The sequence below is a fragment of the Gossypium hirsutum genome, chromosome D12 (assembly GCF_007990345.1).
Source record: "Gossypium hirsutum isolate 1008001.06 chromosome D12, Gossypium_hirsutum_v2.1, whole genome shotgun sequence".
Lineage (NCBI taxonomy): Eukaryota > Viridiplantae > Streptophyta > Magnoliopsida > Malvales > Malvaceae > Gossypium > Gossypium hirsutum.
The window spans coordinates 48,282,481-48,353,568 of NC_053448.1; the positions used below are offsets into that span (position 1 = coordinate 48,282,481).

General features: G+C 32.8%; 3 protein-coding genes across 3 annotated transcripts; 1 reads left to right on the plus strand and 2 right to left on the minus strand.

Moving 5' to 3' along the window:
* Positions 1-25,014: 25,014 nt before the first annotated feature.
* On the plus strand, positions 25,015-27,308 carry LOC107946268 (chlorophyll a-b binding protein 7, chloroplastic). Its single transcript, XM_016880525.2, has 4 exons — positions 25,015-25,610; positions 25,951-26,174; positions 26,304-26,818; positions 27,078-27,308. Exons 1-4 carry the CDS (start codon positions 25,555-25,557, stop codon positions 27,093-27,095), a joined length of 813 nt encoding a protein of 270 aa, XP_016736014.1. The 5' UTR covers positions 25,015-25,554; the 3' UTR covers positions 27,096-27,308.
* Positions 27,309-28,599: 1,291 nt separating this feature from the next.
* LOC107946267 (uncharacterized) lies at positions 28,600-29,223 on the minus strand. The gene has a single exon (XM_016880524.2). The coding sequence runs from the start codon at positions 29,109-29,111 to the stop codon at positions 28,815-28,817; it is 297 nt and encodes a 98-aa protein (XP_016736013.1). The 5' UTR covers positions 29,112-29,223; the 3' UTR covers positions 28,600-28,814.
* A 23,742-nt stretch (positions 29,224-52,965) lies between these two features.
* Positions 52,966-54,236, minus strand: LOC121224174 (probable methyltransferase At1g27930). Its single transcript, XM_041106933.1, has one exon. It carries the CDS (start codon positions 53,980-53,982, stop codon positions 53,110-53,112), a length of 873 nt encoding a protein of 290 aa, XP_040962867.1. The 5' UTR covers positions 53,983-54,236; the 3' UTR covers positions 52,966-53,109.
* Positions 54,237-71,088: the final 16,852 nt, after the last annotated feature.

A 71,088-nucleotide genomic window follows, 5' to 3' on the forward strand; every position in this document is an offset into this window, starting at 1 on the left:
AATAATTACAAAGATGTATTTTATTAAAATAACAACGTTCAGACATGAGCCTATTTCACAAAGGAAATTTCTATCACTTTTAGGCTAAAAACAACAAAAATGTTCTGAACATTACTTTAAAAAAGCTCTAGAGACTATAGGGTTTTCTTCCGCAGTTGAATTGCTTAGAACACTTTCACGTTTATAAGGGCGGGTATCTAACAAGGTCCATTCTTCAGTTGCTTGTGCATTGCATTCACTCCACTTATCAATTATGATTGGGTAATGGATTTTTCGCACTGGAGGAATCATCAAATTTAACGACGCCCATACTGATAAGCCTTTCAATCAGTTTTTTAACGGCAATGCAATTTTCTATGGAATGCCCTGCATTTTCGGCATGATAGTTTCATTGTGCATTCGCATCGTGCCATTTGGGGTACGGAGACTCTAGAGGTTTCGTGTAGAGAGGGGCAATAATGTGCGCGTTGAATAAGCTTTGATACAGCTCCTTATACGGCATCGTAATTGGCGTGAACTGGAGGTTCTCAGTGCCTTGTTTTACATAAGTTTCTTGTCTTGATGAACCTTGTTGACTAGCGACCCCTTTACCTAGATGACTTACTGACCTTGAGTAACCTGTGTTGTTCACCTCATTTTCTCTTCTCCTTGGGGTTGACCTCTTATCACTCTCTTCCGCCTCAATTTTTCCGGCTCTTATAACATTCTCAATCATTTCCCCATTCATAACTACGTTAGAAAATCTTTTTTTTGCGCTTCCTAACATATGCGTAATGAACAGGGCCTTCAGTGTATTGATGAAGAGCATTTTCGTCTCTTTCTCTAAGAGGGGTGGCTGAACTTAGACTGCAACCTCCCTCCACCTCTGTGCATACTACCTAAAACTTTCACTCGATTTCTTTTCCAAATTTTGCAAGGTGATTCTATCGGGAACCACATCCGTTAAATGATCGTATTGTTTCATGAATGCATGTGCTAGGTCCCTTCATGAACCAATCTCGTTACGGCTCAACTGATTGTACCATTTGGACGCTGCCCCTACCAAACTGTCTTGGAAGCAGTGTATTAGCAGCTGATCATTGTTAATGTAGTCAGTCATCCTTCTACAGAACATGGTGATATGGGCTTCGGGACAGCTAGTTCCATTTTATTTTTCAAATTCAGGCATCTTAAACTTGTAAGGGAGTACTAAATCTGAAACCAAGCTCAGATCTTTTACATCGATTCCATGGTGACTATCGGCGCTTTCCAGGGCTTTCAATTTTTCCTCCAACCATTTACACCTATCCTCCCAGTGTTTTGACAGTTCGACGTTTGCCTTCTCTTTTTCAGCCATTTCATCAAAATCAGGAATAACAAGATTCAATGGGTTATCTCTAGGATTAAAACCTGATTCAGTCTCGGTCTGAATCTGCGCATGCAGAAGCGTAAAGCCTAGAGGATAGATAGGTCTATCCTTGTCTTCTCCTTCATCATTAACCATATGATATTTCCCCTTATTAATTCCTTTTAGTAATTATGTCAACTAAGTCATCATGTCATTTTGAGACTCCCGCATCCTTTCTGTCATGTCCTATTGAATTTTTTCCAATTGCTCCTTTATTTGTTTCTGTAGCTGATCTTGCATTTCTTTTTGCATTGGCTCCAATTTCTCTAATCTTTGGTCCATTTCCTTACTCTTTCGACGAGTACCGTATTGATGCTTAATGGGTGAGCTTTTGTCAGTTTCCAGATTAGGTGAATTAAATTTACTCAATCAGACACTTTCAATGGACTTTGATGCATACGATGCAGAAGTATGAAATGCATGCCTAAAGAGACGTTGATTCTGATTCAATTACATTTAGGAAACTTTTCTAGAAAGTAAATTCCTTTACATAAAACGGATACATGTATGGCCCCACCCTCATATTCCAAGAAACAACGTCGATATTTTTCTTCATCCGCATGTTTGAGATAATCTCGCCAATTTACAATAGATGCCACTCCTAGCTCTTTGTCTCGATCTTGGTCGCGATCCATCACCTGCCCATCTTCATAAGGCTCGTCAGCTTCTTTAAGGGAGTTTGAACGTCGAAGGCTCTTAGACAATCGCCTTGAATCCTCAGGCCACGAAGCAATGTCACGAACTCTTCCATGTGTTTTTTAGAATATATTAAGGTAGCCGTATTGTTTTCCACTTTATCAAGGAATCCGTATTCCATGACAAGCTTTCTAATTTAGTAATTGGACTTGAATCAATATCTCTTTCCTAAGATGCAAATACAATGCAATCACAATCAAAACACAACAAAAGGGGTTAGTACAAAACAGAAGTAAACAACGAAAATAGAAAGTACCTAATCAGGTAACCACTAGGGATTTGGAGTGGCTTTACCTAGGTTAAGTTCCTAAGTCCACTATATGAGGTTTGGTTCTAAAGTCAAGGTACCCGAACCAGCAGATTCCTCGATCCTCACCCATTATAGGCTCATACGCACCTAGTTCGATTCAAGGGAATACATTTTCCTATGGCTGCACGGAGATGAAAATCTCACGAAGACATAAGTACGGATGTATCCTGAAAGTGATTCACTATCCTGCACGGAGGTGAAAACTCACGAAGGAGTAGCTTCTCACTTCCACTTAGAGGGGTAAGACCAAAATAGCCTTTATGCAATATGATGCCAAAGTATAAAACACAATTTACAATAAACCTACAAACACATGCAAAGAGAGGATCGTAATTTTTCAAATCGACTTTACAATTTTCGACAATAAGATGGAAAACAATCAGTTTACAGCTTGACTCTCTATACTCCCCAGTGGAGTTACCAAGCTGTCGAAACCACTTTTCAAGTTTGAAAAAAATGGGTATCGACTTTTGAAAATAAAATGGGAGTCGCCACCGATCTTTTTTAAGGTGTGATCGGTTCACCATTGAAAATAAATTTTAGGTCTGCGAGATTTGAGAAAATAGGTCCGGGAGTCGGTTATGCACGAGAAAGGGTTAGCACCCTCGTAACGCCCAAAATTGGTACCGAATCGATTGTTAATGTCTTAATGTCAAAATTTTGAAAAGATTTTAAAATACTATTCTTTTATTTTGAATAAAATGAATTGGAAGATAAAGCTCATTTATTTTAAAGAAATAGATTGTCATACTCAGTAAGTTAGAGTGCAACATTTCGAATCCTCAAAATTAAGTTTGACTTTTAAAACCTATGCACTTTGAGAAGGATATTTGATTATTTGGGTCAAATGAGAAAATCAAACCCAGTAAGTTAGGATTCGATTTCACAAAATTCCTAAATATCAAACATTGGCTTTATTTTCATTCGCTGGAAAAACCCTCGTCTCGAGAAAAAAATATGTCATATCCAATGCGTTAGGACACCACGTATCGAATTCTCGGGAATGAGCCTTTTATGTTTTGATTAAAGCATATTCTCGATTATTTAGATTCGACGAAGAGAATTGGAACCCAATATGTTAGGGCTCAATTTTCGAAGATTCCAAATGTCGAGTATTTGCTTTATTTTGAAAGTTTTTTTTTGAATAAAACGATTTTGATGCTTAAACGGTATTAGACATAATCTTTTGAATGAAAAAAACGATTGAATAATAATGTACAACACGAAAAGATAACTCATAATCCTAAAAAGCATGCTAATGAACTCGTGTAATCTATCAACATAAACGAAATGATATAATGTACATAACCTCCATAATCACATATCTCAAACCATGCAAACATAATTACCAACATTAAAAAACATAACATTGACAATTAATCCTTAAGTACCAAAAAACAAGAGGATAAATGATAATCAATAAATTACGAACATCGAAATTTAAAAGAAATATGTATATGAACTTGTATTAGATTCCAAATAGAGTTAATGAAACATACTCTATATAAGTAATAGTTTTAAGGTCTACAAAAATAATGTATGTGTATATAAAAATGAATTCGAAAGAAAATATATAAGAAAATCTAAAGGGGAAAATTAAAGGTAATAACTAGAATAGTATGAAATCAATGATATATATATAATAAAAATAATTTAATATAAATTGTATACATGAAAATATAAAAATATTAAATAAGGATATTATCATATAAATCTTTGAAGATGAAATGTATAAAAGTGGCCTTTTTTAAAATATATTATAAGATAGAAGTTATTAAAATATATTGTATTGGATTAAACAATGAAATAATTCATCACCAACTTAAATAATAATGTATGATAATAAAATAAAGAATTTAAAAAACAGTGCATAATAAAGTGATATATATATAAAAATTAAGTAACCGAAAATGTAACTAAGTATGATAATAATGTTAATAACAATAACAAATAATAATAATAATAAATTAGTATTAAACTAATTAATAAAAAATGGACTAATTTGGAATTAAAACAGAAATCTAGGAATAAATCTGAAATAAATAAAAAATAAAGGACTAAACTGAAGCGCGCGAATAACACGAGGGAACAAAAGGGGAAATAATCCCAACACCTCGAAACGCAGCACTATGAGAAGGACTAGAGTGAAACAACAATGAAATATGCGGGGCAAATTTAAAAAATAAATGAACATCAGATTAAAACACTGAAACAAAATCGGAGGACCGATGGCACAAATATTCCCTCCAAGACCAAAGCATGCGGGTCTGGCCACGTCCGGATCGGGTCATTAGGTACTGGCCAATACGGTGCCGTTTTGAGGCCACTAAAGCAGGCCTTAAACGGCGCCGTTTGTCACACAATAAATATCCTACTTTAACCCTAGAATCAGCAGTGAACAGCCTTAAACAGATTTTTAAAAAAACTAAACATTTCTCCCCCCATTCCGAAATCGCGCCGCTCAAAAAAAATTGGCCCAGAGGCCTTTGAACCGTCATCCGACTCCGATTGCGACGGAGCAAACAAAGATCTGGCCAAACAGGTAAAACCCCTCGCCCTCTCACCTTATTTTCACTCGATTAATAGAATAGAAAATGAAAAGTCTAGAGAAAAAAAGGAAGAAAGAAAGAAAGGGAATCAAGTCACCTTTCGAAAAACTCTCTGTTCTTCTCTTTTTTCTTTTTTTTTTTGTATATTGATATTCTGTAAAAAAAAGGGTCCTTTTACATTGTTTTTCTCCCTTTCTATAGCCGGAGATAAAATGAAAATACAAATACAATCATCATAAAAATTCTAATTTATTTTTGCTATTACTTTTTTTTCTATTGCCTATTTTCTTTGCTGTGTTTTCTGTTATTGTTGCGTTCGTTGTCGTCTGCTTGTTTTGCAGGTATCGTACGAGGACGTCGCACAGCTCGGCACGGCGTATGGACGGAGGTGTGCGGGCGTGCGCGTACGGAGGCTCGTTCGTGAGGAGCGGCTTGGCAACGATGACTTAGTTTGCTGCCTAGGGTTTCTGATTTCCCCATGTTAGGCTAATTTGGGCTTGTATTTTTTATTTGGGCCTGGGCTGGTAATTTGGGGCTGGGGTTAATGGGTTTAGTTTACTGGGCCTTGTAACTAGACTATTTTGGACTGTTATTAATTGGTTTGGTTTATATTTTTATTACGGGACGGGCAAATTGGGTTATTACAGTGTCGATCACGTGTTTGTTGGATAGAATTGAGTGAAAGAAGAATGATCGGGTCGGAATTAATTCAAGAAACAAAAGACAACTTTTGATAGACATAAATCATATGCAGATTTGAAACATTGAGATATTGAATATTCTGTTGGCGATAAAGTATTTCTTAAAGTTTCGCCTTGGAAGAAGATTTTGAGATTTGGTCGAAAAAGGAAACTGAGTCCTCGTTTATTGGACCGTATGAGATCACAGAAAGAGTGGAACCAGTTGTGTATCATTTAGCTTTGCCTGCGGAACTACAAAAAATTCATGATGTTTTTTACGTTTCAATACCTAGAAGATATCGAGCAGATCCATTTCATGTTATTTCGACAGAAGATATTAAAATTCAACCTAGTTTGTCATACTAAGAAGAACCGATTGGGATTTTGGCACGTGAGGTGAATTACGTAATAAGCGAGTTCTGTTAATGAAAGTGTTTTGGCGTAGTCATAGTGTTGAAGAAGCGACTTGGAAACCGGAAGAGACTATGAGATCTGAGTACCCCCACCTCTTTTCAGGTAAATTTCGGGGATAAAATTTAATTAGGGGGAGAATTGTAACAACCCGATAGTTAGGGTTGTCGAAAAATACAATTTTGGGACACTATTTTCGTAAATCGAACACGTAAAAATTTATTAAAAATATTTTCGAAGTTAGTTGTGTAGTTAATTAGGTTTTAGTTAAGTGAAATTTGCATGAATTAAGAGTAATTATGTATAAGGACTAAATTGCATATAGGGTGAAAGTTGAATTATAAATTAAAGAATAATTAAAGGGACTAAAAAAGTAATTATGCCATTGTTCTTTAAAATAACAAGGTTCAGACATGAGCCTGTTTCACAAAGGAAATTTCTATCATTTTTAGGCTAAAAATAACAAAAATATTCTGAACATTACTTTAAAAAAGCTCTAGAGACTATAGGGTTTTCTTCCGCAGTCGAATTACTTAGAACACTTCCACGTTTATAAGGGCGGGTATCTAACAAGGTCCATTCTTCAGTTTCTTGTGCATTGCATTCACTCCACTTATCAATTATGATTGGGTAACGGATTTTCCGCACTAGAGGAATCATCAAATTTAACGACGCCCATACTGATAAGCCTTTCAATCAATTTTTTAAAGGCAATGCAATTTTCTATGGAATGCCCCGCATTTCTGGCATGATAGTCGCATTGTGCATTCGCATCGTGCCATTTGGGGTACGGAGACTCTGGAGGTTTCGTGTAGAGAGGGGCAACAATGCGCGCGTTGAATAAGCTTTGATACAGCTCCTTATACGACATCGGAATTGTCGTGAACTGGAGGTTCTCAGTGCCTTGTTTCACATAAGGTTCTTGTCTTGATGAACCTTGTTGACTAGCGACCCCTTTACCTAGATGACTTACTGACCTTGAGTAACCTGTGTTGTTCACCTTATTTTCTCTTCTCCTTGGGGTTGACCTCTTATCACTCTCTTTCGCCTCAATTTTTCAAGCTCTTATAGCATTCTCAATCATTTCACCTTTCATATTATGTTAGAAAAGCTTTTTTTGCGCTTCCTAACATATGCGTAATGAACGGGGCCTTCAGCGTATTGATGAAGAGCATTGTCGTCTCTTTCTCCAAAGGGGGTGGCTGAACTTGGACTGCAACCTCCCTCCACCTCTGTGCATACTGCCTAAAACTTTCGCTCGATTTCTTTTCCAAATTTTGCAAGGTGATTCTATCGGGAACCACATGCGTTACATAACCGTATTGTTTCATGAATGCATGTGCTAGGTCCCTTCATGAACCAATCTTGTTACGGCTCAACTGATTGTACCATTTGGACGCTGCCCCTACCAAACTGTCTTGGAAGTAGTGTATTAGCAGCTGATCATTGTTAGTGTAGCCAGTCATTCTTCTACAGAACATGGTGATATGGGCTTTGGGACAGCTAGTTCCATTTTATTGTTCAAATTCAGGCATCTTAAACTTGTAAGGGAGTACTAAATCTGAAACTAAGCTCAGATCTTTTGCATCGATTCCATGGTGACTATCGGCGTTTTCCAAGGCTTTCAATTTTTCCTCCAACCATTTACACCTATCCTCCCATTGTTTTGATAGTTCGATGTTTGCCTTCTCTTTTTCAACCATTTCATCGAAACCAGGAATAACAAGATTCACTGGGTTATCTCTAGGATTAAAACCTGATCCAGCCTCAGTCTGAATCTGCGCATGCAGAGGCATAAAGCCTAGAGGATAGATAGGTCTATCATTGTCTTCTCCTTCATCATTAACCATAGGATATTTCCCCTTATTAATTCCTTTTAGTATTGCGTCAGCTCAGTCATCACGTCATTTTGAGACTCCCGCATCCTTTCTCTCATGTCCTGTTGAATTTTTTCCAATTGCTCCTTCATTTGTTTCTGTAGCTGATCTTGCATTTCTTTTGCATTTGCTCCAATTTCTCTAATCTTTGGTCCATTTCCTTACTCTTTCGACGAGTACCGTATTGATGCTTAATGGGTGAGCTTTTGTCGGTTTCCAGATTAGGTGAAATAAATTTACTCAATCAGACTCTTTCAATGGACTTTGATGCATACGATGCAGATGTATGAAATGCATGCCTAAAGAGACGTTAATTCTGATTCAATTACATTTAGGAAACTTTTCTAGAAAGTAAATTCCTTTACATAAAACAGATACATGTACGACCTCACCCTCATATTCCAAGAAACAACGTCGATATTTTTCTTCATCCGCATGTTGGAGATAATCTCGCCAATTTCCAATAGATGCCACTCCTAGCTCTTTGTCTCGATCTTGGTCGCGATCCATCACCTACCCATCTTCATAAGGCTCGTCAGCTTCTTTAAGGGAGTTTGAACGTCGAAGGCTCTTAGACAATCGCCTTGAATCCTCAGGCCACGAAGCAAGGTCACGAACTCTTCCATGTGTTTTTCAGAATATATTAAGGTAGCCGTATTGTTTTCCACTTTATCAAGGAATCCGTATTCCATGACAAGCTTTCTAATTTAGTAATTGGACTTGAATCAATATCTCTTTCCTAAGATGCAAATGCAATGCAATCACAATCAAAACACAACAAAAGGGGTTAGTACAAAACAGAAGTAAACAAGGAAAATAGAAAGTACCTAATCAGGTAACCACTAGGGATTTGGAGTGGCTTTACCTAGGTTAAGTTCCTAAGTCCACTATATGAGGTTTGGTTCTAAAGTCAAGGTACCCGAACCAGCAGATTCCTCAATCCTCACCCATTATAGGCTCATACACACTGAGTTCAATTCAGGGAAATACATTTCCCTATGGCTGCACGAAGATGAAAATCTCACGAAGACGAAAATCTCACGAAGACATAGGTACGGATGTATCCCGAAAGTGATTCACTATCCTGCACGGAGGTGAAAACCTCACGAAGGAGTAGCTTCTCACTTCCACTTAGAGGGGTAAGACCAAAATAGCCTTTATGCAATATGATGCCAAAGTATAAAACACAATTTACAATAAACCTACAAACACATGCAAAGAGAGGATCGTAATTTTTCAAATCGACTTTTCAATTTTCGATAATAAGATAGAAAACAATCACTTTACGGCTTGACTCTATATACTCCCCAGTGGAGTTACCAAGCTGTCGAAACCACTTTTCAAGTTTGAAAAAAATGGGGATCGGCTTTTGAAAATAAAATAGGAGTCGCCACCGATCTTTTTTAAAGTGTGATCGGTTCTCCATTAAAAATAAATTTTAGGTCTGCGAGATTTGAGAAAATAGGTCCGGGAGTCAGTTACGCACGAGGAAGGGTTAGCACCCTCGTAACGCCCAAAATTGGTACCGAATCGATTGTTAATGTCTTAATGTCGAAATTTTGAAAAGATTTTAAAATACGATCCTTTTATTTTGAATAAAATGAATTGGAGGATAAAGCTCATTTATTTTAAAGAAATAGATTGTCATACTCAGTAAGTTAAGTGCAACATTTCGAATCCTCAAAATTAAGTTTGACTTTTAAAACCTATGCACTTTGAGAAGGATATTTGATTATTTGGGTCAAATGAGAAAATCAAACCCAGTAAGTTAGGATTCGATTTCACAAAATTCCTAAATATCGAACATTGCCTTTATTTTCATTCGCTGGAAAAATCCTCGTCTCGAGAAAATAATGTGTCATATCCAATGCGTTAGGACACCACGTATCGAATTCTCAGGAATGAGCCTTTTATGTTTTGATTAAAGCATATTCTCGATTATTTAGATTCGACGAAGAGAATTGGAACCCAATATGTTAGGGCTCAATTTTCGCAGATTCCAAATGTCGAGTATTTGCTTTATTTTGAAAGTTTTTTTTGAATAAAACGATTTTGATGTTTAAACGATATTAGACGTAATCTTTTGAACGAAAAAAATGATTGAATAATAATGTACAACACGAAAAGATAACTCATAATCCTAAAAAGCATGCTAATGAACTCGTGTAATCTATCAACATAAACGAAATGATATAATGTACATAACCTCCATAATCACATATCTCAAACCATGCAAACATAATTACCAACATTAAAAAACATAACATTGACAATTAATCCTTAAGTACCAAAAAACAAGAGGATAAATGATAATCAATAAATTACGAACATCGAAATTTAAAAGAAATATGTATATGAACTTGTATTAGATTCCAAATAGAGTTAATAAAACATACTCTATATAAGTAATAGTTTTAAGGTCTACAAAAATAATGTATGTGTATATAAAAATGAATTCGAAAGAAAATATATAAGAAAATCTAAAGGGGAAAATTAAAGGTAATAACTAGAATAGTATGAAATCAATGATATATATATAATAAAAATAATTTAATATAAATTGTATACATGAAAATATAAAAATATTAAATAAGGATACTATCATATAAATCTTTGAAGATGAAATGTATAAAAGTGGCCTTTTTTAAAATACATTATAAGGTAGAAGTTATTAAAATATATTGTATTGGATTAAACAATGAAATAATTCATCACCAACTTTAAATAATAATGTATGATAATAAAATAAAGAATTTAAAAAAACATCGCATAATAAAGTGATATATATATAAAAATTAAGTAACCGAAAATGTAACTAAGTATGATAATAATGTTAATAACAATAACAAATAATAATAAAAAAATTAGTATTAAACTAATTAATAAAAAAATGGACTAATTTGGAATTAAAACAGAAATCTAGGAATAAATCTGAAATAAATAAAAAAGAAAGGACTAAACTGAAGCGCGCGAATAACACGCGGGATCAAAAGGGGAAATAATCCCAACACCTCGAAACGCAGCACTATGAGAAGGACTAGAGTGAAACAACAATGAAATATGCGGGGCAAATTTAAAAAATAAAGGAAAATCGGATTAAAACACTGAAACAAAACTGGAGGACCGATGGCACAAATATTCCCTCCAAGACCAAAGCATGTGGGTCTGGCCACGTCCGGATCGGGTCATCAGGTACGAGCCAATACGGCGCCGTTTTGAGGCCACTGAAGCAGGCCTTAAACGGCGTCGTTTTTCACACAATAAATATCCTACTTTAACCCTAAAATCAGCAGTGAACAGCCTTAAACAGATTAAAAAAAACTAAACGTTTCTCCCCCCATTTCGAAATCGCGCCGCTCAAAAAAATTTGGCCCAGAGGCCTTTGAACCGTCGTCCGACTCCAATTGCGATGGAGCAGACGAAGATCTGGCCAAACAGGTAAAACCCCTCGCCCTCTCACCTTATTTTCACTCGATTAATAGAACAGAAAATCAAAAGTCTAGAGAAAAAAAAACGGAAGAAAGAAAGAAAGGGAATCAAGTCACCTTTCAAAAAACTCTTTGTTCTTCTCTTTTTTCTTTTTTTTTTGTACATTGATATTCTGTAATAAAAAAAGGGTCCTTTTACATTGTTTTTCTCCCTTTTTATAGCCAGAGATAAAATGAAAATACAAATACAATCATCATAAAAATTCTAATTTATTTTTGCTATTACTTTTTTTTCTATTGCCTATTTTCTTTGCTGTGTTTTCTGTTATTGTTGCGTTCATTGTCGTCTGCTTGTTTTGCAGGTATCGTACGAGGACGTCGCACGGCTCGGCGCGGCGTATGGACGGAGGTGTGCGAGCGTGCGTGTACGGAGGCTCATGCGTGAGGAGCAGCTTGGCAACGGCAGCTTAGTTTGCTGCCCAGGGTTTCAGATTTCCCCGTGTTAGGCTAATTTGGGCTTGTATTTTTTATTTGGGCCTGGGCTGGTAATTTGGGGCTGGGGTTAATGGGTTTAGTTTACTGGGCCTTGTAACTAGACTATCTTGGACTGTTATTAATTTGTTTGGTTTATATTTTTATTATGGGTCGGGCAAATTGGGTTATTACAGTGTCGATCACCTGTTTATTGGATAGAATTGAGTGAAAGAAGAATGATCGGGTCGGAATTAATTCAAGAAACAGAAGACAACTTTTGATAGACATAAATCATATGCAGATTTGAAACATTGAGATATTGAATATTCTGTTGGCGATAAAGTATTTCTTCAAGTTTCGCCTTGGAAGAAAATTTTGAGATTTGGTCGAAAAAGGAAACTAAGTCCTCGTTTATTGGACCGTATGAGATCACAGAAAGAGTGGGACCAGTTGTGTATCATTTAGCTTTGCCTGCGGAACTACAAAAAATTCATGATGTTTTTTACGTTTCAATACCTAGAAGATATCGATCAGATCCATTTCATGTTATTTCGACAGAAGATATTAAAATTCAACCTGGTTTGTCATATTAAGAAGAACCGATTGAGATTTTGGCACGTGAGGTGAAAGAATTACGTAATAAGCGAGTTCTGTTAATGAAAGTGTTTTGGCGTAGTCATAGTGTTGAAAAAGCGACTTGGGAACCGGAAGAGACTATAAGATCTGAGTACCCCCACCTCTTTTCAGGTAAATTTCAGGGACAAAATTTAATTAGGGGGAGAATTGTAACAACCCGATAGTTTGGGTTGTCGAAAAGTACAATTTTGGGACACTATTTTCGTAAATCGAACTCGTAAAAATTTATTAAAAATATTTTCGAAGTTAGTTGTGTAGTTAATTAGGTTTTAGTTAAGTGAATTTGCATGAATTAAGAGTAATTATGTATAAGGACTAAATTGCATATAGGGTGAGAGTTGAATTATAGATTAAAGAATAATTAAAGGGACTAAAAAAGTAATTATGCCATTGTTCTTTAATGAGGCGGTATAACGTGTAAAATTATTATATATATTATGAATAAATTAAAGTTAAAATATATATTATAATATGTTTTACTTAATATTTAAGTAAATATATATTATAGTAATAAAAGAAATAAAGAAAGACAGAAGCAAAACGAAACAGAAAGAAAGAAAAAGAAAAAGAGAAAGAAAGAATAACCCACGGCATAAGGGTTTCAAAGGTCCAAGTTCATTTGGTTAGTCAATTTAGTCCTCTTTTCTTGTAATCTTTATGTTTTTAGAATCCCGGTGTTAAGTACTACCCGACTCATGTCAAAATTTTAGCAATTATTGAGTTTTTAAATGTTGTTAATGTTGAATAATTTTTGTATTAGGGATTAAATTGATAGATTTTTAAGTTAGAAATGAAAAAAGATTAAATTGTAGAATGAATTGTAAATTTTGAGTAATAGGGACTAAATTGTAAAAAATTAAAAATTTAGGGATTTAAGTGAAAATAGGGAGTTAAATTTAGTTTAAAGTGGAAATTGTATGAAAATATAAAATTAATTGTGAAGAATAAAAGTTAGTCTCGGTTTAGGGACTAAATTGGAATTTAGACAAATATTGAATAAAAATTGGAATATTCAATATGAAATTGAATTGTGTTGTATTGATGAATTTTAATTGTTTTAATTTCATAGATAACGTCGTACCGGAATCCTCAACTAAAAAGGGGAAAGATAAAGTTGACGTGGAATAGCTCGGAATTCTTGGTTTGTATTTCTATAATCCGAAACTAGTTATTAATTGTTGTATTTTTTATTTAATGCATATGGTAATTGTTGAGGTTAGTATTTGGCACTTTGACATTGAATTGAATTAAAATTTGATTGAATTGGTGTAATTGATATATATATTATGAATAAATTGATTATTTGAATTGAAATGAATATATATGTGCAAATATGATAATTGAATATTTGTTGTATTTGGAAAGTGAAATTAAACCCTATTAACTATATGGGCTGCGTTGGATATAGATGGCATGCTATAGGATTGGAAGAGTTTAGGGATTTCTTCAACTTCGAGTCAATGAGGCACTGGATGCCAATTTACTTCGGTTTAACCGATGAAACACTGGGTGTCAAATTTATATAGCGCTGGGTGCAGTTATTACTTCGGATATATCTGATGAGGCACTAGGTGCCAAACTGGTATGTTGGTTGGATCCGTGTATCCGTCCGAGTCCAAGTCGTGTTAATAGGGGTAATTAAATAAAATAGTACTATGATTGATATTGGATGATATTGTATGTGAATGAAAATGGGATAGTGAATTGAAACATGAAAATGAGACACATGAATTACGTATTCATGAATTGGATATGGATTGAATAATATTATTGTTTAAATGATATATATATATTAAATTGTGAAAAGCTACTATATAGCAAGTGATGAGATTTGAGAATGGTATGAAATGATGTATTTATGATTTGAATATTGAATGGCTAATGCAATTGTATGAATAAATGTGGTCTTAAATATTCAAATGTGCTTATAATTAAAATATGCATATTATATTATATTGTCTTTAAATATTTGGATTATAGAAATACCACTGAGTTTTACTCAGCGTACGGTTTTGTTTTCTTTGCACAGATTAGGTACTTCAATTTTGATTGCCGATTCAGCATCCAACAACGCTCCCGAACTCAAACGTGGTGATGATTACTCTTTTGCGTCGGCATGTACTTAGGGTGTCTAAATAATAGTTATTTTGTGGATTGAATGTAAACGAGATTATAAGTTTAATATTGGTTGGTTTTATACATATAAATATGCGTTTGTTTTTTAAGACATATTATGGCATGGTAAATTGAACTAAATCTAGATAGGTGCATGTGAAATTAATTCTATGTTTAAGTGCTCATGAACTAGGAAAATTGATTTGGATTTGGTATGTTTATAATTGGATTAAAATAATGCTTTGATGACTTGTTTTGATGACATGAAATGTTTGAGAATTCTGCCTGTTTGATCAATAAACTTTGGTAATGCTTCGAAACTCTATTCCGGTGACGGATATGGGTTAGGGGTGTTACACTAAAATTGCAATTTGACCATTCACCTTAATAATACAAAAAAAAGAGACGATGACCCATTATATATAAGTGAGGAAAAAAGGACCAAAATTGAAAATTTACCATTTTTGTATGATGAAAAAAGTAACACATGTCAACAAAGAAGGTCCTTTGAGCTTTTGTATATAGTTATACAGATTTATGTGTAGAGGCAATTGAATGTCAGCATCTAACTTCATCGCTTTGTGTATCTACTGACTTTGTTTTCTCTTTTCAATAACAATAATGGTATGTATTTGATAATGGAGTTTTAGTTTAGTTGATAATATTATGTAAGAATAAAAATATTGATACGAATATGTATTTTTTATTTAAAGATGGGTGATTAAATAGTAATAACAGAAATTTTATAAAAACCAATAATGTAGAAAGAGCAGTAAATAGTAATTATAAAAAGAGTTGAGGGAGGGCAGGAAAAATAATTGAAATACAAACAACACAAAAACGGATAAGAACATAAAACAAGCGCATTGTGGGACAAATTAAATACAAAATATTAGGAACTTTAAATTTTAAAGATAAAGTATTGAAAGCAAAATGCTAAAATTCGATAAGTAGTTATTTTCACACTTTTTCTTTCATTTATTTCTTTATTATGAACTACCAAGTGTGCTTAAAAATTATATCACTACAAATATTAAATTTCAACTTATTTAATATTTTAATAGGTTATCAAACAAAATTAAATTTTTATTTATGTACAATGTTTACCATATGATAATGAAACACAAATTACAAGTGTAGTAGGAATAAGAGTAGGGGTGGGTGAATCCATTGCCTTTTTACATATCACCAATTTCACCTATATATACGTGGATTGTCATTCGGACGGCATGTCAACATTTAATTAAAACTTTAATTTTTTAAGATATTTATATATATTTTTAATAATTTTAACTTTTAGAAAACTTTAAATATTCTTTTTGAATTTTTTAATTTTAAAAAATTATTTCAATGTTGATGTGTCATCCACATGATAGTCTAAAAGAAAACGTTAATTTTTTTTGATCTATTTTAGAGTGATTTGATAAAAAAAATTAAAATTAAATGAGGAACTAAAATAATTTTTTGTAAAATTAGAAAACAAATAAATGATTATGCTAACTTAAAATATATTTAAAATTGAGTCCCTAAAATTGAGAGGCGGTGTGAGGTTAGGTGATCTAGCCAGCAAGCGTTGCATCATCGTACGTGTTAAAAACAAAACATGTGATGCTTGGTCGGCATCTAATTAGTGCAACTCAGTATTTGATACCCTAAACAAGAATATAATGTTAATGGTCAGATTTTAGTTTTAAGTAAATGACCTGTAATTCCTTTAAATTATTTTCTTGGAGAACCAACTATGAACACATGCTTGTCTATAAAAAGAATAGACATATCTACAATTAACAGTTTCTTCCACAAAACTTGACACTGTTTACTATTATTTATTGTTGTTATATGTTAATTTTAAAAGATAATATTTTTAATATCGGTGTAGTGGTGTGATAAAATCTATTAAACATTACTTCTTCTTTTTTAATTTTTGAATAAGATTTATAATCTAATTCATTAACAAATAAAAAAATTGAGTATCTAAAATTCCAATTTCAGTAAAAGATTATTAATTATTAAATTTTATCAGATATCAGTAAAAAAATTAATATTTAGATTATATTTATACAAAAAAATCTAATAAAAAATTGAGTTATAGGTAAAATAATAAATTTTCTTCAAGCTTAGGTTCAAACCTTCATGCTTAAACATATTATATCAATATTCAATTCTTTATTAAAAAGGATTTTTAAGTAATTTTTAAATTGAGTTGGTGTCGAGTTGATTTGATTTACGACACAAGCTTAGTCAACCTCATTATATAAATATAGATATAGCCAATGTTTTAAGAATTGGATCAATGGTTGAATCAATTTGATTACCAGACTTGGTTCAATCGGTTTGACCATTAATTCAACAATAATTAAATAAAGAATTAAAAAATCATAGAAATTAAAAATTTTAAAATTTTAAAAACCGGTTTGATCGGTTCAATCTTCAATTTTTTTTCTTTCAATTTTGATTTTTTACCCATTTCAAATACTTTATTCAAAGACCAATTCGATCCTTTGATCTGAATTGATGTATTAATTGATTTTCAACTCAACCCATGGGTTCAATTTGAATTAACAACATTATAATGCTTACTTGATATGAATGTCTCAACTTCTAAAAGCAAAATCAAAGGCATCTAAGAAAGTAGTAATTGATAGAATCTCTGAAACCAAATTGAATTCTTTTTATTTTCACTTTTCTCGTTAAAACTTGTCCTATGGCCATTTGGTTCTGATTTTTGTTTAAAAGAATCTTAATTAAATTTAAATGTAAAAACATTTTTATTATTTTATGTTAATTTTAAGTTGTTTGTTAGTTGCATGTTAATATGTAATTCGTTACACAGTTTAGAACCATTTCCTATAATTACGAGGCCTTGTCTAAAGAATAATTTATTATGAATCAACAATTTAAGTTGTGATTTAGGTCTAAGTCGTTTACTTAATTACAACCTCAATCCTATATTTCAACTAAGATCACTCTCCTCTAAAATTTTCCTTATAAAAGCTTAGTTACAAACAAGTATTTTGCACTAAAAAAGAAATTCTTCCCATGAATAAAATAAGTGCTCTATCTAATTTCTACATCACAAAATAAAACAAATCTTTAATTAACAGGCATTTTTTACTTGTAATCCTCTAAATAGTGTACTCGAAATATTCCTTAGTAGTTGCACTTCAATTGGTCTTCTATAAGACATGAAAAAAGTAAAAAAAATATTTAACATTTGAACTTCTATACAAAAGAATCTCTTAGAACATGATAAGTGAATTGTACTAGAACTCTTGGAATTATGTCCCAACTTAATTGATATTCGTCATAATTCAATTTAGCTAATTGTTGCTCAAAGTCCTCGTAAAGTTGTAAGAAAATATAATCACAATATTTGAGTTAAAATATGCGGGCATATATGGCAAGTTGCTGAACTATCCAGTTGCAAAGTGCGTTGAATTGATGGTGCAACTGAACTGTGCAGGGGTTTACTTAGCAAGAGGGTATTGATTACCATGCCACATTTTCTCCAATTGCCAAACAAGTCACGGTTCACACTGTCATTGCCCTTGCTGCTCACCATGGATGGCCATTGTTTCGAATGGATGCTTACGATGCTTTTTTACAAGGTAACTTACATGAGGAAGTGTACATGTTGCTTCCTCCCGGTTTTCGTACTCAGGGGGAGACTCAGATTTGTCAACTACGAAAATCACTTTATGGATTGAATCAAGCATCAAGAGAGTGGAACATGAAGCTTACAGAGGCTCTTTTACTTTATGGCTATTCACAAAGTAAGCATGACTATTCTCTTTTTATTAAGAGAGTTGATGATCGAATTGTTATCATGCTTATATATGTTGATGATTTATTGATAACCGAAAATGATGGAATGTTTATTGATGAGTTGAAACAAGTGTTAAATCAGAGTTTCAAGATGAAAGATTTGGGAGAGCTTAAGTATTTTCTTGGCATTGAAATTTTCCGGTTAGGGAATTGGGTTGTATTGTATCAAAGAAAGTATGCTCTTGAATTGATTTCAGATATGGGGCTTATTGGAGGGAAAGTAGCTGTTACCCCTTTAGAACAAAATCAAAAGTTAACTTCCGTTGAATATAATGAAACAATACAAGTCAATCACGGTGATGAAATGTTATCAGATGTACAAATGTATCAACAACTTATTGGGAGATTGTTGTACTTGACTCACACAAGGCTAGATATTGCTTTTGCAATTCAACACTCAAGTTAGTTCATGCAACGACCAAAAAAGTCACACTATGAGGCAGCACTATGAATAGTAAGATATGTGAAGAAAGATCTCAGGAGAGGGTTGTTTTTTCTGGTAAATGGATCCACACAATTAATAGCATATTGTGACTTGGATTGGGCATCTTGTCCAATATTGAGAAAGTCAATTACATGATTTTGTGTTAAATTGGGAGATTCATTGATCTCGTGGAAAAAAAAAACCATCTCAAGGTCATCAGCTGAGGCCAAATACAAAAGCATGGCCTTGACAATATTTGAAATTGTATGGTTGAGAAGGTTATTAGACAAGCTTGGTGTTAAAGACAGGGAACCAACAACGTTATTCTGTAATAATAAAGCAGCAATTCAAATAGCAAATAATCTTGTCTTTCACGAGAGAACAAAACATATAGAAATTGATTGTCTCTTTGTGAGAGAAAAAATACAAAGAGGGTTGGGTCACACTGAGTATGTGTCAACAAAAGATCAACTTGCATATTTTCTAACAAAAGGACTTGGATTCATAGCATGAACACTTAGTTGGCAAGTTAGGCATGGAAGATTTATTTCACTCTCACCCACCAACTTGAAGGGGAGTGTGGAAGTTGTAAATATGATTAGGCAATTATTAAGTTTATTCATTAAACTATTAGTAGAATGGTGTATATTAATCAACTATTGTAAGCTTATTGAATTGAATCGAGTAAGAAATTCTTTTACTCTTGAATCAATTGTTTTCCTAATTCAATCGATTGTTCTCTTTGTTTAATAGATTATTCTCTCATTTCAATCGATTGTTTTCTTGTTTTAATCCTCAGCCACCTCGATAGGTCGGTAAAATAAATTATAATTTTATTTTAAATATAATATATATTCTAAAATTAAAATATTACTATTACATAGAAGTAACTTTTTGGACTTATATACAAGTGTGTTTGAAAAGTCATATGTAAATTGGATTTCAGTATAATGATTAGTAACTATTCACTTAATTACCCCCAATTCTCACATTCTCTTAAAAATTAAAAATTGTAATTAAAGTACCCTAATTAAACTTGATTAAATAAACTCCTTAATTATAATAATTACTAAAAACATATTATATATAATTACAAATAATTACACGTAAGTAACAAAATTAATGTTGCTATAATTAAACAATATTCATCGTATTTTTTAGGGCTTCAATTATGGTCATGATGTATCTTATCTGTTTCTCTGCATGATTATCGATTAAGTTGTGAAATTTTCATTATGTGTGATGATAATTTCTTTTCATATAATTATACTATCACACAAATTAAATCTACCAATTCATCTTATGTTTTGGGATAAAATGAAACCAATAAATCTAATATCCTAACTGCATTACATCTTCTCATGATTATGGATTCAATTTGAAGTTCAAGAATATATATAATTCTCCTAATAATAATTTTTCTGGCCTTTCAATTTTATACAAAATAAATCATTTTAACTTTCCGTTTAAGTTTTTGTCTTTTTTATTCTGTCAAATCATCCCAAAATAGATGGAAAAATTTAACTTTGTTAACTTTGCTGATGTGGCATACACGTTGATTGCCACGTGGATGACTACATGTCAACATTTAATTGAATTTTTAAAATTTAAAAGATATAAAAAATATTTTTAATGATTTTAATTTTAAAAAATATTTTGTTGAAGTTTTTAAAATTTAAAATTTAATTAAATGCTGATGTATCATCCACGCGTATGCCATGTTAGAAAGTTAAAAAAACATTAACTTTGATAGAAAAACAAATTTAAAAGCTAAAAGAAGAGAAAAAAAATTTAAATGAAATACTAAATAAATTTTTTTTATAAAGTTAAAAGGTCAAAGAAATCATTAAGCCTAATAATTAAGATGTTGAAGTGAATATACATATTAAATGAAAGGATTATGCCGAAGAAAAAAAGAAAAAAAAAACTAATATATGTACGAGGAAATAACAGTAGTATGATTGGACCCCGGAAGGAAATCTAAACATTCCATCAATATATTGAGAAAATTAGTAAAAAGATGTAACTTGATCCTAGCTAAAATAAGGAACCTAATTAAAGTTAGGGAGGATAAGGATAAGATAATAAAATATGAGGATGATTATAATGTATAATTAGAGGGCAAATTAAAAAAAGGATTTGGGCTTAAAACTTGACAAAATTGGCACACCCCAGTTGGGAAAACAACAAGAAGCATGCTTTATGAGTACATTACGTCTTAATATCCATTAATTGTTGGCTGCTTAACCCACAAGTAAAAGCTTTGGATATATGTAAATTCCATTTTTCTTTGCTAACGTTGTCGAGTTTCAGCGGTAATCATTTCTAAATTGATGCAAGTAACAAGCTTTCATTACTTTTATCTCACTAATTCTCTTGAATGAACAAAATAACAGATTTGAGTTTTAAAAATAGGATAAACATGTATATATAATTATAGCTGTCATGATTATTTATTAATTTATTGAATGCAATCTATCTAAAGTTGAAATATACGTAATTATCATACTAATGGTGGGTTTGGATGAGCGATTGGGTGCGGTGCGTTGCGTTTAGCTTACTTTTTGTCTCACGCTACAGTATCGCTACAGTATCTAATCTCACCACCACCATTGTTTTTACACTAACTGCAGGTAAACGCACCGTCCATCCAAACTCACTCTAAATCTCAAATTACACAATTTATTTAGTCAATGAACTCATGTTCCTAAATATTGCAAAATAGTTACACTAGAATAGTGTCAATCTTTAATTTTAAGGTCGAAACTTATTTTGGTATAATGTCATTAATTTTTAACGTTTGTATTTTTTTTTGTTATTTTGATTATTTTTTTAGTTAAATGTGACTTTCAATTTTTTAGAAAGAGTCACATTTGGTATTCACTCTTTCAAAAAGAGATTCTTTTTTTTTAATGGAACCATACAGGGGAAAAATAACAAACCCTCATTAGATGGTGAAGAGCAAGCTCTATCAACACAATAAAGGCTTTAGCCTCAGCATCAATAGAGCATCATGACACGCTGACAATCGGCTTTGCCACAACTCTAGACGACATATCTGGAGTGATTGCAAGCTCTTAATACGATATGAAAATTAACCTTGGATGGTCCAAAGCGGCGAGCAAAAATCGACAAAAGAATCGAGTATTCACCAAACTAGAGAGGACGACAAAAAAATCAACCCTAAAATCACTAGTAAAATTAAGGTTACCTGCGTAAGTAAGAATAAAAAATGTGCTACAAAAGCAGACAAAAACTTCTAAAACTAAAAACTTATTAAACAATGGAAAAAGAAACAAAAAATATATAAACCTCAAGACAACATGGGTCCAAATCGACTCGTGAAGTCATTTATTATTCTGAAATACTCTCAAAACAAAAACATATTAAGAACTTGAAGAAGAGCCATCCACTTTTCAAGAAAAATTACTGGTAGCCAGTGGAGTTTTAGCAAACGACAAGCATCGTCATCTGTCCATCACAACTTGTGAAGACAATAAAGTACCCACAAAATAGATCTACAAACTGAAAAGAGAGAAAAGATGTGGAGTGAATGAGAAGAAGAAAGAAATAAAGGGTTGGTGGGAGGGAGAAAAAAGTAGGCGATAGCCAGCCTGGAGGCTGGCACCACCGCTGGGCAAAACTAAAGATAAGAAACAAACGGCTTGGAGAAAAAAATAGAAAAGAATCTTTCAAAAGAGTTGAATTATTTTTTTAATAGAAAATACTGACTAAAACGTTATATTTTTAAACATGGTAGCTTGCATGGCATATCACATGTATCTCATGCTATTTTTCTGAACTTTTATATACTTTTTAATTTTAAATTAATTGTTGATATGGCAAATAAAACAAATAGTGTCATGTCAACATGAATTACACGTGGACTATCATGCAGGTTGCTATGACAACATCGTTTAAAAAATAATAATGTTTTAGTCAGAATTTTTATTTAAAAAAATTAACTCTTTTTGAAAGGTTAATAATTAAATTTATCTTTAAAAAATTCAAATTAACAAAAAATATAAATATTAATGTCTAAATGTAACATTATGCCTTGTATTTTCTTGTTATTGCATATTATTCTATCTTAATATAGTCATTCAAGTTTATTACGTGATAAAATTTTCTACCTTCACTTGATTGTAATTATATCACATAGGTTATATCATTGATTGTCTATGGTGATATATTTAAGTTGGATTTCTATAACAATTATCAACTAATTTTAAGTTGAATGTTAGAGAAATTTGAGGGTGATCTATAAAAGTTGGGGTTGAAATATAGTTAGTAGGTGACCGCGATGCCCACCACAACGTGCCGTTAGGGGAGGTTGCATGTTGTTGTCTAAGTGTGGCAAAAGATCCCATGGTGGTTCTTGCAAACACTCATCAAGCTGCATAATTGGTCACTAATGGCTTTCGATTGAAAAAAATAATAATCATTTCTACGTCTTTATCTGTAAAAATGGTCTGCTACTGCTAGCTAGCATGTGAAAATACGAATGCTACAAAACACAGGCTGATGAAGAAACATTATCAATTTTGGGGCCAAGGAATCCGACACAACAATAATCCCACTTTCTCGAGGGTTTGGCAAAGTTCATTCTAACAATCAAATGTGCTATTATGTACTATCTTTTAACAATGACTCTTGTTCCTTTCTCCCACACTTCTCAATGATGCTTAAGGATGTAAGGATTGTGACCAAATATTGTGCCATCAGTAATTTATGGATAACAATGATTCAATTTTTTTTTTATAAAAAAAGGTCATAATTAATGTGTATTCTTGTAGTTTTCTAAAAATCAAATTGAATATCACAACTTATCTGAATTAAAAAAATTAACTAAATATAATTAAATAATATAAATTCAAACTAAAATAAAATTGAAACGAAATCCAAATTGAATATTAGAGTTTATCATATTTTAATTTTTGTGAGTCGTAGGGAAATCTAAAGGACCCCAAATCTGATCATATATATAATTAGTAGTAGTAATAGACAGCACATGGCTGCCTTTAAGTAAAAAGAAGGGCATGAAAGCCGTGTTCCCTCAGTGAAGGGATTTCCTGTTCCAATCAAACATGCTTTGATATTGTTGGTAGATCTCAAACAATTACTAATTACATTTTGGAGTTATTTGAATGCTGAATAATCACGTTTGATTCCTTAAAAAGAGCTATAACACATCCACATACTCTTTGGGTCAGCCATCCTCATGTGAATAAAAGGAACACCCCTAACTGTTCGTCAAGCAGATGGGAAAAGTGTGGCCACTTATTTGCTGGTAAGTCTACCAAACTTCTAATTCCTGGTCGGTTAACCTTGTGGGGTTGCAAATTGCCTATGATTATGTTGATTACGTATAGATTTCGATATCATTTCATTATTTCAAGTGATTGCAGATGTTGAGATTCGAATTTTAAATTTAATAGATATTTTTTAAAGATGATTGTCTAAATTAATTTGGATGCACCGATTGAATTCTAATATGATGTGAAATTTGGAATTTGGTGAACCATAAAGTTGAGATGGTATAAAATTGATGGGATTTGTACTTTTGGGAGATTGCACAAGATTTTCAAAGAGATTTTCCAAGGAAGAAAAAGGAATAGTGTTTTAGGGGGTATAGAAGGCAACAAGCAAGTTGATTGATGGAGACACAGAGAATATGTGGCTGTGGGCCTTAACTTTATCTATATTTCAATCTACACCAATTGGGGGGTTATGATTTTGCCCAAAGACGTGCAGATAAGATCCAATCTGTGCCTGACTGGCATGCTGATTTTTTTTTTAACTTTCTTTTCTTACCAAACAATTAAGGATCATTACATCTTTTTCTTTACCATAGAAATAGGTGATATGGATAATAATGAAACGTAAAGGATTTAGCTAACCAGATTTTTGGTTGTCAACTGGGTTGATTTTTCGTTTTTGATCAATGGTTGAGGGTAATTTTAAATGGAGATTGTGAGGCCTGAAAAAAAGGCTGAAAAGTAAGTCCATTGACTGAGAAAAGCAAGGCGGCCTACCTAGCCCAACTGCACTCTAGCTTGTGCTTTTAGGATTAGAGTATGGACTGTTTGGGTTCTAAAAGTTGGGTCACAACCTATTATATAGAGATCATAAGCAGGACAGGTTAATTTTAAAGCCACAGCTTTTTGTCATTTAAAAATAAAAAATAAAGGTCACAAATGAAGAGTGTACATGCCCTTTGTTTGACTTGCTTCATATTACTGTTCATATCGATCTAGAAGGTAGAGTTTGATTAATTGAATTTCAATTAAATAAAACTAAACACTTGTAAAGTTCTCCATTCAAAGATTTAAACAATTGTAAAGTTTTCTGACATCCCACCTTAGTTTAAGGAAAAGCCATTTCCCTGGATGACATATTACTAGTACCCAACGATTCTAATATCAAACATGGGGGTAGTGTTATCGTTTAGGACAATGAAACCAGCCTAAGGTACATTGGCATGGATTTTTGTTAGATTTAAGAGCCACACAAACATGCAATGTGAGCCACCAAGTTTGAGATTTTTGCTCCCAATAAGCACAACAAGTGGAGGCAAAGGGGCTTTGATATCAGATTCTGGTTGCCACATGGCAAAGCACTGGCCAATTGGGCATCCACTCTCCTATCCATTATGATAAACCCCCTGGAATACATTAACAGATTTTAATATCCTTGTCTGCCACAAAAACCCCCTCAATTCCCCCACCTCATTGTAGGCAAAATGGCCTCTGTTTGTGCTTCTTCTGCCATTGCAGCCGTTGCCATCTCATCCCCCAGGCAAGCTCTCTTTCCCTTATTATTATCAACCTATTTTCGAACAATATAAACCTATGTTATTAAGAATGAAAGTGAGTGTGGGGATATCTAATTATGTGCCGACATGAATGTCAGAAGAAAAATAGTAACATAGTTAACCATGCTAAATGTCTGCACATGTAAGTGTATTAGAAATGATTAACTGGTAGTTAACCATTTATAAGTGATCATGCTACACTGATCGGGTAGGAATTTTCCAGCTATTTACATGTGATAGAATTCTTTGGTTAAAATGGTGTAAACAAAAACTAGAAATAATAGTTGAGGCGATCAGGTTATGATGTGTAAGAAATGTTTACAGTTCCCAGAGGAGTGGATCAGTAGTGAGGACAACAAAGGCTTCTTTCCTTACAGGGAAGAAACTTCGATCAGTCAAAAAGTACACAAAACCAGCAGCAGCCCGAACAGTTCCGGTGTGTGCAGTGGCTGACCCCGACCGACCTCTTTGGTTCCCAGGCAGTACTCCTCCTCCATGGCTCGATGGCAGCCTCCCTGGAGACTTCGGTTTTGATCCTCTAGGCCTTGGTATAATCATGTTTCATCCATTGAATTGAATCAAGTACCTCACAAAGTTAAAATCTTTTTTTTTTCTGTGCGTGTGTGTGTGTGTGTGTGTGTAATATAGGGTTGAATTTTATTTTTTATTTTTCACAGGATCAGACCCTGAGACCTTGAGATGGAACGTACAGGCAGAGCTCGTCCATTGCAGATGGGCAATGTTAGGAGCCGCTGGGATTTTCATCCCAGAGTTCCTAACCAAAATTGGCATTTTAAACACTCCATCATGGTACTCTGCTGGAACCGAGGAATACTTCACTGACACCACCACCCTCTTCATCGTTGAGCTTATTTTCATCGGGTGGGCAGAAGGGAGAAGATGGGCTGACATTCTCAAGCCTGGGTGCGTAAACACCGACCCCATCTTCCCTAACAACAAGCTCACGGGCACCGATGTTGGGTACCCTGGTGGGCTGTGGTTCGATCCTCTTGGTTGGGGAACTGGCTCCCCTGAGAAGATCAAGGAATTGAGGACTAAAGAGATCAAGAATGGTCGATTGGCTATGTTGGCGGTAATAGGTGCTTGGTTCCAACACATCTATACCGGCACTGGACCCATTGACAACCTTTTCGACCACCTCGCCGATCCTGGTCACGCCACCATTTTTGCTGTAAGTTCATCCCCTCAAAAACCAATTCCATTTGTAGTGTTTAGTTTCAGTTTGGATAGATTATTCAATTTGAATCGGTTTTGGTTGAATTATTATTCAAGTATATTCTATTTGGTTATGTTCTTGATTCAGAGGTTAAAGCTTTAGGAGTTAAAATTTTAATGCCATATATAGATGCTGTCAATAAACACCTTTACTTTGAATCAAATTTGTTGTCTTCCTAAGGGTCGGACTAACTGGTGTTGGTTGTCCATGTCAGGCTTTCACTCCCAAGTGAGACAGGATTAAGAGACAACCTTTAAGAGCGATTAAAATGTTGGGATGACAATGATGATCATACCATTCCATACGTTGGAAGAAGAGCGGAAGACTTGTAATGTTGTGGGGGAATGTTTGTATTAGTAGAAACTGTAATGCCTCTGTTTGTATTGTAGATGTTATAGTGATGTACAAATATTTATGTGGAATTAGATGCAATGAATTTTATTTATTCAGGTTAATCAACATTTATGAAATCCAAAGCCCAACAAATGCTGGTAAATAAATCAGCTTTTCTTTCCTTCATTCATACCTACGTACATACATGCATACAGGGACGTGGCGTAGATGTATAAAACGGTAATATTTTTTTATACAATGTGTAGAACTAGATTCCTTTCTCACCATTAAATAAAAGATTAGACGTGTTTCAATCTACGTCCTCTTACTTTGATAAAAATATCGATGTCTACTAAACTAAAACTCAATTAACAAAAAAAAAAGCCTTAAAATTCTTTTATATTATTATTTATTTATTTATTAAAAAATAACATTTTAATTATTCCACAACTAAATTTGACTCAATTCATAATATATTAGAAGAACCGTAGCCATTATTAAGAGTAGATTAGGGATGCAAAGAAAAAGGAAATAGCGGGCTTAAGGTGACTGAGAATATTAAGAAATTAGGATGCATGTATTATAGTAGCAATCTGACTTAGTCGCAAAAACCTAGTCCACTATGAAACTTCCTTTACTAAATCAGGTCAGTCATATTATATGCACTTGGACTCTGCCTTGACTTGGTCTCCTCTCTTTCTGTGCTTAAAATTAATAATAATAAAAAACAACTGTTATTTCTTTAACAACTTATAACTTAACCGCTAATCAGATGAAATGGAGTGAATGAGGATCCCTCCCTAATATTTGAGACCACTCAGCTAGTCTGTATCATGTGGATACTTGGTCAACAAAAGCATCAGCTTTTCAGCATTAAGATTTAGGCCTATTAGGCCATTTCAATGTCTGTGCCATCATGCATGCCCTGTTAAGTTGCCATGCAACAAATCTTATATTAAGGTTTTCTTCCATAAAAGAAAACAAATAGTTTAAATAGTAAACATCTATAAATCTTGATTACTAGAGCAACAAGTTTGGCATTCTTGTCCATTGTTATATTCCCCACCAAATGAAATTTAGAAACAACTTCCAATATGCAAACATCCCACAATGTGGTGCATTAGTTTTGCTTCTTAATCTTTCATTCTTCACTTGAATTCGTCAACTTCACTTCACAATATATAAAGAAGAACAGAAAAAGAACTTTTCAACTATATTTTTTTAATAATTCAAATGCTGATAGGAAGATCCATTTTATATAACTCATGGAATTCGAATTCTTGCCAAGGATGAATTTCTTTACAAATAATTCTCTAATTTCTGAAAAAAAAAGCACTATAATTTTGCATTAAAAAACCAGTTTGCTTAAGCGTAGTTAAAATCATCAAGAAATACCATACAAGTAAGCAAGCTATAAATTCAGTTTGAACTTTGATAAGAATCTGAATAGAGTGATTGCAATACAAGATTTTAAGATGCTAACCTCCCCCATCTCTCTCTTCCACTCTCATATATATATTACACAATAAAATTCCTAAAAATATATACATAGATAAATTTATAGTAAGCTAAGAGTTTTTACGACTGTCGTGTTTCAAGGACAGCAAAATCTCGATAACTAGAAGCTTCGATTGGTTGGTTGACGCACAATGAGTTGGACCGGAATGGGGCGGCCCGTACCTGATCCGCCGCAACTGCTACAAGCCCTGCGACCAGACCCCGAGCAAGTCCGACAGCCGACATCGCCATCCGACCAGCGGGAACAAATACACAAGACACGCCCTGTGCCGTTGCAAGTGGGGCATCTCTGAAACGGTCCGGCCATGGGTTTCTGGTCCATGACCGATTTGACAAACACGGCCCCGGCCAATACACCCAAACCGGTAGCCATCTGGGTCAAAACGATGGGAACCATAACGTCTAAAGATGGATTGTAGGGGAGGGAAGGAAGAGATAAAAGGAAAGAGGAAATTGTGAGATCTTTTTCTTGGTGGGAAGAGTATAATGGAAAGAAGTGGTGTGGAAATTATACACGTATTCAATGCGTTTTGATTTTTATTTTGACCGGGTAGCCTAGGGCTTGGGCTTGCGGACTGCCTGACGTTGCTTATTTCCCTTCGCTTCTTTGGACATTAAGGACGTCTCCAGATTTTCTTTTTTAAAAGTTATTTTTTCTGGTAAAATATCTAAAAATGCCGTTTTTTTATTAAAAAGTATAAATTTAAGTAGATTTTTTTGAAAAATTACACCGAAATTTTTTCATAACCAACGACTCCCCACCCCCAATAGCCGTTTAACCCCCCATCGAACGGTTACTCCCTTTTTTTTGCTATTTAAATCTCTAATTCCATTCATTTTTCAAATTAATCTCAACTAATCTTTCTCTCACATTCTTATATCTCTCCCAAATTTCTCTCAATTTCCTTCTAATTTCTCAATAAATTTTTATTATTAAAATTGTATTAAGGTTTTTTTTAAAAAATTAATTTTGTATTACAATTTATTTTGTATTTATATTAGTAATGGCAAAATCTCTAATTCGTTTGGATGGCGAGCACATTTTGGTCAATCAATTACAAAGGGTAAGAATTTGTTTATATTTAATCTAATTTAATTTAAATATTTTGTTGTTATATTGAAATTTAATATTTTGTATTTATATATATAATTGGAAGATCAGATTTTGGAAACATATATTCGTAATCGACTTGCTCCTCTAGTGTCTTTAATCAAACCATATTTGAGAGATGTGTGATTTTTACACGTCGCCCGTATGAGTAGGAATGTAAATTAGATGCCACACTTGTAAGCATGTTGGTGGAAATGTAGAAACCCTAAACGCACACATTTCATCTTCCATGCGACGAGTGTACTATCACACTCGAGGACATGTACTTACAACTCAAGTTACCGGTGGATTGGCCGATAGTGACTGGGTCAGTTGTCGCAGCCAATTGAAAAGATGTATGCAAAAAACTTTTAGAGAGGGTTCTAGACACGATTTATGAAACCCGAATAGATATGAATTGGTTGAAAAGAAATTTTAGTGGGCTCAATGCGAAATTGAGTGAAGTTGAAAGAGAACAAAACTCTTGGGCGTACATCCTTACGATCATCAGGGGTCTCCTAATGCCTCATAAATCAAGAAATCTTGTCCATTAAAGGTGGCTGCTAAAACTCATGAGCTTTAGAGAAGCGGACAAACTCATGTACACCATGGTGGCACACATTTTGCTCAACAATATGCTAAATAAATTTAAATATTATATTATATTAAAAAATCTAATAGAAAAGATATGTCCTATATTGTAAGCTTTACTCGGGAATTAATTGGATTTCCCATACCTCACATAATGAATATTGAACATAAAATCTTAAAGCTCCTTGGACCTCTCCTTATTATTAACTCAAGCTTTCATCTGCCACATTTCCATTATCCTTATATGGTAATTATCTATTAGATTTTCCAATCTTAATAAAAAAACGTATATGGATGCATTAATAGATACTTATTTAATATTTAATTTAGTTTGTAATTAAATAAATCTAAAATGATATTTTGATTTTTTTATAATTTTAATAAATAAAATTATCAAGAGAGAATCTCAAATATGAGATGAAAAATTCAAAAAAAACTTCTAAGTTAAGATGAAGGCATTATTAGGTAAAGAAAGAACAAGAAAAGGAAGAGTTGTGGAAACCTAAGAGAAAAACGCTATGGAACCTTTTTCAATTTCGACACGTGGGGGTTTTGTGTAAAGAAATCTGGAAATGTGAAAGAAAGAAAGAAGAAGGCAGCTGGTGGCTCTACCTATACAATGACAAAGTCGTCACCTTTATAAGCCTCCTCAATATTATACTATTGCTTGGATTTTTATGTCTTGCACAACATTTTACTATTTTTATATCCTATTTTATTTTAATTATTATTTTGCTTAAATATGAAAATTGTAATGTAAATACTAGATTGCAGTGGTCATTACGGTTTGATATTGTGAAAATTGTGCAAACCAAATAAAGAACATCAAAATTTTGTTTACGCAGTTCGGTTTCTCTACCTGTACGAAGCCTAACACAATTAGTAGTTTCACTATCTTTAATCCACAATACATTAGGTGATTCACACTCTATCACTCCCTTATATAAAGATCTTACTTTTGTACTTAAATATTAGAACATTCACCTCCCCTGAGAACTTGAGCGGTATACACTCAACAATATTTACAATTCAGACTGCACTTTCTCACAAAATAGTTCCACTCAATAAGCTCTCATTACAAAACCTAGACAAGCCTCCAAGCATATATAAATTTTGGCTTGTTAACATAAAATCTAAGTTAATACAAAGTAACTCTTTGAAAATAGCTATTACATCAAAAACAATCAATCGAATATATCCTCTCCAAAATCAACAACACCACCTCGATCAAATTTTCACATTCCAAGTAGTTAATTGATTCACACGAATCCAAACCAATCTTCCAAATGTCAAGGATTGATTTCTATAGATGCATCAAAGTATTTTCAATAAAACAACATATTAATATATCCAAAAAATTTTCTCATTGAATTGTCAAATCAAATAAGACAAGCTTTTTTAATCAGTTCAATAGCAGTCTTTAGTTGGCACTGCTGAGTGCCACTCAGTAACTCACTCATTTTGCCTCAACACTTTTTGGTTCCTATGTTTTTTTTTTTCAAATTGGTACGTATATTTGGTTTCCATTATACAAAATGGTACCCAAAACTAACAATGTTATTTTTTTCCTATGTGGTCTAATGAGCATTTGACACGTGACAATGATGAAAAATTATCAAAAATAAAATTGTAAAATTATAAAAAATTTATTTTATGTAAAAACTTATAATTTTTTTTATCTTCATGTAAAAAATATTTTTTTATTTTTCTATAAAAGTATACTTTGTAAAAATAATATTTATATTACATAAAATATAATATTATCTAAAAATATTAGAGTATATTTTGTTTAAAGAAAATGATTTTAAAAATTGATGAAAAATAGATTTCATTCAAAAGAACATTCGAATGCCAATACGATTTCATGTTTATTAAAAAATATTTTATTTTTAACATGTTCGGCAACTATTTTTAAATGTATATTCAGAAAAAGCTATAATTTTGGTGTATGAAAATGTTCTGTTTAAATCTTGAGTTTAAGATAAATGCATTTGAGTAAAAACTCATTTACTAACTATATAATTATGTAACTTTAAACAAAAGAAAAACTTTTAAATTCAAACCACTAAATTCATCTTGTATCAAATATTCACAAGAGAACATCAAAAAGTTAACACTATTAGTTTTAGGTAACATTTTGAGTAACAGAAATTTCAAGTTGAAAAAAAATATATAGGTACCAAAATAAAAATCAAAGAAAAAATTATAGGTACCAAAAAGTATATCTATCTTAGAAAAATTAGCACCATTAATTCTGGGTATTATTTTGTGTAATGAAAACCGAACATAAGCACCAGTTTGACCAAAAAGAACATAGATACCAAAATGATTATTGAAGCCAAATACAAATATCAAAAAGTATATTTATCTAAAAATTTACAATATTCATAAGCTAAACAAAGTCCCAAAGATGATTATTATGATTATTATAATAATTAGAAGGGTAAACCTCGCCAACTTTCCTTAAACTTTTGTTTTAAATTATATTTTAGTCACTTAACTTTCAAAATTAACATAATTGTCACTAATGTTATCAGGTTATTACATTTTAGTTACTCATCCGTTAACTTCCATTAAGGAGATGACCTAACACATTACTTTAAAGAGTTAATAACTAATTTAATCCTTAAACGATAACTAAAATATTATTTTAATATTTTTTTTAAATAATTAACAATAGTGCTATTTTTAAAATCTTAAAAATTATGATGAAAATATTAAAAAAATTAAATCCACTACCATTCTTTATCTTTTTTTTTTCTTGAGAAATCAAATCTAGATTTCCATTAAAACAAAATCAAACCCAAGTTGATAAAAGCCACTACTTAGGTTCAAAGAAACTTTTTTTTTGCGAGTTTTTTTATAATAAAAAAGAAAGAACTCTTTTTTACCTGCCACTTAAGTGAAGCCTTCCTTTCAAGCCCAAACTACTTAAAGGCTATGTGGATATGAGACATACAATAGAAGTGAAGCCTTGAGCCAAGGCCTTCCTTTCAAGCCCAAATTACTTACAAGGTTAAGTGGAGATGAGTCATACAAAGGGATGCTGATTACGTAACTCCACAAAGATGACAATTACATAAACCATCTGAAGACTATTTCAATAATTGTTGACATTTTGCTTCTTTGTTTTACACTCCATTTCTATTCATATGTTGAATTTCATACTTGGTATTTTGATGATACCCTACAAGGAAATCTATTTATTCGATTAATAATTTTTTTATCCAATCCAGTCAACAAACATCAATTATTATTTCATTAAATATTGGTGATGTCAATTTTGAGGGTTGGGTGAAAGATAGGTCAAAGGTGAGCTGTTAGTGATTTGCAAGATGGAAATTTTGTCTAAGTCAACAAAATATAACAAAAGAAAAGTTTATGGAAGGGGTATTCAGCGTACCTGGTCAACGTGGTGAAACTGAATATTTATAGGCTATGTGATACCTCTCTAGAGCTACTCGGGCTAGTGCCAAGATTCAACCATTTGTACCTGAGCTCTTTGTCGCATATTCTGGATTTTTAGATTCCTACCTTATTGTGTTTTAATAACTTGATTTGCTAGAAATTTATAAAAGCTTCTTGCTCCTACATGAAGGCACAAGGAGGATGTTTTGCGTGAGACATTTTAAGCAGTGTAGGTAAGACACCTTTGTGGGTTTTTAGTGATTGGAAAACCTGCTCATTAGTTGAGCTGTTATGCTTGTGTGGGCATGAGCACGTATGTATTGTCTTTGGGTATTAACAATAGTCTCCTTAACCAGTTAGTTTGTAGCTGCTTTCAAAGTGGCCTGTGAAAGACAAACAATAACTGTTTATTCTGGAATGTCGAGGAAAGGTGACATCTTTTTTAAGGCATTTAGTGCATTAGTTTTAGAGGGAATGTGCCATGATGAAAGGAAAGTTAGGCGTTAATTTCCATTGATGCTGTGAGTTGCAAAATTATAGAAAGATAGTAAGGGAGTGCCATCTGCCCAAGTCATGTAGTTGCATTACAATTATATGCTTCATTCGTGAGGCCCTCTACATTCCTTTAAACAATCGTCGTTTCAAGAAAGGCATACATTTATAAGACACTCATTTGCCAACTCTGTGGCTCACTTACCACAAAGTTGTGAATCAACGAACACATCCCAGTGCTGAGCTTTTAGGGCATGAGCTAACTCCAATCTAGCTAAAAGTGTTCCATATTCTGCAACGCTATTTGTTGCTGGGAAGGAAAGGATTAGATAATAATGCCACTCGTGACCTATTGGGTCGATCAAACACTATTCCAATACTCTTTTTAATGGATGATCCATCTGGGTAGAGTATGCAAGTGTCTGTAGAGGGATTTACGGAATCACTTAAAGTAGGCACGAAAATGGCAGTTGCTGTGTATTAAGATCATATCAAAAAATATTCCTTTCATATTCATTAGTGAGAAACCATGCAATATTTAATACTGTTAAGAAATGGCTTAAAATTGGTAGTGGATTGTTGTTGTTGGTAGTGGGTTGTTGGTGGTAGTGGATTAGTGGATGGTTGTTGGTGTCCATTTTCAACCACAAATCTTTGCCAAAGTTTTGGACAATTATGTCCTTGAACTCTCTTATAAATAGAGAGGTTCATTAGCCATATTCATCATCCCAAAACCAAGAGAGAGCAAAGCTTGTTCTTTGAAAGCTAGGATTTTAGCTTTCGGGTTTTCTATAGGGGTTGAGAGTTGTGAGGTTCTCGGGTTGTGTCTTGAGTGTAAAACACTTGTAATCTTCATCTTGTTATAGTGAAATTTCTTTTCGCCTCTGCCCGTGGACGTAGGCATTAAAGCCGAACCACGTAAATCCTTGTGTTCACTTTATTTTTCGTTCCGGTCAATTTACTTGTAGTCATATCGGAGTTCTCGAATCGATCCTTTCCGCAACAAATTGGTATCAGAGCGTAGTTGAAGGAGTGATAATATTTTCTGAATTGCCCTGTGACTGCAGCTTTGTCTGATCTTTCACATCAGGAAGAAAATATTATCATTCATTCAAAGGTTCCAAATTATGGCTACAAGTGTTTCATCGACTAAGTATGATGTCGAGAAATTTACCGGGAAAAATAGTTTCAGTTTATGGCGCATCAAGATGCGGGCAGTGCTGGTTCAACAAGGATTGCTAAAAGCATTGTCTGGTAAAGATAAATTACCAAGCACGCTTTCGGAAGAGCAAAAGGATGACATGCTAGAAAGAGCACATAGTGCTATTCTGCTATGTCTAGGAGATGAAGTGCTACGAGAAGTAGCGGATGAGAAAACCGCGTCCGGTTTGTGGCTCCGGTTAGAGAGCAAGTACATGACGAAGTCATTGACGAACCGGCTCTACCTCAAGCAAAGACTCTATGCCCTGAAGATGGAGGAAGGTACACCTGTTTCCCAGCACCTGGATAAATTCAATTCCATTATCATGGATTTGAATAATATCGATAACAAAATCGATGATGAGGACCAAGCAATAATTGTTTTGTGTTCTTTGCCTCCCTCGTATGAGAATTTTGTTGATACAATGATGTACGGTCGTGATGACCTGACTCTAGAGGAGGTGAAAAATGCCTTAAGTTCCAGTGAGTTGAGGAAGAAAATCACTGGTAAGGTGGTCGAAAACAATGAAGGCGAAGGCTTGGTTGCTCGAGGAAGATCCAAGGCAAAGGGTGGAAGTTCAAGTAAAAGCCATCCTAGATCGCAGTCCAAGAAGAGAATACAGTGCTACTACTGTAAGAAGTACGGGCACATGAAGGTAGATTGTCCGAAAAGGAAGGAGAAATCAGAATCACAGGAGCAACAAAATGATCGTGCGAATGTAGCTGATGCAGATTCTTCAAGTGATGCCGAGATCGTTCTTGCAGTATCCGACTCTTACGCTGGTGGGAGATGGATTCTTGATACGGGAGCTACATTTCATATAAGTACTTCGAAAGATGCATTCTCAACATACGAGAAGCATTCTGGTTCAGTACTAATGGGAAATGACCACGCATGTCAAGTCATGGGGATTGGCACAGTTCGTATAAAGATGTTTGACGGTATTGTTAGAACTCTAACTGATGTTCGGCACATTCCAGAAATGAAGAAAAATTTGATCTCTTTGAGTACGTTGGACAAGAAAGGCTTTCGGTACTCTGCTGAAGGTGGAGTTCTCAAGGTATTCTCGGGTGCTTTGACTGTGATACGTGGTAATTTGGAGCGGGGCCTTTACTTCCTCGATGGTTCCTCGGTTACAGGTGTTGCGGGAGTGTCATCATCAGATGATCTAGATTCTGACACCACGAAGTTATGGCATATGCGGCTCGGGCATATGAGCGAGAGAGGCTTATCGGTGCTAAGCAAACGAGGATTATTGTCTGGGCAGTGTACAGGAAAGTTGAATTTCTGTGAGCACTGCGTCTTCGGTAAGCAGACTCGGGTAAAGTTCAGCACTGGGATTCACAAGACAAAAGGCACAGTGGATTACTTCCATTCTGACCTTTGGGGGCCTTCTCCGACAATTTCTAAAGGTGGTTACAGATATCTGCTTACCTTTATCGATGATTACTCGAGAAAGGTTTGGGTGTATTTTCTGAAGAGCAAGTATGAGGTTCTCATCAACTTCAAGCAATTTAAAGCTTTGATCGAAAATCAAACAGGAAAGAAGATCAAGCGATTCCGGACGGATAATGGCTTGGAGTTTTGCTCAGGTGAATTCAATGAGTTCTGCAAAAATGAAGGAATAGTGAGACACCGCACTGTTCGTCGAACACCACAACAAAATGGAGTTGCAGAACGCATGAATAGAACTCTCTTGGAGCGAGCTCGTTGCATGCGATCAAATGCTGGGCTCGGTGAAGAATTTTGGGCTGAAGCTGTTAATACTGCTTGTTATTTGGTTAACAGATCTCCGTCAACAGCTATTGAGCTGAAGACTCCTGAGGAAGTATGGTCTGGTTCTCCTGCTGATTACTCTGGTTTAAGAGTGTTTGGCTGCCCTGCGTATTCTCATGTAAATGAGGGAAAACTCAAACCGAGGGCGAAGAAATGCATATTTCTTGGATACGGCCAAGGGGTGAAAGGATACAGGTTGTGGTGTCCTGATCCGGTTTCGTCCAAGTTCATCATCAGCAGAGATGTGACTTTTGATGAGTCATCCATGCTTCGATCCACCACAAATTCCCGGGAAAAGGAGGAGTCAGATAGAATGGGAGATCACGGTGTTGAGAAGCAGGTGGAGTGTCAGGTGGACGCTCCAATTCCTACGGAAGGTACTTCAGTCCAGGATGATCAAGTTGAGGTGCAAGATTCCGATGAAGATGAGTCACCTCAAGAAAAACCATATAGCATTGCCACTGGAAGAACGAAGAGACAAATCAAACCAAATCCGCGTTACGCTAATCTGGTGTCTTTCGCGCTCAGTGTGGCGGAGTCCATTGGTATAGAACCTTCCAGTTATAATGAGGCTGTCACGTGTGATGAGTCGGCACAGTGGGCAATTGCTATGAGTGAGGAGATAGAATCTCTTCACAAGAACCATACTTGGGAGTTGGTTAAGCCGCCAAGTAACCAGAAGATAGTTGGTTGCAAATGGGTCTTCAAGAAAAAGGAAGGCATCCTAGGGGTTGAAGCAACTAGATTCAAGGCACGATTGGTTGCTAAAGGCTTCACTCAGAAAGAGGGGATTGACTACAATGAAGTTTTCTCCCCAGTCGTAAAGCATTCTTCCATTCGTGTATTACTTGCCATGGTGGCCAAGTCTGATCTAGAACTTGAGCAGCTTGACGTAAAAACGGCGTTCTTGCATGGTGAGCTCGAGGAAACAATCTACATGCGTCAACCAGAGGGTTTTACAGTTCCTGGTAAAGAAGACCATGTCTGTCTATTAAAGAAGTCTTTATATGGATTGAAACAATCCCCAAGGCAGTGGTACAAGCGGTTTGATAGCTTCATGATTCAGCATGGTTACACAAGATGTGACTATGATGCTTGTGTCTATCATCGGAAGCTCTCAGATGGTTCGCACATTTATTTGTTGCTGTATGTTGATGACATGTTAATTGCTTCCAAAAACATGTCGGAAATCAACAAGTTAAAGTCGCAGTTGAGTGGTGAGTTCGAGATGAAGGATCTGGGTGCTGCCAAGAAAATTTTGGGCATGGATATTCACAGAGATCGCAAGGCGGGCAAGCTTCGTGTGTCGCAGAAGAACTACATTGAAAAGGTTCTTCAACGCTTCGGCATGGATAAAGCGAAAACTGTGAGTACTCCGTTGGCACCACATTTCAAACTCTCTGCAGAGTTGTCACCACAATCTGATGAAGAAAAGCAGCAAATGTCTCACATTCCATACTCGAGTGCAGTTGGAAGCGTGATGTATGCAATGGTTTGCACTCGTCCAGACATTTCACATGCAGTTAGTGTGGTCAGCAGATACATGAGTTGTCCTGGCAAGGAACACTGGCAGGCCGTGAAATGGATTCTCAGGTACTTGAGAGGTTCTGCAGATTTATGCTTGGTATATGATCAGAGTGACTGCACTAGCAGTGTCACGGGCTATGTGGACTCTGATTATGCTGGAGATCTGGACAAAAGAAGATCTCTGACGGGTTATGTTTTCACTTATTCTGGAGGAGCCATTAGTTGGAAAGCTGTGTTACAGTCTACCGTAGCCTTATCTACGACTGAGGCGGAATATATGGCGTTAGCAGAAGCAGTGAAAGAAGCATTGTGGATGAAAGGTCTAGTAAGCAGTTTGGGTTTACAACAGGATTTCACTGTTGTATTTTGCGATAGCCAGAGTGCCATACATCTGACTAAAAATCAGATGTTTCATGAACGGACCAAACACATTGATGTCAGATATCATTTTGTTCGGGAACATGTTACGCAAGGTGACATTGTTATCAGCAAGGTTGCTACCGAGAAGAATCCTGCAGATATGTTAACTAAGGTGATCCCTGCATATAAGTTCAAGCATTGCTTGGACTTGATAGGTATTCGGGATTGATTAGCGCCAGAGAGGCGTTTGGAAGAGGTGATCCAGTTCGAGGAATTCACTATGATGTTCAGCTTGGTAAATTTCAAGCCAAGGTGGAGATTTGTTAAGAAATGGCTTAAAATTGGTAGTGGATTGTTGTTGTTGGTAGTGGGTTGTTGGTGGTAGTGGATTAGTGGATGGTTGTTGGTGTCCATTTTCAACCACAAATCTTTGCCAAAGTTTTGGACAATTATGTCCTTGAACTCTCTTATAAATAGAGAGGTTCATTAGCCATATTCATCATCCCAAAACCAAGAGAGAGCAAAGCTTGTTCTTTGAAAGCTAGGATTTTAGCTTTCGGGTTTTCTATAGGGGTTGAGAGTTGTGAGGTTCTCGGGTTGTGTCTTGAGTGTAAAACACTTGTAATCTTCATCTTGTTATAGTGAAATTTCTTTTCGCCTCTGCCCGTGGACGTAGGCATTAAAGCCGAACCACGTAAATCCTTGTGTTCACTTTATTTTTCGTTCCGGTCAATTTACTTGTAGTCATATCGGAGTTCTCGAATCGATCCTTTCCGCAACAAATACAGTGCTGGAAAATACAACTGAACTAACTATAACTACTAATTGATCAACTAACTATTAACTATTCTAACTGACTTCTGTTGCTAACTCATTATTCCTAACATTTCTCGTACTACTCAACCTTCTCTCCTCGTCATTGCGAGGAACAACCTTAAGTCGAGTTCAAAACTTGTGAAATAATTCTGCAGACAATGGTTTTGTCAACACATCTGCAACCTGGTCATGACTTGGAACATGTCCAACTTGAAATGGTCCTTGAGCAACCTTCTCTCAGACGAAAAACAGATCTAGTTCAACATGTTTGAACTTTGAATGCATTACTGAATTCCCATCAACTGCCACAACAGCTGAGCTATCATACCAGACAATGATTTGCCCTTAGGAGTGACACCTAACTCAGACAAAAGAGACTGAATCCAAATCATTTCAGTAGTGACATGAGCAAGGCTGCGATACTCTGCCTCTGCTGTAGAACGTGAGACAACCTGTTACTTTCTCGAACCCCACGAAATAGGACTTCCTCCAAGAAAAACACAATAACCAGATGTGGAGCGACGATCATCGTTGTCAGCTCCCTAGCTTGCATCAGAAAACCCTTCAAGAAGAAGTTTTGAACTCCGAGTAAACTTGATACCATGGTCTAAGGTCCCTTTCAAATATCGCAAAATTCGTTTAACAGCTTTAAAGTGCTAATCTGATGGTTTATGCATGTATTGACATACTTTATTAACAAAGAATGCTATATCCGGCCTGGTTATGACTACATACTGCAATGCACCAACTAAGCTCCTCTATAGTTGTGTATCTTCAATAGGATTACCTTCATTAGCTGTCAAATAGCAAGTTGTTGTCATAGGTGTTGGTGAACCATTTGATCTGTCTATGGACGCACGCGCAAGAAGATCAAGCACATATTTTCTTTGACTGAGGAAAACCCCATCCATAGTATAGTTTAGTTCAATGCCTAAGAAGTAACTCAACCTCCCCAAATCTTTGAGAGAAAATTGAATATCAAGTTGTTTAACAAAGCTGTCTATTTCTTGTGAATTCGTCCCAGTCACAATTATGTCGTCGACATAGACAAGAACATATAGGAGTTAAGACCCTGATCGACGAACAAATATAGAATTATCAGCTTTTGAACTAGCAAACTGCGCATTTTCAAATAAACTTCTGAGTTTGTGAAACCATGCTCGTAGTGCCTGCTTAAGCCCATAGAGCACCTTCTTCAGTCGACAGACCAGCTGTTGACCACTAGGACCTTGTTGTTAAAACCCTGGTGGTTGTAACATGTATATTTCTTCCTGCAAATCTCCATTAAGGAAAGCATTATTTATATCAACTTGGCAAAGAGACCAGCCCATAGAGACTGCTAAGGCTAGGACTACCAGAATGGTTGTTGGCTTGACAACCAGACTGAAGTCTCTTGAAACTCAACCCCAGCCTCCTGAAGATAGCCTTTGACAACCAACCTACCTTTATACCGAGCAACAGATCTATCCGCATGTCGTTTGACTTTGAAAATCCACTTGTATCCTACAGCTCTACGCCCTTCAGGTAATGGAACAAGATCCCAGGTATGATTCACAATCAAAGCCTGATATTCAGTGTGAGCTGCAGCTGACCATGTAGGACTTTGAAAAGCTTCAAGAATAGAGGCAGGCTCGTTTTCTGTTAGAGCTGTGGCAAACACCTTAGGTTTGAAGGTCCCAGTTTTGGATCGAGTTTGCATTGAATGAACATTCATAGGCATAACAGTCTGTCCAATAGAAGAAGATTGAAGAACTGCAGCTGAAGTATCATTTGATGATGCACACCCAGTCTCATTCGATGGTGTTGACTGCTGGCCAAGAGAAGCAAATTGAAGAGCTGCAGAACCTACTGTTGGTGAACACCCAGTCTCATGTGATGGTGCTGACTGCCTACTAAACGATTCTATAGGAAAGGAAACACCATGACCGAAGATTGGAGAATTAGAAGAAGAAGACCCTACATCAACCAACATGGGAAGAACAGACTTGTGATGAAAAAAATCAACCTGCACAAACTTAGAGTGAAAGAAAACTCCAATTCGAAATGGAAAAAGTTTTTCATTAAAAACAACATGTCGAGAGTTAAAAATACGACCATCCTTATCAATACATTTGTACCCTTTATGACTTGTAGCAACTCCAAGAAAAACACACTGTCGAGATTGAAATTGCAGCTTGTGATTCTAATATGGCTTTAAATTGGGAAAGCAATCATAACCAAAAACTTTAAGATGAGAATACATAGGCTGAGTCTTGTACAGTACCTCATATGGACTTTTCTTCTAAAGAACAGGAGTGGGAAGTCTGTTTATCAAGTGAACAGCATGAGCAAACGCATGAGACCAGAAAGTCAATGGTAATGAAGCCTGCGCTAGAAGTGTTAGCCCCATGTCAACGATGTGTCTATGCTTTCTTTCGACTACCCCATTCTGCTCAGAAGTGTGAGGGCAAGTAACTCGATGTTGAATACCAAGCCGAGACAATTTCTTGGATACAAACCAATACTCACCTCCTTAATCGATTTGTAGTCATTTAATAGAGCAGCCAAATTGAACTTGAACCATGGAATGAAACATAAAAAAACACTTGAAGACATCTGATTTGGATTGGACGAAATATACCCAGGTGTATCTACTATGCATATCCACAAAAGAAACATAATAAGCACAACCATTCAATTTTATATGAGTAGGACTCCAAACATCTGATTCCACTAAATCAAAAGGTAACGAATATAAGGTTGTCGATGGGTGAAAAGGCAGTTTATATGTTTTGCCTAACTGACAAGCTAAACAATAAGACGACAGATCACTTCGTGGAAAAGAAACATTACAAGTACGCAAAATATCCACAAGAACATTGTTACAAGGGTGTCCTAGTCAATTGTGTCATACTGTAAGTGAAGACACACTTTGAGCTACATATAACTCCGGCACACGAGACTGACTCGACAAACTACCACTATTTGAGAGCACTCGAGAAGTGTCAAACTTGTAGAAACCATCATGCATGCGGCCCACTAGTAGTGTCCTCCTGGTTCGAATATCCTTCACAAAACAAAGCAATGGATGAAATTCAAAATATACAGCATTATCCCTGGCAAATTGACCAACAGATAGCAAATTCTTGCAGACGTCATGCTATTAAACCATTGTGCATTATCTGCTCCTTCAACATTAGAGGAATGACGAGGTGTACCACCAGTAGGCATTGTCTCATCTGCCATGAGAAAACAAGAAATAAAAACTAGCAAGCTACCCCAAGAAAATTTTTAGCTCTGATACCATATTAAGATCATACTAGAAAATATTCCTTTCATATTCATTAATGAGAAACCATGTAGTATTTAATACAGTGTTGGAGAATACAACTGAACTAACTATAATTACTAACTGATCAACTAACTATTAATTATTCTAACTGACTTCTGTTGCTGACTCATTATTCCTAACACTGTGAATTGTTCCTGTTGTGGTGGCGTTTTTTCGAGAAAGTACATTCAATGACAAAATCTACTAGTTCTTGAACCTTGATGGCTCGTTGCGGTTGATAAGTGAGCCTAAACTCGCTAAATGTTCTGCAATGCTCGACTAACATATTAAATAGGCTACTGTGCATCATTAGATACTTTGATTAATACTATCTGATGTGGATAAATACAAAAAGAGTGGTATGGATCCTAAATATGCCTTAAGCTCATCAAACGTTTTCATTTGAACTTTTTTGCATGTAGCAGATATGGAAAGAACAGTTAAGCATTTATTGGCAGAATTTGAACAGAAATTGCTCAAAGTTGTCGCTCTTCTTGTGAAGTGTTGTTAATCTTTGATTGCAGTGGGAGGTTCCATGTCAACTATGGCCAGGGGCATAACTAGCCCCCTAAAATGGAAAAATTTTCATTTAGGCCCTTTAATATTTTTTAAATTTTAAATTAGTAAAGTTAAAATTGTACTTTGTCCCCCTAAAAATGATAATAATTTGATTTAATCTTTTAAAAATTATAAAGATATAGATTATTAAAATGATGAAATTACATTTTTACTATCGTAAAAATTTGAGCGATTTCGCCCCTGAGTATGGCTTGTACTTTTGCAAAGTTTAATCGTAATTAGTATCTCCCCTACATGCCAAAGGTTGTGGCTAAGTGTTGTTGTATTGAGTTTTTTTTTCTCAAAGTATCTACTAGAGCGAATCCAGTAATTAATCTTCCGTATTCTGTAAGCCAAATAAAGGGTATTAAGTTTCTTTTAATTAGCATATCATCCACATAAATTTGGAAAATGGATCCAATAAATATATTATTCATTAATCTCTGGTATTGAACCTCACCCATTTTTAATCTAAATGGCTCTACAACGTAGCAATATATTCCATATTTTGTCACAAAGGATGTTTTTTTATTGATCTATGATCCATACAGATTTGGTAATTGTGTCCTAAGAATGCATCCATGAAGCTAAAAAATGGCATCCTGCAACTATGACAAATGATGCAAAACATGTAAAAAGTTGACATAAGAATTAAGTTTAAAACATAGTTTTCTTTGTTTAAATATGCCAAACATCTATGTTTTCATTTGAAACAATTATAAAAAAGCTAAAGTAATTTTTTTTAGCCCGCAACACTTATAACTTTTGTTAAATTCATTTTTACTCTTTAAAAGGATATAATTTTTTTTAAACAATAGTATTTTTTTTAAAAAAAGAATATATGAAAAATAAAAATTGACAATCTTGAAAACATTTAAAAATTATGAAAAATATAAAAGTTTAAAAATTCAAAATTATGTTATTTACTCCTTAAATGATAATTAGAGGTGTCATGGTCTGAATAACCATCCCGACTTAATTAACTTGACCCACTTTAGTTGGGCTTAGACTTATATTAAAGAGATAAAAAATTATACTAATATTAACTTATTTTTATAATTAAATTTAATATTTTTTTATTATTTTTAAGCAACAAAATTGGTCATTTAGGCAGGTCAAACCTAGGCTCATTTTTTTAAAAATCGGCCCTCCCATGAACACCTCTACTAATAATAAGATCTCTTGCAAGTTATTCGTTTGGTCTATATTAAATCAGGTTTGAGTAAGCATTTTTAATTTAATTCAAATCATTTATATAATAAAAAATTAATTTAATTATAAAGTAATAAAATATTGGTGTAAAATAATATTTAAATAATGATACCAACTCCAAATCAATTTATTAAATTTATTTTTATATAGTGTATTTTGAAGAACAAGTTTATACAATATATTAAATTTAATTCAAACCAATTTAGAGTTTGTATCATTAACTAAAAATGATTTTACATTAATATTTTTTTATAATTTAATTAATTAAAATTAAATAAAAATATTTGTCCAAATTTGATTTAATATGAATTAAATGAATCGCTCAAATTTTTGAAAAAACTTATTACAATTCAATGATTAAATAACACATTTTTTAAATTTTAGGAACAGTTTAATTTTCATAATTTTTTAAAAATTTAAAAATAGATTTGTTAAAAAAGTGCCCTTTAATAAATTAAATTAAATTTTTAGTTTTATAAAAATATTAAAAAACCTAAAACGTTAAATGTTAAAATGAAAATTGTATCCTTAGATTAAAAAATATATTGTTCTTTAAAGGAAAATTACAAATATAGATTATTTAATGTTAAAATAATATGTTTTTAGCCTAGTATTAATATTATTTTGTTTTTCCCTTTCTTTTATATAGTTCCATTTCAAAAATAGGCGTGTTGAATGTGGATTACGGAACTAAGTAATTGGAATCAACTAAATACTTATTTTATTATGATAGGTTAAATACACCCAAAATAGCTTAAGAATATTTTAAGTATTGTTTAGCTTTTGCTTGTGTAAGTAACTCTATTTCTAGTCATACACAATAATTGCTGAATTCCAACCAACTTAAATTATCCTTTTGGTTTATTGAATTAATTTATGTGAGTGACACAATATGCAACTTACTAATTATCTAAATTTTTCTATCTAAATAACACTTTTTTCTTGAGTTAATAAATCTCGTTTGTCAAACATTTAAAAATAAGCTTAAATTACAAATTAATACCTAAACTATGCCTTTTTTTTCCCTTTCCATACTTAAATATGTTTGTCACAAGTGGTACCAAAACTACTTTTTTTTTTCTCAAGTTGGTACCTCTATTAGTTCAATCCTTGATCAATCAAGGTTTTTAAAACTGAACCAGTGGTTGAATTGGTCAAATTGCCAATTCTCGATCTAATCAATTTGTTCAATTCGATCAAATAAATTATTAAAAATTCATAAAAATAAAAAAAATATTAAAAAAATTGGTTCAATCTTTATCTTCGAAACAGTACCTTGGTTGATTTCCAGTCGAACCAATTCAACCAACCAATCCGTTCTAATTTTGAAAAGATTGATTTTGATCAATAAAAGAACTTTTTCGATCTCGTCAAGTTAAGCAAGCAAGCAATGAAGTTTGAAAATAGAATTAATCACTAGCATCTTAATTTTGGAGGACGAGTTTCAAGCATTGTTGACATTGCTTGATATATTATAAAGAAAGAATTAGAAAAACAATGAAAAAATTGATGAGAGAGAAAGAGAAGGTAAAAGAAAAACATAAAATTAAAAGAAAAAAAAATTAAAAGTTTTTATGAAGTGGGCTTGAATCTTTTTAATGAATACAATATTTTGGTATAAAATAGGTAGGAATAATAGTTTAGCCACCAATTATGACAAAAAAATATTTAGGTATCAACTTGAGAAAAAAAATATAGTTTAAGTACTAATTTGTAAATTAAATCTGTTTTTTTAAATAGACTTAATGATCTAACAAATGGAAGTGTCAATTTAAAAAAATAAAATTGACCAAAATATTTAAATACCAGCTTAAAAAAAAACAGTTGTGTGGGCATATGCACGTCAGCTAAGCTAATAATCATTTAGTTAAATCCTGCCGTAATTAATTAAACTGCTATGCTAATGACTTTGGACAATTTCTTATGATCACTTATAATGGAATTATTGGTTTTTCCAGAAAAAATATAAATTGAGTAATTTTGAAATTAAAGAAGTCCCATCATTATAAACTCAATCATTGAGTTTTAGACAAATTCAAATTAGGAAATTGGATTAGCCTAATCAAAGTTTTTAACGTTTCTTAATAAAAGAAATTATGTATTCTATTATTTAAGTTACTCTCTTTATTTTAATAAAAACCATTTAAAAAATATATAATGAAATTTAAATTCACAACCAATTGAATTAGTAAAATCTTAGATTTTTTCATGCGTTTCATATATTTTTATTTTAATATGTACAATTTTGTAATCTCCCTAACCCGGCTTAAACGTTAAACCCGAATTCGGGAGATTATATTGGCCATCGAGATGACCCCCTAAGCTGGCGGAGTTTATAAAATAGTCGTTTTAAAACATTTGTTTGACTTTAGAGAAAATTTAGTGTATTTTCGAAAAACTTAGTGTTTTACCACCCTTCTTACGAAATAATATAATTAATTCAAAATCGGTTGATTTGTATCTACTCGTTTAAAAAGTCATTTCTCATCAATTCAGCGGAAAAAAGTGATACTAAATTAGATTTAATGAAAACCATGTTTCATGCATTATATAATGAAATAAAACTCAAGCATTAATAGCCTAAATATACTGTGCATGCCCTAAATAATCCCAAAACTAAGTCTCGTGCCACAATTTAAAATAAAACACTACAGTTTATAAATAATAAGAACCATAAATAATAATGGGTAAATATGAAAAATATTAATATAATTTCAATCCGAGCTGGGCCCTCCAATTTGTCGGTTCTGCATCCTAACCTGGTGGGTTATCTGTAAAGATGTAAAGTAAAGGGGAGTAAACTATGAAGCTCAATGTGAGTTCGTTCACAAGAAAACCGAAACAATACCGCATGCAAAGCATGTGGGTTAGCAATTCTGAGAATAAACACAATCATAAAGCACTTTAGATTAACTGTTTATTATCCCATCACTTCACTACACTATTTCAGAAAAAGACAGTTTCAAATACACACGCTAATGTATAACAATACAAGTTCAATTTATTAGAAAGGTTCTACACACCTTACTTATGAGTTCCCTAGAACTCATCTACCATATCACTCCAGGTTGTAGATAAACCACCGCTGATTTGTACATAACTACCACTTGTTATGGATACACAATGTAACTGCAGATAAAAGTTGCCACTAAATTTATAAAAAGTGTAGGTGAACCACAAGTATTTTTGGATAAAAACATTTGCTCTGAGTTGCCACTTGGTTTGAGATCGAACCACAATTTGTAGTTACTGCCACTTGTTGTGAGTGCATAACATATTTATAAATTAAACAAACTGCCACTAGGTTTGTGGATAAACCACCACTTGTTTGCGGATTATTAAACTGTCACTCTTCCTTCGTACAAATCATCCCGCCCCATGCAATGCAATATGACATACTTCATAACATAATAATGCAAAATTTCGTAGGCATGCTTAACACTTATTCCGTTCAACACTAGCAATAGACATGTTCATCATGTATTCATTGGGGCGATAGCAGTAATAAGACTTAACAATTTATCAATAATACTTTAACATTAATCAAGTTTAATAACACGTGTTAATTGATGGCATCATAATGATTCACCTAATCAATATCGCTAAACGTATTATAATAGTGATCATTCAAGCATATAAATTATAAATTTTCGTATAAACACTAATTCAATGATCAATTAAGTGCACAAAAACTCCTAGGAACACTTCAAGGATCAAGTAAGGACTAAAATGAACAAAACATAAATTTCTGGGCAAAACTGTAAAACAATGGCACATGGCTGTGTAGCCAAACCGTGTGGAAGGGTTACACGGTTGTGTAACTGGCTGAGGCCATGTGGAACACGCAAAATTAGGCTACAGAAGAGACATAGTCATGTGGTTCATGAATTACACTAGGGTTTTAGGGCACATGGTCGTGTGAGGGGTTGTGTGGTCTACACGCCCATGTGGCTCTATTCCTAAACACAGCTTTGCCTCGATTCACTTGTAAAAGAACACGCACCTATCATCGGGATCTCAAGCAACGTTCCTTACGTTCAAATCTGATCTAGGGTACTTAAATCAGATCTTTCAAACAACAATTATACAATAGTTAACATTTGTTTTCTAATATTTTCAAGATTCAACGATATTAACGAAAGATTCATCAAGAACCGTGAAAAATTGACTAATTGATTTGAAAGACCAATATCGGATAGAAATCTTACGAAATTTGGGGTCCTAAACTTTAGATCGAGATGCACTTATCGCACTTGATGGAATTACGAAGGCTATTACGTAGAATTTCAACAATCGGTAGAGAATCGAATTATCAAGCATTGATTTATTATTGAATGCAAAAATAATTTCAACAATTGAGAGAAAAATTGATGTAAAGAATATGATGGAAAAGAAATATAAGAAGATGTAGGGAAAAGAGGAAGAATTCAATTTGAAATAGGAAAAAATCAAAATCCTAGGGTAAAGAGGAAAAGAATGACTAAATACTTAGGGTATTCAAATCTTAAGGGGCTACATGGTAAATTACCCGATCTTGGTCGAAATTTAAAATGAAATGAATGAGGATGGCATCACTTGAACAAAAATAAACAAGGGAAAAGGGTAAATGTTTAACCATTAAGCTACCGCCCACTCTTAATAAGTTTTTACTCCAAATAATATTTGTTTTAAAGTGATTTTTCTTCTTAGTTTGCTGAAAATAAAGATTAAAAAATAATAAAGATGTGGTTTGAACCTAAGACCTCTAAAGAATATACAAGCTACTTATTCATTAAGCCTAAAGTTCATTTCTTTTTTATTCATTACAATTGACCCCTTATATTTTGCGGTGTGACAAATTTATTATTTCCATTAATTATATATATACTTACTATTATTTAAGCGTCTGATTGAGTTAATGTCAAGAGTCAACGGAGCACCAACTCGATTAGGAAACTTACAGAAATATTCTTCCGTAATTATATTAAGTTATATTATTCTATGGTACTTTATATATTTATTTACTATTATTTAAGCCATTGACTAAGTTGGTATCATAAGTCAACCTGATATCAACTCGGTTAAGAAACTTGCGAAAATATCCTTTCATAATTATATTATTCAATGGTACTTTAGTCTTTTTATCTTAAAAAAGCCAACAAAAAAATTACATATGGTGGGATTTGAACCTTATTTAATTTAATAAAACATTAACACTACCACTAAACCAAAGCTTTAATTTAATATAATGTTTATATTTTAATTGTATTATGCATATTTTATTGCGTTCACCAATTGTATATTTATGACACCAACTCAATTAGGAAATTACGGACCCTTTGTAATTAAATTAAGTTATATTATTCAATGGTACTTTAGTATTTTTATCTTAAAAAAGATCCAATAAAAAATTATATATGCTGGGATTTGAACCCGTGTTATTGAAATAAAAAAACATTAATATTACCACTAAACCAAATCTATATTTTAACATGGTATTTACATTTTAATTGTATTGTTCATACTTTACTATTTCTATCCGTTTTATGTATATTAATTATATTGTTAATTGAGATTGTGTCAAAATTAACTAACACCGACTTAAGAATGATGTCAACACCATGATAAATAATTGCATTAATTTAGTAATCTTAATATAATGTATTCACATGTTTTAATATCGTGCATATTTCATATATTATTAATTAGTTTCAAATCATATATTTTATTATTTAATGTATGTTATTTTTAAATATAAATCTATATTCTAAATATGTAATTTCCATTAGTATGCGCGTGTGATAAAATTTCTAATACTTACATGGTAGTTCATGGTCAAGGAAATGAACTAAAAATTAATGATTGGTTGTAGGGGTTTATAATCTTTCTCAAACAAATTTAATTACACAATTTACTAAAACATTATATATTTGAATGAGATTGTAAAAATAAATAATGATAAAATTTTAAAAGTTAGCTAAAGCAGCCAAATAAATGCAGATATAATAAAAAATAATTTTTATATTGAATAATTATAAATTAATTATTGATTAAGTATTAATTCGATTGATATAGATAGTGTTATTAGTGTAGAAAGACGTGAATTTGAACACGATAAAGTAATTTTATCTTCTTATTTAATGGTTAGGAAGGAGTTATAAATAGTTCTAACTTCTAAGTTTGTATTAAAAAAATAGCATTGCAAAGCTACAAAATTTATATAATAAATAAAAAAATGCTAGGCTTGATAAAAGTATTATTTTTTACATATGTTTTAATACATGCGTTAGTAATAAATTAATTTAATTGGTAATATTTAGCCACTCTTATGTACGGGTGAGCAAAACTCGATTAGATTTGAAAAAATTAAAAAAAAATCAAATTTCGAGTCAATCGAATAAGTAATTTGAGTTTCGATTTCGAATCGAGATGAATTTTACAATTTGAATAACTTGAATAATTTGAATAACAGATTAGTGTAAATACCCTTTTAGTCCTTGTCAAGTTTAAAAATAAGCAAATTGGTCTCTCTCTCAACAAAAATTACAAAATAATTCAAAAAATTTTCAAAAATTTAAAATAATTTTTAAAATTCAAAATATTTATAAAAATTATAAAATTTTTAAAAAATTAAAAATATAAAGAATGTTAAAAAATTTAGAATAATAATTTTAGAATCTAAATAAGTTAATTAATTATTCAAGTTTATCATACTAAAATATTTTTATTATTATTTTACTTTAAAAAGTTTTCAAATATATATGATTTCAAATTTATGTGCTCTAACATGAAATTAATTATACTGTAATAATATTTTAATTTGGCATGTTTAATTTTTTTAGTTTAACTCAAATAATTTTACTCGATTCGATTCGAGTCGAATTTCATTTCACTCATCTTTTTAATTTTAAATTTAAATTTATACTAATTACTTTTTATTTTATGTCTAACTATTGTAATAGGTGTGTAATTTAAATAATTTTTTCTTATGTTATTATACTAATAACTAAATAAGACATTTTGAAATCCTAGCAATCTAACAAGTGTTATAAAATTTTAAAATTAACTTGAATCAAATGAATAATGTGATATTAAAGTTGTAACTTATTTTTACAAATTATTAATGTAATGTGTTAGGAATATAACATCATCTTGTTATATATACAAATAATTAAATTTATTCAATAAAAAACAATCAAGCTTATTTATTTTTCTATAAGTATATAATTAAACTAAAACATGTATAATTGAATAAAAATAAAATTACAATTCACGCTTATAATTATATGAAATTAAAATTTACATATCTTACGTATTAAATCAAAATTTATGTATAAATAACTTTATTTTAATGATGTATATATTAATGCATCAAATATTAATCCAAATTAAAGTTGATCTCAATTTCTAAATAATAATTTCAAGGTTAACTATATCTTTAAAAAATAAATATGAAATTTGCTAAGTCTTTCATTCAAGCCACCATATTATTATTGTATGGCCTCCTCTACCCTCATTAATCAAAAGCCTTCCTTTCACCTCCTCTTCTACAATTTAATTTTTTTTTTCATAAAATCACTTTAAATATTGCGAACCAAAATTCTAGTCATACATTCTTCTACTCATTGACGCCGTACCCAGTATTAAATCATCACGTGGAGCTCACTAATCTAATTTTTTTCAAAAAGAATCTTTAACATCCCCATTGATAATGTTTTAAAATTAAAAGACTAAAACAAAATTGTACTAATAGATGTGACTTTTTTAATAGTAATCTAGAAATGATGGAAGGAGGCCAAGTTACTAGGGGCACTTCAATTCACACAATTCAACCACGTAGATGCGAAATAAATAAAATAATTCACCTTACCACCGCCTCTGCAACCAAAGCCACTTTCTTCCATCAAAGCGCCACCACCTTTCTCTATTAATAATCATCAACAACATCCTTGATTTTTATTTATAATATAAAAGAAAACCCTCAATTCAGTAAAACGAAAAATTACCACTATTTCAAAATATATCATTTATGAGTGAGTTCTGACACACACGAGCATGACTGAACGGAGCGCATTTTAGCAAAACTGAGCGCCGCCGTGGCTGCTCATGTTAGCAGCGGAAGGAATCTCAAAATGCCAGAGTCTACCGACACTTTTAACCAAGTATTTTCTACATAAAAACTCCTCGGCGAAGACCTTCTCTACCCTCCGATCCACGTCGTGTAAGAACACGTGCGTTACGCCGGACCCTTTCCTGTTCCTCGCCATGACCGCCGCCGAGAATATTGCAGCCATCCTTCCCGGTGCCTCCGGGAAATATCCGCGCGGCGCGTCGATCATTATTAAATCCCACTCCGTATCGTAGAACTCATCGGGAAAGCCCGTCAAGGCAAGCTTGCACTTGTCGTTGCCTCGTAAGTAAGCTTCGGAGGGAAAACAGCTGGGTTCGGAGCGGTAATGGGAGAGCAGAGCGTCGGCTTCCTTGAGCTGCGTACGGTACTTGACGGGGTGGGCGTGGAGGACTGGCGCGTCTTTGAGCACGGTCTGGACCCATTTGGGATCCTCTTCCAGGAATATAGTGTTGCCATTGGGATTAAGCGAAGTCCACATCATGGAATCGTAGCCGAGACCAAAGACGAGGAAATTACAAGGAGAACGTTTCTTGAGGACATCAAAGGTAACGGAGATCTCCCTGAAGTTTTGTTGCGGTGTGATGCGTGATGTGGCGTAGTGGATGATAGCTTGGAGTTGGATCGGCGTGGCCGACCCATTACCAACGCCCTGGGGTGGCATGGTGTTGGCGACGGAGCATAGCAGCGAGTAATCGGCGGCTTTTATGAAGCTGGACGTAACAATCGCTCCGGCTATAAGGCCGGCGATAACGATGGGGAAAAGCCATCTCCTATCGGCGAGGAAATGCCCATTCCTAACTGTATCTTCCCTTTTCATTCTCTCTTTTCCTCACTTGATAATCTGATTAAATGAAACAAGAAATACAACCATAAAAAAGAAATAGCCGGTTTAAAATCGGCCTTGCTTTGGTTATATAAAAGAAGAAGAAGTGAAAGAGGGGAGCAGGTTTTTGGCAAATAAAATGATAAGGAGTGAATTTCTTTTTGAATTGGACCATATTTTTAATTTATTAAGTAAACCCAGAAAAACAATAAAAGGTTATTACAGGCCTCATACCTCCTAGGCAGTGGCAATCATGTTCTTAAAGAATATCTGTTTTAAGTCTTATCGTGTCTCACAACGTAGCATTTCCTCATTGGATGATGTTCTTCTGTGGGGTCCACACCCTTCTTTCCTTTTCATATTTTAAACGCTTCCTCATAAATTTGGTAAAATAGCTATTATCCATTTTTGTTATTTTTTTCAATCCCTTTTTTCTAACCAATTTAATTAAAATACCGTTAAAAAAGTTAATAGAATGATGTAAAATTTCATATGTAATATATTTTTAATGAGATATAATTTATTGTTTAGATAATCTAATAAAATAATTACATGTAAAAAATAATAAATTAAATAAATAATACATTAAATTAAATAAATAACTCTTAATTTAAAGAAAATAAATGTAATTATCTAAAAATAAATAAACTCAGTAGAAAAATGAACTCAATAGAAAAATTTCTCATGAACAAACGTACAAAAGATTGAAATCTTTTGAAATAAAAGGAAAATTAAAATCTTCAATTTATTCATTAAATTTGTTAGAAAAAACGAATTGAAAAAATAACAAAGGTTGATGTCCAAAAAGGACTAAAAATTACAATTAGGGTCATTTTAACTAAACATGCAAACGTTACAAGAATCAATAATCTAGAAATCTGCTTAAATTATAAAAATACAATTATACAAAGGGTAAATTACATTAATGTTCATAACTATTAGTGAATTTCTTTTTTGGTCATTCAACTATAAAAAGTTACAAGATGATCACCCAATTATTTGATTTTATCTTTTTTTTATCACCAGCTGGCTAACGATGATAGCTTTTAAAATTGACACGATATCAAATTTAATTCTCAACATTTATAAATTATGTAAATTTAGTCTTGACTCCAAAGAAATTTAACCCTCAACATTTACACCTTGTGTAATTTGATTTTTTTTTTGTTTACAGTTTCTCTTTATGAGATTGGTGGTTAATTTTAAAAGAATAAGAAAACATGAAAATTATTATCCTCAATTTTTAGGTGTTTCTCTTTTTATATATTTTTAATTAAATTTAACTAATAATTTATTTTAAAATGAAATGGTCATAAATAAAAGTTTTTATTTTACCATAGCTAGTAGGTGTTTTCATCTATTATTAGTTTTTACTTATTTCTGAAAACCCAAATTTGGCACGGTTAGACCAATTAAAATTAATGAGAGAAAATATTTGAGTATTTTAGGCTTAAATTATAAAATGATATTTTAAGTTATACTCATTTTTTAGGGCAAAATACAAAAAAACCCCTATTTTTTAAAATTTACCGAAATGGGCTCCGTATTTTATTATTTACTGGAATGGGCCATTTTTCCCAAAATCGCGTCCACATCAGCGCGATGTCAGGGGACGTGTCAGAACATCGCGTCCACGTCAGCGCGCTTTGCTTACGTGGACACAAATCGCGCCTATGAGGACACGATTTGCTGGCATAGATGAACAGTTTATATTTTTTAGCTTGGAAAACTTTGAAAGGCCATAACTTTTCGCTCGGTTTTCCGATTGAGACGATTTTTTTATTTCGAATAAATTTTCGAGATCTACGCGCTGACAAACAGCCGAAGGCGGTTTGCCGCAGTTTTCGTCGAAAAAGATCCTTTTTTGCCCCTAAATTTTGATTTTTTCGGTTTAAAATTGAATTTTGAAACATTCAAATCATTATTTTCCTTATTTATTTGAAGTAAACACCGGATTTTTTTTACAGAATTGTTGTATTATTTTTTCTGATTTGACACGTGTATGGAATAGGTCCGATAAATCGTTAGAACGTAAGTAATATAATTAAGATAATAACAGTATTTCTATAATATGTCAATTAATTAGTTTAGCTTAGTTGATTAAGATATTTGCTCTTTTCCCTTAGTACCTTGGTTCAAATCTTGTTGGTAGCAATTTTGAATCTTTTTTGTACTTGTTGCTATTGATGTAATATTGAAGAGTTAATTGATTAAAAAAATAAATACAAGTACAAAAAGATTCAAAATTTATTTTTTCAAAATACCAAAAAGCTCTATATTTTTAAAATTATCGAAATGGGCCCGGTATTTTATTTTTTTGACCGTTGAGTACTGTTCACGCGCGGGCCGAAATCGTGTCCACGTCAGCATCTCGAGCTGACGTGGACGCGATTTCCCGGAAAAAGGACCATTCCGGTAAATAATTAAAAATTGGGCCCATTTCGGTAATTTTTGAAAAAAAAGAGCTTTTATTGGTAAATTGCCCCATTTTTTAAGTTGATATTTAAACTTTTTTTGTCATAAATGCTACTTAAACTATATTATGTTACCCGATGTGGTACCTATCCTATACTCCGTTACCCAAATTACTACATACGTTTAAAAAAATTCTTGACCAATCATTTTGTGACACTTGACAATTTTTAACTAAAAATTAAAAAAAAATATTTCCTTAAGTTTCTAAAAAAACTTATAATGATATTTTCATCTCTTTTGTTCTTCACCAAAGAACCCCAATGACAGGAAATTCAAGAACTCTTCGAAAAAACTCATCTGAACCTAGTTTTTCGCTACAAAGCCCGAATTTTGACAAGTTTTTCTTTCCTTTTTAAATTTTTAATAGAGTTAATATTTGGTATACTAACAATGCACTTTTTTTATTCTACAAGCAGACTTAAAAAATTGTCATATGTATTTTTTTAAACATTATTTTTTTAATATTTTACTATATCCTTATAGGACACTTATCAATCTCTTAACTGCTTGTGGAGTCCAAAAAAAAGAAAATATTTAGTACATTGCTAGTGGGGTTTTTAGACTCCACAAGTAGGGTAAAGGGATTAACAAATGTCCTATAGGATTATAGTAAAATATTTAAAAATAAATATTTTAAAAAAAGATACATATGTTAATTTTTTAAGGCTTTTTGTGAAATAAAAAATACACTGCTAATGTACCAAATACTCACAGTTTTGGTGGTAATAGATTGACTTACTAAGTCAATCCATTTTCTGCCTATGAACACTACTTATTATCTAGAAAACTTAGTTGAACTTTATATTTCTAAGATATCACGCCTGCATGGAATCCTATCTTCCATAGTTTTAGATAGGGATCCAAGGTTTACTTTAAGATTTTGGAAGCAATTACAAGGATCATTGGGAACTAAATTACAATTCAGTACTACGTTTCATCCTCAGACAAATAGTCAGTCTAAAAGAGTTATTCAAGTTTTGGAGGATATGTTAAGAAGCTGTGTAATTAATTTTGGGCTGAATTGGGAAATGTATGTTTTTTTGGTTGAATTTTCTTACAACAACCGTTATCATGTTAGTTTGAAAATGTCTCCATTTGAAGCCCTATATGATAGAAGATGTAAAACACCTGCATGTTGGATGGAACTTGGTGAAAGAAAATTAGTAGGTCTTGAATTAGTGCGTGAAACAGAAGAAAAAGTCTTTGTTATTTGTAGTCATTTGAAAGTTGCATAGGATCATCAAAAAACTTATTTTGATCTGAAAATGAAGGAGATTTCTTTTGAAGTTTGTGATAAAATATTTTTAAAGGTTTCTCCTTAGAAGAGGATTATCAAGTTTGCTCAGAAGGGAAAATTGAGTCCACGATTTGTAGGTCTATATGAAGTCTAAAAACAAGTTTGGTATACAACCCGCCCAAAGAAGTCTTTATATTTGGTTACTGTTTGATATGTTTTTGGTAAAGTAAGGATAAATGTGAATAAGTAACGTGCTTGTTTTGACTAAGTATAGGATTCTATATGTATTCGTCGTTTGACAAGCTCTTTGTTTTGGCATATTCTGTAGTTTGGCAGACTCTTCTGTTTAGTACTCTCCCAACTCGGATGCTTTTGGCGAACTCAATAAGTTTGTAGTTGTTTAGATTTGTTTATTATTTAAGTATGATAATTTGGTTAGTTGAATTGAGATTTAGTTAGAACGAAACTGGACTACTATAGATGATAAGACCTAAATTAATTTAAGAGCACTTAATCATAAGAATCAAGAGAGTTAGTTAAATTATCTGATTTTTCCACTAATCTTTGTCTCCGAGCACCTTTACGTTTTCTTCTTCTTTCTCGATTTTTCTCTACAACTCTTTGATAACGTAAGTTAATAAAACATTTTTGAAGTAAGGTTCACAGTATTCAGCTAACTTATACGTTACTACCAACTTATTGGTAATTACTGATAAATCCTATATTATTCTTTATGTCATTTACGTGTTCTTTGTTTTGCATGCATAAATGTTAGAATGGTGTAAGGAACGAAACTTCCTGATTCTGGTATAAGTGTTGTGATTTTTTCATGCATGATCAAATTTAATAGATTGATGATCTGATATGTTTAATTATCTATATTTTAGCTCAAGAAGATAACGAAGGTCCAACTGATAAGTGAAAGTGACCTACTTTATAGATTTGTGTTAGAGTTTTTGTAACAGCCTAATTTCCAGTAGTGTCAAAAATAATGGTTCGAGGCCACCAAATCAAAACTCGATATGGTCATTATGAGTTTTTGGTAATGCCATTTGGTTTTACTAATGCCCCTACTGCTTTCATGGATTTAATGAATCAGATTTTTCAACCTTATTTAGATAGATTCGTAGTTGTGCTTATCGATGATATACTAATCTATTCCAAGACAGAATCCAAGTATGCACAACATTTGAGGATTGTACTACAAACTTTGAGAGAAAATCAGTTGTACATAAAGTTTAGTAAATGTGAATTTTGGCTTCGTGATGTTGGATTTTTGGGTCACATAATATCAGCTGATGGGATTCGAGTTGATCCGAGTAAAGTTTCTGCCGTGGTAAATTGGAAAACACCGAAAAATGTTTTAGAAATGTGAAGTTTTCTGGGTTTAGCAAGTTATTACCGACGCTTTGTCAAAAAAATTTCGATTATTGCTTCGTCATTGACCCTGTTGTTACATAAAAATTTTGAATTTTTTTGGTTCGATGAGTGTTAGCAGAGTTTTGATCAGCTGAAGAAGATATTGACGGAAGCTCCAGTTTTGACTCAGCTAGAATTTGGTGTAGCGTATGTCGTTTATAGTAATGCGTTTCTAAATGGTTTGGGTTGTGTACTGATGCAGTCAGGAAAGGTGGTAGCCTATGCTTCTTGACAATTAAAGCCGTATGAGAAGAATTATCCTACACACAATCTTGAGGTAGCTACAATCATATTTGCTTTGAAGATTTGGAGATATTATTTATACGACAAGAAATATTACATGTTAACAGATCACAAAAGTTTGAAATATTTGATTACTCAGAAAGAATTGAATTTGAGGCAGAGACGGTTGCTAGAATTACTGAAATATTATGATCTGGTTATTGACTACCACCCGGGAAAGGCTAACGTGGTTGTGGATGCACTTAGTCGAAAATCATCATTGTTTGCACTTCGAGCGTTGAATGCTCATTTAACTCTTAATGAATATGGTTCTGTATTAGCAGAGTTAAGAATGAAACCTCTGATTCTGCAACAAATTTGAGAATTAGAAGATGATGATCTGAAGTTAGTGTTGAAACGACAGATGGTTCAGAATAATTTGAGTTCAGAGTACAGTGTTGGTGATAGTGGTATGTTGCGTTATCACAATAGAATTTGTGTTCTGAATAATTTAGATTTAAAAAATGATATTCTTTTTTAAGCTCATAGTAGCATGTACTCTATTCATCCAGGTAGTACGAAGATGTATTGCGATTTGAAACAAATGTATTGGTGGCCGGGTATGAAACAAGAAATTTGTGAATTTGTAGTAAAATGTTTGATTTGTCAACAGGTGAAAACAGAACATCATGTACCAACTGGTTTATTACAACCTGTTACGATTCCTAAGTGGAAGTGGGAATGGGTCATAATGGATTTTGTCTCTACTTACCTGTAACTCCGAGAAAGAAATATTCGATCTGGGTGATTGTTGATAGACTGACTAAGTCGGCACATTTTATTCCAGCCAGAACATATTTTACACTTGAGAAATTAGCGAAACTATATATATCTGAGATTGTGAGGTTACACAGGGTTCCAACATCCATTATTTCAAATCGAGATCCGAGATTTACATCGAGATTTTAGAGTAAACTGCAAGAGGATCTGGGTACTAAGCTTAATTTCAGCACAGCATTTCATCCTCAGACTGATGGGCAATCAAAATGAAGGATTTAGATTCTAAAAGATATGTTAAGATGTATACTCGAATTTGGGGGTAGCTAGGAAAAGTATTTACCGTTAGCTGAATTTGCATATAATAATAGTTATCAATCCAGTATAAAAATGGCACCGTTTGGAGATCTTTATGGAGGAAATATAAGACACCATTGTATTGGTCCGAATTAAGTGAATCCAAACTAATAAGAGTTGATTTAATCTGAGAAATTGAAGATAAAGTTCGGATTATCCGGGATAGTTTGAAAGTTGTTTCTGATCGTCAAAAATCATATGCAGACTTGAAAAGAAAATATATAGAATTTGCTGTTGGTGATCGGGTATTCTTAAAAGTCTTTCCGTGGAAGAAAGTATTACGGTTTGGCAGAAAAGAGAAGCTGAGTTCGAGATTTATTGGACCATATGAAATAGTGGTTCAAGGCCACCAAATTCGACGAGTAAGCTCATAAATTTTATTGTTTAGTATTTACTTGTCAAATGTGGTTTTAGAAAGATTTTTGAATTAGTAATTTGTGTTTTATTAGAATTTATTAGGTCAAGTGGTTTAGAAAATGAGGTATCAATACCTCGATTCTATAGACCAAGCCGTAAATATTTTTACAAACATTTACAGAGTGTTATTAAGATAGTATTAAAGTTTTGTTAGAAAATTTTAACGTTTTGATAGTTAATTAATTAAAAAGGACTAAATTAGAAAATGTGCAAAACTTGTGAATTATAAGAAATAGTGATTAAATGGCTTAAATGGTAAATAAGGGAGGACCTAAGGAGTAATTAAGCCTAAATGAAATGGCTGAGGCGGCATAAGCAAAGAAAAATAATAAAATAATGTAATTTAAGGGTAAAACTATAAATAAAATAAAATTAAAATAACCAAATTGGATTTTAATAGTTTCTAGACAATTTCTTATCCAATTTTCTGTCCAAAAACACCATTGAAGAGCTCTTAAAGCTGATTTTCATAATTTAGCTCCATGTGAGTTTAATTCTTGCCTTTTTCTTGTAATTTTTGTGTTTTTAATATTGTTATAATTAGGCCCAACTAAGTTTTACATTAGTTTATGATTATATTTAGAATTTTGGAAGTTACCATTGATGAGTATTAGATGTTTTAGATGAATAATATGGAATTAGAGCTTTAATTTTATTGTATGATAATTTTATAAAGTGATTTTGTTAAATATTGATTTTAAGATCAAATTGTAAAGAATTAAAGAATTAGGATTTGGTATTAAATTTTTGTTTTATCAAGGGTTGTATGATAGGCTAGAATATTTAGATAAATTATTAATTGAGAAAAAATAGTTAATTTGATAGATTAATTAGTTAAGGACGAAATTGTAAAAGTTGTGAAAGTTTGAGGTAGTTGTGTAAATTTTAAAAATTGAAGGGTATTAATTGTGAAATGAATTAGAATTGAAATATATGCTAATGAATGAGTAATTTTATATTTTAGATTAAGATCCCGTAGATACTCGTGAAAAAGAAAAATTAACGTAATAGTCCTAGAACTCCTGCAAATATTACAATTTAACCCAGAAAGTTCACCGGTTAAACTTTAATATTTACATTAATTTGGTGAATGGTATTTTATATTTATTCTATTGTTGTAAATGAATTATTGTTGGAGTTATGTTTTTGAATTGAATATTCGAATTAAATGGAACGTAAGATTTGAGTATAATCATTGTGTGGCGCAAGATGTCATTGGAGAAAATGACGGTAAATTACCCAAGTAAATCGAGGTTTAGCATTTGTTGTCAACTTTCGTTTTTATTTCTCGTTTAGCTCTCACGAGCTTCTGTTTAACTCATATGAGTTTTCGTTCAGCTCTATTGAGCTTCTGTTTAACCCTTATGGGTTTCCGTTTAGCTCTTACAAGCTTCCGTTCAACCCTTATGGGTTTCTGTTTAGCTCTCATGAGCTTCTGTTCAGCCTTCGGGCTTCTGAAAATAATGTACTCTTATCCGTAAGTCGTTCTTCGATTTGGGAAGATTTGGTAAATGGCTTATGAAATTGAAATTGAAAAACATATTGTTTGTTATTGGTATTGATCTGATGTAAGTGTATTCATCGATTGAAGTTGTGGTTGGCAAGGAGTTTACATTGAATGAATTTATTTAAGTGATTTGTTGTAGCAGGTTCAGTAAGATTTATGTTTAATCCATCGAACTTACTAAGCTTCATTTAGCTTACTTGTGTTGTTTAATGTCTTTGTAGATTTTTATGAGGTCGGAAGATCGAATCAGCACATCAAGTCACACTATCCGGCTTATTCCGGTAGTTTTTGAAGCATTAAATATAGTATATACGGCATGTATAAGGTTTGATGTAGATTATATAAAAGTTGGTTTGTAAAGATGTTATGAATGATGTTTTGTTTACATAATCAACTTAGGAATATATTTTCGTTTTCTAATGAAGAAAATTTGTGATGTGAGTGTGAATAATATATGCTTATAGGTATTTAACGAGCAGTAAACCTTAGTGAAATTTGTTAAATGGACTAAATAGGTAAGTTTGAGTATTTAGAGTATATGAGATGATATATTGTGTATAAAACATGATTTTGGATTGTTTTGTTTGCTTTGTTGTGGTACATTGATGTGTTAAAATGTTGTATTTAGGTTAATACTTAAATGGGTAAGAAATGTGGCCATGAAATGACCTATTTTCATCCACACGGGCAGAGGCAAAGATGTGTGTCTCAACCGTATGTGACACACGGCCTAGCACATATGCGCGTGGTTTGGCTAAGGGTGTGCAAAATTCGGTAAAACCGAAAAAATTTGGTTAACCGACCGAATTCGGTTAATCGATCGATTAACCGAATTTTTTCGGTCGGGGGTCGGTTAATTATTTTTTGATTTTTCGGTTAACGGTTAATTCGGTTCGAAATCGATCAGTTAATTAAATTTTTTCGGTTTAACCTAAAAAATTAATAAATAAAATTATAATATATAAATAGGCCCACTATTCACCTAAACCCAATCCAAACCCAAGTATTCAACCCAACCCAATCATAAAAATTACAAATAATTTAATAAATAAAAATAAATTTCTAAAACTAAAACTAAAGTCTAAAAGTCTAAAAATAATTTAATTATGTAGTGATTCAATTCGGTTAATTTGGTTAAGTCGGGTAATTCGGTTAATTCGGGTAATCTGGTTAATTCGGTTAATTTTTAACCAAAAATAAAAAATATTTAATTTTCGGTTAATTCAGTTAACCGATCGAATTAACCGAAAAAATTTCGGTTCGGTTAATTTTTTTTGAAAAAATTTCGGTTCGGTTAACGGTTAAAAATTTTGAAAGGTCGGTTAATTCGGTTAATGTTATTTCGAGTCGGTTAACCGGTAGGTTAACCGAATGAACACCCCTAGGTTTGGCCATGTGTCCCCTGCATCTATTAAAATTGCAAAACAGAATACCCAGAATTTTTCACACGGCCTAGCACACGAGCGTGTGGCTTGGCCATGTCACCCCTGCACTTTAATATTACAAGTCAGTATGCTCACACGGCTTAGTACACTGGCATGTGTCTTGGCCGTGTGACCCAAGCCAGTAAGCTCCCTAATTTGGACACGGGTTGGGACACGGCCGTGTGCCCCTATTTCGAATGCCCATACGGCCTGAGATACAGGCATGTCTCTTGACTAGAGGTGCTCATGGGCTGGGTAGCCCGGCCCGGCCCGACGGCCCGCCCAAAATATGGGAGGGTTTGGGTAAAAATATAGGCCCGAAATATGGGTTTGGGCAAAAAAACGAGGCCCATTTAGAAAACAGGCCGGGACTCAGGCACCACTTTTTTGGCCCGAGCCCGGCCCGGCCCGATATAACAAATATATTTATTTTTTTAATTTTTTTAATTTTTTTAATTTTTTTAATTTTAAAATATTTTTTTATTTTTTTATTTTAAAAATATTTTTAAAATTTAAAAAAATTAAAAAGTATTTTAAAAATATTTTTAAAATACTTTTTTAAATTTTTAAAATAAAATTTTGGTATTTATTAAAAATGGGCCCGGCCGGGCCCGGGATTACGATTTTTTCCCGAGCCGGGCCTGGGAAAAATTTCAGGCCCATATTTCGGGCCGGGCCGAAATTTTTTATGGGCCCAGCTCGGCCCATGAGCACCTCTACTCTTGACCATGTGATCCACACATGGGCGTGTGTCCCTTGTAGAGGTGATCATGGGTTGGGCTACCCGGCCTGGCCCGACGGCCCACCCGAAAAATGGGAGGGTTCGGGTAAAAATATAGGCTCAAAATATGGGTTTGGGCAAAAAAACGAGGTCCGTTTGGTAAAACTTTTTCGGCCCAGCTCAAATTATATATTAAATATATGTTTTTTATTTTTAATCATATATATATTATATATATTTAATATGGGTCAGGCCAGGCTCGAGCTTAGCAATTTTCTTTCGGGCTGGGCTTGGATAAATTTTTAAGCCCATATTTTGGGTCGGGCCCTGGCCTAGAAAACGGGCCTAAAATTTTGTTTGGGACCGACCCGAACCCGGCCCGACCCATGATCACCTTTAGTCCCTTGCTTTATTGAAAATTTTTGATATTTTCTGAAAAATTTTTTGAGTTTCCGGTTTAGTCCCGATTTATTTCAAATGCATATTTTGGGCCTCGAGGGCTCATATAAGGGACAATATGAGTGATTATGATTAGTTTCTGATGTGCATGTTAAATGATATGAAATGTTCATATTTGATCTGAAAAGTTCGGTAATGCTCCGTAACCCTGTTCCGACGACGGATAAGGGTTAAGGGTGTTACAGTTTTTTGGTAAGTTTCTTCTTACTTTCAAGTGTTGTAGTTTCTTTATTTTATATTTTGTGCAAGGTAACTATACATTTGTATGAGCAATGATTGTCTAAAGTTATCAGTTTGAGTGTAGTTTGTCTGAGATGTAAAGTAAGCATCATTTTTCATGCTTAAGTCACTACCATCTGCTTCTGATATGTATGGAATGATACAATATGATATGTGATGAAGAAGAAGTGGAGATATGTTTGTGTAACCTTTGGTAGGACAGATATATTGCAAATCAGATTGGCAGATCACGATAAAACACGTTGTTTTGAATAAAATTGATATGATGAGTTGAGGGGAGAATGAGTGTGAACAAGTATGAAAGATATGCTTCGGATTCAGTATTCTGGGTACGTGGGTGGCATGAAGTTGGTTTTGTATAAGTTATATTAAATTGGCGTACAGTATATACCAAAGTGAGATGAGTTGGCTGTACCGAGTCTGCCTGTATTCTATATACACTAGTAGGCGTACTCTGTGTAATACGTGTGTGATCTTAAGAAAGGTTCAATTAATATACTAAGTAATGTATTGTATGATTTGTCTTTGGAACTCACTAAGTTCAAATGAACTTACTCTGTTATTCCTTTTTCCTTCTCAGGGATTGCTAATAGAAGGATGACTTTGTTCAGGACTGCGCCAAAGATCTGTTAATATTGTGAGCTGACTGTTTTGTGTTTGTATCATGCATGTCTAACGAGGGTGACGCTTAAGTGTATTTTGAAAATGATGTATATAATGATATCCTATTTATTAAGACTCTGATAAATGAGAACTTTATGAAGTACTAAAATTTGGGCTTAAGCCAATACAATCTGTTTATAAAGTTACCATATTTGAGTTATTACACCATTTGACTAGTATATTAATTTCGAAGTGATGATATTTCTTTCACCTTAGAAAATTAACAGTAAAAATATGTTTTACATATATAAATTGTAATAACTATTCAAAGCTTTCACTGAAATGTTTTTAAGTCAGTTTGTTTACAAGTAGTGATACACCACTCTTAGATGCTAATGTAGGATCGGGTTTTGCATGTTACACCAACAACTACCATCATCACTAGGTATATGCCAACTCAAACGTAATATTCAAAAGATCGTACAAAAATTGTTGAAGTGATAAGTGAGTCTTGGATGTCATCGATCTACTCAAATCCACAGGACCTAATTGTCACCTATGCACGAAAACAAACAGATCCACATGTTGAGTAAAAAAGCTCAATGGTGCTAACATAATTCGATAACAATATATATACAAATTAAGTAAACTTGTTATAATTTCATTTATAAACAAGTTTTTATAAATGAGCATTGTCTCATAATTCATTAATTTAGTTCTTTCATATGATGTTCTAATTAGGTTGGTGTACCTTATATTAATACTTCATTACGTCTCTTAAGCTTTGTATCACAATCTGAAGTATCAATATCAAAATCCAGAAACATCATTGTTATCTTAATTTCAGTTTCAAGCATATGACATTTTCATATCCACATTTATATATCAATTGCATGAATTGAATATTTCAATTCGTTTCATCATATCATTAGCCCTCAAGGCTCTTAATATGTAATATTCATGATCTTTCACATGCTATCAATCATCTCGTATTCACTTGTTTTCAGTTAACATTTTCAAACATAATTCATCAACATAGTTCATTTACAAGTCACTTTTTGTAGTTAAAATGTTATGGTACTTGTAATATATCCCTTATTAAATGGACTCAAATTTAATGATAGATACATGGATTATCCATTATCACACCAATATATGCTCATGGACAGGAGCTAGTGATATGTTCCCACGAACATTCGGTGCTCAAGGGAAAACAATCAGAAATAAATGCACCTAATGCTTTAAAGAACTATCGAAATGATATGTAGCTAGCGCTAATAATGACTTTGATATAACAAATCCTATGGTATGCCAACTATACCCGTAACTCTATCTGAGACTATTTTATAAAGCATTCATAAAACCAATATACATGCTTTCACATATCATTTATCTATTGAATCACATTTTCATATAGCATTCATTTCATTTATCAATTTCTCATAATTTTTCATCTTATCATAACATGAAATCATACAGTTACATATTCACAACATTTCAAAAGTCATCAACTAATAAAATGTACTTAACATTCATGAGACAAAGCAACATTATTATCTTATTCAATTTACTACTTAATAAGTTATGAATTGAAATCAATTTATGAAAGCACAAACCAGAAAGAATCAAAATTTATTTCTTTTGCCTAACATATTGAGCTTGATTGTATGGTTGAATTACTTGATTTTGACTACCATGAGATTTTTCAAATTTCACTCTTGAAATATTTGAGTTCATCTTAAACAAACAAGGTGAAGGTTTTAAAAGAAAATTTGGAGAAAGTCGAGATCAAATTTTTGCAATTAAGGTTTCTTGTGGAGGAAACTTGATTTCAAATGGGATTTTTTTTTTGGAGAAGATGACTTTAGTATTTGCTTTTATGTAGAATATGACTTTTTGCTTATGTAAATTTAGTATTTACTTCTTTTTTATTAACTATATGTGGTTTAGGTTTAGTTATTTGTTTTTTTTTTAAATTTAATTTAGTGTGACCTTTTTGTTTTATTTAGTTTTTCACATAATATATATTATCCATGTGAAATTGATGATTTGGAACAAGAAAAGTTTCCACATGTTGACATTTGGTTGGTTTAGCATTTGGTAATGGTGTTAACTTCAAGTAACATAATAATACACAAATTGATAATTCATGTATCCTATTGGACATTTCAAAGTACAAGTACCACATTAGACATCTTACAAAAGTAGATGTACCAAATAATACACAAATTGATAGTTTAGATGCTACATTGGACATTTTCAAAGTACAAATACCTTATTAAACATTTTATAAAAGTACGAGTACCAAATGTGACATTATCCTTAAAAATTTTAAATCAATTTTAACCAAATTTCTATTTTATTTTTACTCGTTCCAATTTAATTAAATAAATAATATGAATTAGATTCCAGTTCTTGGAACCTGCAATTGGTAATTGAAAAGAAGAGAAGTTGCTTAATGGAAGTGTTGGCTGCAGTGCTTCAATTTGCCTTAGCGACAAGAAGAAAGAAGGTATTTACACAATTCCATTTTTTTAGATTTACAGAAAGATTTGATTTGATTTAAATTTATTCTAATCCAAATATCTTGACTTGTTTTCCATACCACAAAGTGACAATTAATCATCCCGTTTGCACATGCGTGAAATCATGCATTTATTTAGCTAAAAACTTTGCACGGCAATTGCGTGGCCACTATGTAACCTCTCTTCAAGTAATTTATTTGAAACTCATGATTTAAAATTTTAGTTAAAATAATAAATATTGAAAATATAGATCAACACCATTAATAATTTAATTTAATTTGTAAAGTAATGATATTTTAGTCATTCCTCAATTGAGTTGATGTCTGGTTGATCTATAATACCATCTCGATCAGGAACTTAATTATAACTAAATTATGACACACCCACAATATAGGTAAAAAAAAATCTCTGTAAAAACATATATTTATGAAAATTTTATGTTAAAACCAAGCAAGGCATTGATTGAAATGGTTAAGTTTAAAATTTATGTGTCCCAAATTTAAATATTGTCATATTATTATTTTATTAAAAAAACATAAAAAGATAAAAACACCCTCGTATTAATATTTGTTACTTTGTATATAAGAATGTATTTTAGTAATTTCTTAATTGAGTTGGTGCTCAACTGACTTGAGACACCAACTCAATAAGGAACTTAATATACCTATAGATAGATGTATATGTAAGGGTATTTAGTAATTTCTCAACTAAGTTGGTATAAAGTTGACTCGTGACACCAATTCAATCAGGAACTTAATATAAGTATAGATAAATATGTAATAAACCCTTGTTTAAGTTGGTGTCATAAGTCAATTGGGCACCAACTTAATTGGGAAATAACTAAAAAGTTATACATTTTACAAAGTAAATTATATTGTTGTGATGGTGCTTTTGTCTTTTTATATTTTTATAAATCAATAAAAAATCACACGTAGTGAGATTTAAACTAAAAACACTACAAATTTTAACCATTCAACTTTACCATTTTTACTTGAGCATCATTTGGATTTTACATAAACTTTAATAAATATATTTGTAACATAAATTTTGTTCACACACATCGCGGGTGTGCCATAATTTAGTACACATAAAATCTTTGATAGAATTGGTGTCACGAGTTAACTGAGCACCAAATCAATTGAGAAATGATAAAATTTCATTTTGTTAAAATCTCTAATTAAATTAATGTCACGAGTCAACCGGATATTAACTCAGTTGAAAAATGCCTAAAATGTCATTCTAATTTACAAAGTAAATTATATTATTATGAATATATATATTTGTATAAAATCAATAAAAATTCATATATCTTAGGACACAATAAAATTTATAACTTCAATTTTATCATTTAAATTAAAATTTTAGTTATTTTTTATATAAATTTTTAAATATATTCTTTACATAATATTTCTTTCAAATGATATAGTCTCCAGATTATAATCTAATTCTAATATTATTGGAACGAATTTTGAGGAGAGAAGGGGGCTAATGCCAACAAGAAAAAGAAAAAAAATGAACATCATTTCTTTCGAATGTTTAAGTTCAGTTCAATTAAAATTTAGATAATAATTAAATATATTTCAATTATCCAATTTTATTTTTATAATTTAATTCCTAATTTTTTAAAATTATGAATTAAATTAATTCAATTCTGTAAAATTCGATTTATGTATGATAAACAATTGGAGTCCTTCGGATCCTGGGGGATTCTGACCAAATAATTGCTGCAACTTGTGTCTGCATTTTATATGAATTTTAAGGTGCACTCTTTCACTGTTACGGTTTGAAGAGTACTTAATCTGTGAGTTAATCACGTCAACTTATTGAAAAATAATAAAACCATATTTTAAAATTTTAAAATTAATAATATAAATATAGTTAAAATGTATTATAAGTCTATGTATTTTTTTTATATTTGAAATTTAATTTTTCTTTTTATTTTAAGAATCTTTTTATAAAGCTCAAGTGGTATATTGTTGCAAGTAAGAACCTTGTAAGCCTTTACTTGATGGTTCGATTTCTCACACATAAGTGAGCTCCATTATTGGTCACACACTCTATACCAACACTTCTCTCAAGTCTTTGTAGGAACCACCAATCAAGGCACTCCTTACTTTATAAAACAGGTCCACCAAGCACGTGCTTTAGTGACATAATTCATTGAATTACACATCAACATTGACCAATTTAAGTTTTGAAATATATTTTAAGTAAATAATTTTTTAATGAAACGGTATGAAAAATAAGTAAATAACAAACTACTTACCGCTTAATAGAAATTTTATTTTATTTTATTTCTTTCAACATTATCATTTAAATACTTTACCTTCAAAATTTTAAAATTAAATTAATCAAATAGTCTAATCATACCCATACTTAATTTTAAACTCATTACTTAACTTTTCAATTTATCAAATAAGAACTTATTTGAATGAAATAAGATCTGTATGATGAAATGTTTATGCCCGCGGGTACTAACAATTGGCATGTACAGCCTTGGCTAAAAGGAGCTTCTTAGGCTTAGAGATGCACAGCTGCAAGTTGGGGAGATTTAAGGAAATGCAAGGTATAAGCAGACAAGGTGCCTTGGCATAGAGTTAATAGGGGAGGCCTCTTAATACCCAGGCATTCATTCATAATAAACTGATTTCTGCGGTTGTCAAGTGGATCCCATATGTATCTTGTGCGGATAACATTTTTATTGACTGATACAGGCA

Excerpts from the sequence above, each read along its gene's own strand:
- LOC107946268 (XM_016880525.2), top strand. The coding sequence starts at position 25,555 with ATGGCCTCTGTTTGTGCTTCTTCTGCCATTGCAGCCGTTGCCATCTCA. Across the intron at positions 25,611-25,950 it reads GTTGCCATCTCATCCCCCAG|TTCCCAGAGGAGTGGATCAG; the intron begins GCAAGCTCTCTT and ends AAATGTTTACAG. Across the intron at positions 26,175-26,303 it reads TTTTGATCCTCTAGGCCTTG|GATCAGACCCTGAGACCTTG; the intron begins GTATAATCATGT and ends TATTTTTCACAG.
- LOC107946267 (XM_016880524.2), bottom strand. The coding sequence starts at position 29,111 with ATGGTTCCCATCGTTTTGACCCAGATGGCTACCGGTTTGGGTGTATTG.
- LOC121224174 (XM_041106933.1), bottom strand. The coding sequence starts at position 53,982 with ATGAAAAGGGAAGATACAGTTAGGAATGGGCATTTCCTCGCCGATAGG.